At 45.0% G+C, this 70,960-nt stretch overlaps 5 protein-coding genes and 1 non-coding gene across 9 annotated transcripts in view; 2 read left to right on the plus strand and 4 right to left on the minus strand.

Moving 5' to 3' along the window:
• The first annotated feature begins 2,821 nt into the window (after positions 1–2,821).
• Positions 2,822–13,325, plus strand: LOC123165110 (uncharacterized). 3 transcript variants are annotated; one of them, XR_006482796.1, is made up of 4 exons: positions 2,822–3,538; positions 4,481–5,473; positions 7,455–9,351; positions 11,150–11,410. XR_006482796.1 is itself a non-coding variant. In XM_044582740.1 (4 exons), exons 1-3 carry the CDS (start codon positions 3,068–3,070, stop codon positions 9,276–9,278), a joined length of 3,288 nt encoding a protein of 1,095 aa, XP_044438675.1. In that variant the 5' UTR covers positions 2,822–3,067; the 3' UTR covers positions 9,279–9,302; positions 11,150–11,337. The 3 variants fall into 3 exon arrangements, 2 of the variants coding, with proteins under 2 accessions (XP_044438675.1, XP_044438674.1); XM_044582740.1 differs by having other exon boundaries at positions 7,455–9,302; positions 11,150–11,337; XM_044582739.1 differs by having other exon boundaries at positions 2,831–3,538; positions 7,455–9,128; positions 11,150–13,325.
• Positions 13,326–19,227: 5,902 nt separating this feature from the next.
• LOC123165111 (uncharacterized) lies at positions 19,228–22,099 on the plus strand. Of its 2 annotated transcripts, none has more exons than XM_044582741.1 (3): positions 19,228–19,421; positions 19,502–19,950; positions 20,870–22,099. In XM_044582741.1, exons 1-3 carry the CDS (start codon positions 19,304–19,306, stop codon positions 21,713–21,715), a joined length of 1,413 nt encoding a protein of 470 aa, XP_044438676.1. In that variant the 5' UTR covers positions 19,228–19,303; the 3' UTR covers positions 21,716–22,099. The 2 variants fall into 2 exon arrangements, with proteins under 2 accessions (XP_044438676.1, XP_044438677.1); XM_044582742.1 differs by having other exon boundaries at positions 19,505–19,950.
• Positions 22,100–24,358: 2,259 nt separating this feature from the next.
• LOC123165113 (uncharacterized) lies at positions 24,359–24,965 on the minus strand. Its single transcript, XM_044582743.1, has one exon. The coding sequence runs from the start codon at positions 24,891–24,893 to the stop codon at positions 24,630–24,632; it is 264 nt and encodes an 87-aa protein (XP_044438678.1). The 5' UTR covers positions 24,894–24,965; the 3' UTR covers positions 24,359–24,629.
• A 2,820-nt stretch (positions 24,966–27,785) lies between these two features.
• Positions 27,786–27,858, minus strand: TRNAA-AGC (transfer RNA alanine (anticodon AGC)). The gene has a single exon. It is a non-coding gene; the product is annotated as a tRNA-Ala (tRNA).
• A 727-nt stretch (positions 27,859–28,585) lies between these two features.
• Positions 28,586–29,114, minus strand: LOC123165114 (uncharacterized). Its single transcript, XM_044582744.1, has one exon. It carries the CDS (start codon positions 29,008–29,010, stop codon positions 28,765–28,767), a length of 246 nt encoding a protein of 81 aa, XP_044438679.1. The 5' UTR covers positions 29,011–29,114; the 3' UTR covers positions 28,586–28,764.
• A 41,397-nt stretch (positions 29,115–70,511) lies between these two features.
• LOC123164305 (ent-kaurenoic acid oxidase 1-like) overlaps positions 70,512–70,960 on the minus strand; it is a 3,806-nt gene continuing 3,357 nt past the window's right edge. Inside the window, exons 6-7 of the mRNA XM_044581729.1 lie at positions 70,914–70,960; positions 70,512–70,690 (exon numbers count right to left, since the gene is read on the minus strand). The exon at positions 70,914–70,960 is cut by the window's right edge and continues 33 nt beyond it. Coding sequence (XP_044437664.1) covers positions 70,512–70,690; positions 70,914–70,960 — 226 coding nt within the window. The remainder of the gene's footprint in view (positions 70,691–70,913) is intronic.

Raw genomic sequence — 70,960 nt, forward strand, 5'->3', positions numbered from 1 at the left:
ACTTATTTATTTTAGGGGCGGGCCCACCTCTCATCTACACGACGGAGCTTGAACTCCGGCGAGCACGGGCGCTCCGGGGTTGGCTCGGGACTGTGCGGGAGCACACTAGGGCGAGCTGTGAACGGTCCTGGAGCAAGGCGGGGTCACGGGGTGGTCTGCAAGGGCATTGGGAGTTTGTAGGGCAGCTCTCCGGCGATGAGGTCCTGTGGAAACGGCGGAAGGCGCTAGGCACGGGCAAGCTACAGAGGGTGAGGGGACTAAAGAACGTGAGCAAACACATAAGTGGCTCACTTATTTGATGAAGGCATGATCCAGGAGGCTTGGGATTCAACAGAGCGACGACCTCGTCGTCCACGGCGGACGGCGGAGCGAGGCGATGCTGACACGGTGGCTCGGGAATGAAAGGCTCCGCAGCGAGGGGTCCATAGGGTTTAGAAGCACCAGATGTCGACGAGGGAGCCAAGATAGAGCATAGGGACGGCGTAGCAAGGAGATCGAGGCGCGGCAAAGCATCACCGGAGGGGGAGAAGATGACATCAACCACACTGACTTGAGGCGTTATACTTCAATTAATTCGGTGTGGAAGTCGAGGACGAACAGGCGGATCCCCTGGACAAGGCTACGGGTCGTGGGGTTCCCGTTGGCCGCCTGCACGACGAGCAGCACCGGGGCGGACGGACATGATTCCCGCGGACCACGTCTTTGTCGCGTGGCAGAGAGAAAAGAGGGGGCGGGGGGTGGACCGATTCAGAAGGAGGTCATAAGGGGCCGGAGCCGTGCAGCACCTCACCCCGGCGAGGCTGCTGCTAGTTGCGTGCGCCCCCGCCGGAGTTGAGAGAGAGAGAGACAGGGAAGATTTTTTTAGGATGGGTCCTACATGTAAGGATTAAGAGAGAGAGATTTCATTTTGGTCCCACATGTAGGTGAGACAGGCAAAGAGAGGAGAGAGAGAGCCTTTTCTTTTTCTTTTTGTTTGAGTGGGTCCCACACGTAAGTGGCACATGGAGGGAGGGGTAGAAATGTCCGAAAAACGTCCCATTAACGGTCAAAGGCCTTTGACCGGACGGAAACGGAGCGGAAGGGCATTTCTATAAGGCCGCTTAACGGTAGAAGGGCAAATTTGAGCAGGCTTTGAAATTAGGGGCAAATCTGAGTAGTGGGTTCGAGTTAGGGACACAGATGTAAAAGACCCATTATTTTATTTTGAGGAAAGACACCAATGAGCGTCCTGTATCTGAAAATTATAAAGTAAAACATTAACCAATACAATATCTAGAAATTATATGGAAAAATACAATATAAAGACAACAATGCACAAAAACAACACAAATTTAAATTACGCCCGACGGACATCTTAAACATGCCTCAAACATCCGGACTGACCGGCACCCCTCATATCCAGCCAAATATGGGGCGGATATGGGGGCACCCGGATACGCCCGACGCGCCACGTCGGACCCAACAGCTGACCCACCTAAAAATGCAGCAAATCCATCAAATCGACCTACCGGATCCATTTGATCTCTTCCCTCTTCTTCCTTCTCCTTGACGTCCGTCTCGTAGCTCCGTCGCCGCGCGCGCTCCACAGCGATTCCTAGCCTCTGCGGCGCCAGCTCCAGCAGAGCAGTTCTCTCTCCCATCCTCGCCGCCGGGGGCGTCGTCGCCAGCCCGGACGCCACCGCGGTACGTCCAGCAACTCTCTGGCTCCGCCTTGCGCTCTATGTGTTCGACACATTGTCTGACCGGATTTTTCGTGATTTTATTATGAAAAATGATGAATTCCGATGCTTCGTCGGACGAGGAGTATGGACCGACGGAGCTTGATCAAATGATTCAAGATGAGTTCCTTAATTCCTCGGATTCGGATGAAGAAGTGGACATGATCATGCTCATGAGTATGCAAGAAGAAATGGACCGGCAGGTGGAGCATATTCTCAACTTCAAGGGCTCAATCAAAGGGAGAAGCGTGATCAATCGAGATATGGTGTCCGGAGCACGTCTATTGCAGAAGGACTACTTTGCTCCGAACCCAACTTTACTGGATGATCCATGGTTTCGCCGCCGTTTCCGCATGCGAAAACCATTGTTCTTGCCCATTGTGAAGGGAGTGGAGGCACATGTCAAGCTCAAAAGGGATTGTTGCGGCCAACATTCTTTCTTTGTTAACCAGAAGTGCACGGCTGCTACGGGAATGCTTGCACTTGGTGCTGCCGTAGAGTTCTTTATTGTGCTATCCACCATCATTCTCTCTTTTTTAGACGATGTAGATAGATCCGTCATGCATTTAATCTTGTACTGTTGAATTGAAAAAAGACTTATACATTTTGAACCAAAAGGTAGCTTGACATATAAACCATCCGAAATCTTGTTCACTCAGAGACAGAGGAGGCTAGGGTTTTGGGATTTATTTGAGACAAAATGCCGGATTGCTCGGTACCAACATTTGTTAATCACGTGCAACATTGGCGTGTATGATGGACGTGTATGCATTTGCATGGATTTAAGAGTCCGGATTTGAGTTATGTGGATGTCGGGGCATAAAATATGAGGGATCGGTGTGTGCCGTTCAAAGACGCGTCCGGACACGCCCACGGGTTTATAAGGGGCCGGATTTGCCAAATCTGGATGTAGATGGTCTAAGCTACAACGAGAAGGGTTTTTGGAGTGTCAATGATCAAGAAGGGGGACTCGGCTATACCCCAAACCAGAGTTGAGTGGCACGGCACTACAGCGGATCATGCTACAGTACATGGGAAGCCTGCTACGTTCTTCGTGCTCGTTTTCGTCCCAAGGGGGGAGAGAGTCTGTGCAGAGGCAACAAGTCAACGTGTGGCTGACTGTGGGTCCGCCTTGCCGTGGGAGTATGAGTGAAGGGTCTGAACAGAATCTGAAACTCTCATCCTCCCCCGTCTTCGTCTTCTCCTCCTCTGCTTCTCTCTTCTCTTCCCCAATTCCCCCTCAAACCCTAGCGACCGATCCGTGAGTTCCCTCCGGCGCCGGCGCCGCCGCTCCGATCGCTCGCCTCTCCGTCAGCCCCAGCCCGCCGTCCGCGCCGCGGCAGCATTCCATGGATTTCCGCTTCGGCGCCGGCGACCGCGGGCCGCCCGGCTATACTTCGTCCGTCCCAGGGCCTTTGCCGCCGCCGCTGGAGTGGCAGGCGCCGCCGCGAGAGCTCGTCATTCGCGAGCAGGTGACGCGGCGGCTCACCGAGGAGTGGGCCAAGGGCGATCCCGCCTTCGCCCGTGACCTCAACAGGGGGTTCGGGCCCGACCCGTTCTTCGCCCCCGATCGCTTCATGCCGCCGCCACCGCACGCGCCGATGCCGATGCCGATGCACCCGCTCCCGCACGCGCCGCCGCCGGTGCCATTCGAGGAGTTCGGGGGCTGGCAGGGATTCGGGCCTCCTCGCCTGCACGTGCACGCGGGGTTTGGGGAAAGGACGCGGTTTCTCTTCGGGGCGAGGTGGGGGTCCACGCCGCGGCCAGATCCGAAGCACAAGCTCAAGCTGCTTGAGGTCGAGCCTTCCGGGAGACCCGAGGTATGTGGGCACAGACGAATCTTCTTCCGATTATTCAGGCCAAGTCATTATCATCGTCGTGCCACGCCTGAAGTTCTTTTCCAGATTCGGCATGAAAAATCTTTGCTTTCCTCAGAAGCACCTTCTGTACCTCTGTTGTGTCGTTTCAGAGTCACGCGCACCATCTGTTCTGAAGTTGATTTCCAGATTCGGCATTAAAAACTGTCACCTGGCTCAGGAATTCCTTCTGTATTCCTGTTCTGTCATTTCAGGGTTCTGCACACTGTCTGTTCCTTTTTTAGCTCAGTGTTGCTGTACATTTTATGCTTATTTCACTTGCCTTATTTGATTTGACTTTAGCAGCAACGTTTAGTTTTGTGGAAAATCTCGATCTCTCATCAAGTCATGCATAAGTGGGCAATCCTTGCTATCAAGAGGAAATATTTCTTTGCTTAGTTCAATGGAACACCAAATTTGGTAGGAATAGATCGGGACAATTGCTATGATACAGAATATTGCCCTTCCAGATAACTGAAATAATCAGCTAAGGTATACTCCCTCCTTCCCATAATGTAAGAGTATGATTTAGGCACATGGTGTGAACTTGAGTGGAAAAGCGAGTATTCCTTTTGCAGAAAAAAGGTGACAGGTGAACAGACTGATTCTTGTCACCACTGTTTGGTGAAAGTTATGAGGTTATTTTTGGTGGTAATAATATTGCTTACTGGGTACATCAAGGCTCACATCAGAGTCAGTTTGAAAGGATGCTGACGATTTCCCATTGATTCTACTTCTCTCCATGCATTGATTGGTATCTGTAGCTGTAGAGAGATACTTTCAATCATGAGACATAGTTTCAACTTGCAACCATCTGAATAATCATAACATGCTATTATTTTAGAGCTACAAGCAGTTGTTACATATGCACACCTGATTAACTATTGCGTTGAATCTTCATCTCAGGCTCTTTCACCGAAGGTTCCAATGATGAAGAGTAAAGCAGATGCAAATGCTGCAACTATTGTACCAAAGAAAGTACAGAAACTAGCCGAGGACTGGAGTTGTGCACCACCATACCAGGTTAGTGCACCATCTGAATCTGGTCTAAATGAGCATCTTGGAGGAAGAGAACATAAGGCAAAGTTGGCACAATGTGGCGTCAGCAAGGCGACCAAAGGTAACAAAAGCTGCTTGCAGACGACCACTGGGAATGTGAACAACACAGATCCTTCTGATGCACCTAAGAAAATATGCATGCTAGTAGACGGTGCAACATGTGAAGCTGGTCTAAATGAGGATCTTGGAGGAAGAAAACATGAGGCGAAGTTGGTACAATGTGGCGTCAGCAAGGCGATCAAAGATGACAAAAACTGCTTGCAGATGACCACTGGGAATGAGAACAACACAGATCCTTGTGATGCACCTAAGGAAATATGCATGCTAGTAGATGGTGAAATGCATGAAGTTGTTCGGAAGAACAACTATCTGTGGTGTGATCGCTGCAGAGTCAGGTGTGATAGTAAAGTCATCATGGCTGGCCATCTGCGGAGCAAGAAGCACAGTAAGTTAAACAAGGTTTGGACATCAATAAAGGCCGTGAGGACAAATACCGATACTAAGGAAGGTTTGCCTTCTTGTGGAAGTCAGGTAAGTACAAACAGCCCTACTGAAATTCCAGCGGTAATTGAAGGCGACATAAATATGACCACCGGAGTAGATGAAAGCGGCCCTGTAGAAAATGCAGTCCAGAAAGAAATCCATCCGCGGAGCAAGAAGCACAGTAAATTAAATGAGGTTTGGACATCGATAAAGGCTGTGAGGACAAATACCGATACTAAGAAACAAATCCATACGAGGAGCAAGAAGCAAGGTAAATTAAACAATGTTTGGACATCGATAAAGGCTGCGAGGACAAATACCGATACCAAGGAAGGTTTGCCTTCTTGTGGAAGTCAGGTAAATACAAACGTCCCTACTGAAATTCCAGCGGTAATTGTAGGCGACATAAATCTGACCACCGAAGTAGATGAAAGCAGCCCTGTAGAAAATCTAGTCCAGAAAGAAATCACAAGAATGGCCACCATATGGCAATGTTTTCTTCTTAAGTTTCTTTGATACTGGTAATCAAGGTAGGAATCTTGCAAGTCTTCGAATCCAGTTCAACAGATGGCTTATAAGGTACTCCCTCTGTAAAGAAAAATAAGAGCGCTTAGATCACTAAATTAGTGATCTAAACGCTCTTATATTTCTCTACGGAGGGAGTATCTAACTTGATTACTAGTGTCTAAGCAACTTTGCAAGAGAAACATTGCTCCCTAGAAGTATGTGTTCTTGTTACTACCTGGCATGTCTTTCAAATGGAGATGACTTAATTATGTAGAATATACCCAGTTTGAACTTTGCCTAAGCTGCTTCTGTGGTACTTCTAGCCAGTTTTGATTGTCGCCCTCTGTTTACGTTAATGTGAGTAGGTGGGATGGGTTGAGCTGGTGATGAGTATGGTTTCCCTGAGTGCTAACCTGACTCTAGTTCGTAATTTATTTAGGTCTTTTAGGTGTGGCTCAGGTTTTACTTTTGCATATGTTGTGTGGAAAGCTGCTCGTTTGAGTAGTTGCAGCACATACTCATCGGTAGCTGTTTCAGAAAGAGTGCAGTCACCGGTGATATAGTGATTAGAGGCATATATGTTATCCAAGCATCCTGATGAGAAATATCAGCCAAAAATGCTTCTAAAGCTGTAAATCCCATGAAAAATGAGGTGTAGATTCCAACGTTTCTTGACTGACTTATAATGCTCAGGAAGGTTGTGCTCTGTATGCATGCAAATTTCAGTGTCAAAGGAGTACAATGCTACTCGCAAGATATTTGGCACTGACATTTTGGATTAATGTAGAATATGGCCTTCCTTGGTATCATAAATGATGGTCGTTGAAACTTCTGCCCTGAGTATTCATGGAATTTGTGACTTTACAAAGTTTTTTGCTGTATATGCCCTCGATAGTATCGTCCACAGCAGCTTATCTCAGGTGTTGCTGGGAGAAACACAACAAATCATGGGAGATCAGAAAACCCAGTGAACAGCATGGCAAGCTTGCAGCGAAGAAGTGATCCATGTTCTGTTGTCCTGCTGTTTATTTCTCTTAGGCCAGAGTTCCGATGTCTCTGCATTGCTCAGCTGTTCTACCTTCTCTAGTTTGAATTCCTGATTGTTATAATTTGTACCCCAGATAGATCTGGTGTTATACATAGCCTGGGTTCCCGTATATTCTGAAATAATCTATACTGATGTCTGCCCTACTAGCTTGTGTTTGCTCAGAATGTACATAGCTAGACAGATAGTAAGTAGCTCGTTACACCTCTTGTCTGTGCATTACATGCGACATGAACACCGGCCACATTGTGACCTTGTGAATGTTTACACAAAACAGGTGATAAACTGATTCAAGTTTGGAATTTATTTAGTTGTTTTAGGTGTCAGGGTTTGCTTCTGCATATGTTGTGCTGAAGTTGTTCTTTCTTAGTAGTTGCAGCATGTACTCACTAATAGCTGTTTCAGAAACAGTGCACGCACCAGTAATCTAAAGAGAGTATTCCTTTTTGTAGCAAAAGGATGACAGGTGAACAGACTGATTGTTGTCACCACTGTTTGGTGAAAGTTATGAGGTTATTTTTGGTGGTAATATTGCTTACTGGGTACATCAAGGCTCAGATCAGAGTCAGAGTTTGAAAGGATGCTGACGATTTCCCACTGATTCTACTTGTCTCCATGCATTTATTTGATTGGTATCGGTAGCTGTAGAGAGATACATTCGATCACGAGACATAGTTTCAACTTGCAATCATCCGAATAACCATATAACATGCTATTATTCTAGAGCTACAGGATGTTGTTACATATGCACACCTGATTAACTATTGAATTGAATGTTCATCTCAGGCTCTTTCATCAAATCCAAAGGTTCCAACGATGAAGAGGAAAACAGATGCAAATGCTGCAACTACTGTACCAAAGAAAGTACAGAAACTAGCCAAGGACTGGAGCTGTGCACTATGCCAGGTCAGTGCACCATGTGAAGCTGCTCTAAATGAGCATCTTGGAGGAAGAAAGCACAAGGCAAAGTTGGCACAGTGTGGCGTCAGCAAGGCGATCAAAGATGACAAAAACTGCTTGCAGACGCCCACTGGGAATGAGAACAGCACAGATCCTTGTGATGCACCTAGGAAAATATGCATGCTAGTAGACGGTGCAACATGTGAAGCTGGTCTAAATGAGCATCTTGGAGGAAGCAAACATAAGGCGAAGTTGGCACAATGTGGCGTCAGCAAGGCGATCAAAGATGATAAAAACTGCTTGCAGACGCCCACTGGGAATGAGAACAGCACAGATCCTTGTGAAGCACCTAGGAAAATATGCATGCTAGTAGACGGTGCAACATGTGAAGCTGGTCTAAATGATCATCTTGGAGGAAGAAAACATAAGGCGAAGTTGGCACAATGTGGCGTCAGCAAGACGATCAAAGATGACAAAAACTGCTTGCAGACGACCACTGGGAATGAGAACAGCACAGATCCTTGTGATGCACCTAAGAAAATGTGCATGCTAGTAGACGGCGCACCATCTGAAGGTGGTCTAAATGAGCATCTTGGAGGAAGAAAACATAAGGCGAAGTTGGCACAATGTGGCGTCAGCAAGGCGATCAAAGATGACAAAAACTGCTTGCAGGCGACCACTGGGAATGAGAACAGCACAGATCCTTGTGATGCACCTAAGAAAATATGCATGTTAGTAGACGGTGCAACATGTGAAGCTGGTCTAACTGAGCATCTCGGAGGAAGAAACATTAAGGCCAAGTTGGCCCAGTGTGGCGCCAGCAAGGCAATCAAAGATGACAAAAACAGCTTGCACACGACCACTGGGAATAAGAACAGCACAGATCCTTGTGATGCACCTAAGAAAATATTCTTGCTAATAGATGGTGAAATGCATGAAGTTGTTCAGAAGAACAAATATCTGTGGTGTGATCGCTGCAGAGTCAGGTGTTATAGTAACGCCACCATGGCTGGCCATCTGAGGAGCAAGAAGCACAGTAAATTAAACAAGGTTTGGACATCGATAAAGGCTGTGAGGACAAATACCGATACTAAGGAAGGTTTGCCTTCTTGTGGAAGTCAGGTAAATACAAACGGCTCTACTGAAATTCCAGCGGTAATTGAAGGCGACATAAATATGACTACCAAAGTAGATGAAAGCGGCCCTGTAGAAAATCCAGTCCAGAAAGAAATCCATCTGCGGAGCAAGAAGCACAGTAAATTAAACAATGTTTGGATATCGATAAAGGCTGTGAGGACAAATACGGAGACTAAGGAAGGTTTGCCTTCTTGTGGAAGTCAGGTAAATACAAACGGCTCTACTGAAAGTCCAGCGGTAATTGAAGGCGGCATAAATACAACCACCGAAGTAGATGAAAGCGGCCCTGTAGAAAATCCAGTTCAGAAAGAAATCCATCTGCGGAGCAAGAAGTACAGTAAATTAGACAAGGTTTGGACATCGATAAAGGCTGTGAGGACAAATACCGATAGTAAGGAAGGTTTGCTTTCTTGTGGAAGTCAGGTAAATACAAACGGCCCTACTGAAATTCTAGCGGTAATTGAAGGCAACATAAATATGACCGCCGAAGTAGATGAAAGCGGCCCTGTAGAAAATCCAGTCTTGAAAGAAATCACAAGAATGGCCACCATATGGGCAATGTTTTCTTCTTAAGTTTCTTTGATACTGGTAATCAAGGTAGGAATCTTGCAAGTCTTCGAATCCAGTTCAACAGATGGCTTATAAGGTACTCCCTCTGTAAAGACATATAGTAGTGATCTAAATGCTCTTATATTTTTTTACGGAGGGAGTATCTAACTTGATTACTAGTGTCCAAGCAACTTTGCAAGAGAAACATTGCTCCCTAGAAGTATGTGTTCTTGTTACTCCCTGGACATGTCTTTCACATGGAGATGACTTAATTATGTAGAATACCCAGTTTGAACTTTGCGTAAGCTGCTTCTGTGGTACTTCTAGTCAGTTTTGATTGTCGCCCTCTGTTTACGTTAATGTGGGTTGGGATGGGTTGAGCTGGTGATGAGTAGGTAAACAGGGTTGAGCTGAGTGCTAACCTGACTCTAGTTCGTAATTTATTTAGGTCTTTTAGGTGTGGCTCAGGTTTTACTTTTGCATATGTTGTGTGGAAAGCTGCTCGTTTGAGTAGTTGCAGCACGTACTCATCAGTAGCTGTTTCAGAAAGAGTGCAGTCACCGGTGATATATAGTGATTAGAGGCATATATATTTTATCCAAGCATCCTGATGAGAAATATCAGGCAAAAATGTTTCTAAAGCTGTAAATCCCATGAAAAATGAGGTGTAGGTTCCAACGTTTCTTGACTGACTTGTAGTGCTCAGGAAGGTTGTGCTCTGTATGCATGCAAATTTCAGTGTCAAATACAATGCTACTCGCAAGATATTTGGTACTGACATTTTGGATTAATGTAGAATATGGCCTTCCTTGGTATCATAAATGATGGTCTTTGAAACTTCTGCCCTGAGTATTCATGGAATTTGTGACTTTAGAAAGTTTTTTGCTGGATATGCCCTCGATAGTATCGTCCACAGCAGCTTATCTCAGGTGTTGCTGGGAGAAACACAACAAATCATGGGAGATCAGAAAACACAGTGAACACCATGGCAAGCTTGCAGCCAAGAAGCGATCCATGTTCTGTCGTCCTGCTGTTTATTTCTCTTAGGCCAGAGTTCCAATGTCTCTGCATTGCTCAGCTGTTCTACCTTCTCTAGTTTGAATTCCGGATTGTTCCACCTTCTCTAGTTTGAATTCCGGATTGTTAGCCTACCCCAACTGGTTTGGGACTAAAGGCTTTGTTGTTGTATAGATCTGGTGTTATATATAGCCTGGGTGCCTGTATCTTCTGAAATAATCTAGACTGATGTCTGCCCTACTAGCTTGTGTTTGCTCTGAATGTACCTAGCTAGACAGATAGTAAGTAGCCTGTTACACCTCTTGTCTGTGCATTACATGCGACATGAACACCGGCCACATTGTGACCTTGTGAATGTTACACAAAACAGGTGATAAACTGATTCAAGTTTGGAATTTATTTAGTTGTTTTAGGTGTCAGGGTTTGCTTCTGCATATGTTGTGCTGAAGTTGTTCTTTCTTAGTAGTTGCAGCATGTACTCACCAATAGCTGTCTCAAAAATAGTGCACGCACCAGTAATCTAAAGAGAGTATTCCTTTTGTAGCAAAAGGGTGACTCGTGAACAGACTGATTCTTGTCACCACTGTTTGGTGAAAGTTATGAGGTTATTTTTGGTGGTAATATTGCTTACTGGGTACATCAAGGCTCAGATCAGACTCAGAGTTTGAAAGGATGCTGACGATTTCCCACTGATTCTACTTGTCTCCATGCATTTATTTGATTGGTATCGGTAGCTGTAGAGAGATACATTCGATCATGAGACATAGTTTCAACTTGCAATCATCCGAATAACCATATAACATGCTATTATTCTAGAGCTACAGGATGTTGTTACATATGCACACCTGATTAACTATTGAATTGAATGTTCATCTCAGGCTCTTTCATCAAATCCAAAGGTTCCAATGGTGAAGAGGAAAGGAGATGCAAATGCTGCAACTACTGTGCCAAAGAAAGTACAGAAACCAACCAAGGACTGGAGCTGTGCACTATGCCTGGTTAGTCGACAATGTGAAGCTGCTCTAAATGCGCATCTTGGAGGAACAAAGCATAAGGCAAAGTTGGCACAGTGTGGCGTCAGCAAGACGATCAAAGATGGCAAAAACTGCTCGCAGACGACCACTGGGAATGAGAACAGCACAGATCCTTGTGATGCACCTAAAAAAATATGCATGCTAGTAGACAGTGCAATGCATGAAGTTGTTCGGAAGGACAACTACCTGTGGTGTGATCACTGCAGAGTCAGTTGTGATAACTACGCCACCATGGCTTGCCATCTGCAATGCAAGAAGCAGAGTAAATTAACCAAGGTTTGTTCATCGATAAAGGCTGTGAGGACAAATACCAATACTAAGGAAGGTTTACCTTCTTTTGGAAGTCAGGTAAATACAAATGGCTCTACTGAAATTCCAGCGGTAATTGAAGGCGACATAAATATGACCACCGCGGTAGATGAAAGCGGCCCTGTAGAAAATCCAGTCGGGAAAGAAATGACAAGAATGGCCACCATAAAGGCTGTGAGGACAAATACCGATACTAAGGAAGGTTTGCTTTCTTCTTGTGGAAGTCGGGTAAATACAAACGGCTCTATTGAAATTCCAGCGATAATTGAAGGCGACATAAATATGACAACCGCAGTATATGAAAGCGGCCCTGTAGAAAATCCAGTCCGGAAAGTATTCACAAGAATGGCCACCATAAAGGCTGTGAGGACAAATACCGGTACTAAGGAAAGTTTGCCTTCTTCTTGTGGAAGTCAGGTAAATACAAACGGCTCTACTGAAATTCCAGCGGTAATTGAAGGCGACATAAATATGACCACCGCAGTAGATGAAAGTGGGCCTGTAGAAAATCCAGTCCAGAAAGAAATACAAAGAATGGCCACCATATGGGCAATGTTTTCTTGCTAAGTTTCTTAGATACTACGAATCCAGTTCAACAGATGGCTTATAAGGTATATAACTTGATTACTAGTGTCTAAGCAACTTTGCAAGAGAAACATTGCTCCCTAGAAGTATGTGTTCTTGTTACTCCCTGGACATGTCTTTCACATGGAGATGACTTATTTATGTAGAATGCCCAGTTTGAACTTTGCCTAAGCTGCTTCTGTTGTAGTTCTAGCCAGTTTTGATTGTCGCCCTCTGTTTAAGTTAATGTGAGTAGGTGGGACGGGTTGAGCTGGTGATGAGTAGGGTTTCCCTGAGTGCTAACTTGACTCGTTTGTAATTTATTTAGGTCTTTTAGGTGTGGCTCAGGTTTGCTTTTGCATATGTTGTGTGGAAAGTTGTTCGTTGATTAGTTGCAGCACATACTCATCAATAGCTGTTTCAGAAAGACTGTGGTCAGCATTAATATATAGTTGTGAGCTCAGATGCATATATATTATCCAAGCATCCTGATGAAGACAGAAACCGGCATATATGAAATATTAGGCAAAAATGCTTCTAAAGCTGCAAATTCCATGAAAATGAGGTGTAGGTTCCGACGATTCTTGACTGATTTATAGTGCTCGGGAAGGTTGTGATATGTATGCATGCCAAATTTCAACGTCAAATTTTGGTACTGAAATTTTGCATTAATGTTTGGTACTGAAATTTGGCATTAATGTAGAACATGGCCTTCCTTGGTATCTTAAATTATTTTAGAGATGATCTTTGAAACTTCTGCCCCGGGTATTCATGGAATTTGTGAGTATCTTAAATTATTTTAGAGATGATCTTTGAAACTTCTGCCCCGGGTATTCATGGAATTTGTGAGTTTAGACAGTTTTTTGCTGGATATATATACCCTCGAAAGTTTCGTCCACAGCAGCTTATCTCAGGTGTTGCTGGGAGAAACGCAACAAATCATGGGAGATCAGAAAACTCAGTGAACAGCATGGCAAGCTTGCAGCCAAGAAGCAATCCATGTCCTGTGGTCCTGCTGTTTATTTCTGTTAGGCCAGAGTTCCAATGTCTCTGCATTGCTCTGCTGTTGTACCTTCTCGAGTTTGAATTCTGGATTGTTATAATTTGTATCCCATATAGATCTGGTGTTATATCTTCTGAAATAATCTATACTGATGTCTGTAGCTTGTGTTTACTAAGAACATACCTAGCTAGACAGATAGTAAGTACTCCCTCTGTCCAGAATTACTTGTCATAGAAATGGATGGAAATGAATGTATCTAGAACTAAAATACGTCTAGATACATCCATTTCTCCGACAAGTATTTCCGGACGGACTCCATTTCTCCGACAAGTATTTCCGGACGGAGGAAGTAGCTCGTTACACCTCTTGTCTGTGCATTACATGCGACATGAACACCGACCGCATTGTGACCTTGTGAATGTTACACAAAACAGGTGACAAACTGACTCAAGTTTGGAATTTATTTAGTTGTTTTGGGTGCCAGGGCTCAGGTTTGCTTCTGCATATGTTGTGCTGAAGTTGTTCTTTCTTAGTAGTAGTTGCAGCATGTACTCATCAATAACTGTTCCAAAAGTAGTGTGCGCACCAGTAATCTATAGAGGCATATAGAGCATACAAGCATCCTGACGAAGGGAGATAAATGACAAGTATGGAGTATCAGGTGAAAATGCTCATATAGCTCTAACATTCCATGAAAAAAATGTGTAGGTCTGGACGTTTCTCAATTAATTTATACTGCTCGGGAAGGTTCTGTTCTATACCCATGCCAAGTTTGAGATTCAAATACAATGTTATTTGTGAGATATTTTGCTTGGAAATTTTTTATTGATGTGGAATATGGTATTCCTAAGTATTGTAAATTGAAGTGGTCTTTGTAACTTCTGCACGGAGTATTCATGTTATTGTGTGACTTTTTTTTTTTGAGAGTGCGCCTAGGTGTATCATATTTTTATAGAAGGCAGAAAACATTCCAAGAAGACTATCCGAACAACAAGCGTAGTACATACTCGACCGCCATCACATACATTAAAGGGCCTACCCTGAGTCAGAAAGACAAATGCGTGTCACAACTAACACCGGTTCCCTCCGAAGACAACTGAAACTCATCCACCCATCTATATCTATATCTATATATCTATACCGGAAAGAAAACATTCGTCTGCTATAAAAAAATTGCTGTATATTGAAAGTCGAACTAGGATGGCAAGTGATGCTAACGCAACACACAAGCCAACTCACCTAGACAATGCTTTTGATATTAGGAAGTCCAGCCTCAAGTCTGCTATAATTTAACTTTTTTTAGGCAAAGATAAAATTTAACTGGGCTGACCTCCAGACGCCCCGGTTTGGTCTGGCCCACGTATACTCTGCTGTTTTTTTTTCTTTTTGTTCCTTTTGCTTTCCATATTTCCTTATTTCTTTTCTATTTTTCTTTATTTTTTGTGTATTATACAAATTCATTGCGTATTTATAGACGATAATATTCATCGTATTTAAGGAAGTTCTCACCCTATATTAAGATAATGTTCATCATGTTTCATCAAATGTTCATTTTGTATTTTAAGGTTATTCTCCATATAACACTAAAATGTTCAATATGTATTAGAATATTGTTCAGTGTATATCACAAAAATGTTCAATGTGTGTTTAAATATTTTTTAGTGTATATCACAAAAATGGTGTGTACTTTAGAATTGTTCAGCATATATTACAAAATTGTTCAATATATATATGTGTGTAAAAATTGCACATCGTATATAAAAAATTCAATAAATATTCATAATTTCAAAAGTTTCTTCATGTATTTCAGAATTTTGATCACTTTTTCAAAAAATGGCCATGTTTTAAAAGTTTGTTCGAATTCGAAATGTGTTCACAATTTTCATGCATTATTCACAATTTTCAAGATTTTTTCATATTTTCCCAAAGAAATGTTGACAAATTGAAATAACGATTGCCGATGTACTTAGTACGTTACATTTAGTGCTGCGCTTTGCCACAATCAGTAGGTTTCTCTACTGGTTAGCAACACATCTATCCATTGGGTTGTGGCGAGTTCGACTGCCACACATGCCATTATATTTTTTCGTGACATCCAGATTGTCACCGAGCTGTTTGAGGTGGCCATTGAGGTGTTCGACATGGGACTGCACACCGGTCTCTCCCATTGTGAAAGCAGACGATTACTTGGTGTGACTGTGTGAGCATCACGCTGGACTAGATGGCCTTATGCGTATGTACATCATGGACCGGGTTCTCCAACCGTGACACCGGTCTCTACCATCGCGAATACACTCAGCTATATGATGTCACACTCACACACAACGTGGATGTGATGCGGTATTGTACATGCATGTGGTGCGACGACACGTCGGGCAGCATGCCGGCCTCGACCTCAGACGTGATAGATGTGCATGGCAAGGCCCATAATTACAATAGTGCTGGTGGTCTTGGCGATTGATCCTTTGCCCTGCCATCTAGAATTTAAACAGCTTGCATAGCTAGCTATAACTTATAATCACCAGGTATGTCTTCTTCAATTAGTTTTCTCCTTCTCCACCCTGAGCTCCTTTTCTAATTTTAGCCGGAACTTCCTAATCGAAGACAGTAGATCCTAATGAGATCTCATATAAAAATACATCCATGATATTAATATTTTTCATTTGAGACATTAGGGACAAGCGCAAGTATAAAAAATCACCTCTAATTGTTTGCACACAAGTGACGGTTGCACCATGAGGTTGGTGACAGACGAGCACATGATATTTTGTTCTCCCGTTGCAACGCACGGGCATGTTTGTTAGTGAATTCTTAAAAGAGGTTGGTGAGTAGGTGGCAGGACTTGATCGGTCCCGACGTAGGCAAAGCACCCCTAAAGATCAACCTAGAACAATGAGCATCAAAGGAATGCAACACAGGACCTCCACAACAATGAGCACCAAAGGAATGCAACACAAGACCTCCAAACCGTGTCTGCTTACATAATGCTTCGAACTAAGGAACGACGTCGGTGATGTCGCCATTGTCAATTCAGAACCGAACCTAAGCTTTCGCCTGGAGACAACAACCAAACTCAAATGTCGGGGGGGGGGGGGAGGGGGGCACACCTCGACGATGCCTCCAAAGAGGGGAAGGATACTCGCATGTGGTGGCGCCGCCGCCGCTGACCGAAGATAGGCATGATTTCATTTGTAACATTGCACACCTCCATCCCCACTCGCCGGATTTCGGCAACACCGTCCATGTTGGACACTTTGCCGCCGCATCCGCACCTCGTCATCATAGCTGAAACGTCATGGTCCACCACACCTGTGCGAACAAAGATCACACAACATGTCTTCCACCTCCCACGCGACCGAGAACCCGCAACCGCGAGTCATCTTCCTCTAGTCACACAATCAAGGACCCACCACACCGCAACTATTACACCAACTCTAGGCGGACATCCACACAACAGCTGCGGTCCCATGACCGAGATCAGGCCCGGATTGAGCCCAGATCTGGCCCTTGCCACGACCTCCAGGAACACCCGCACCATAGCCAGTGGCGGAGCTAGGAAAATTGAATGAGGGAGACCAAGTATTGTTAAGTCTTGTTAGGGAGGGCCAGTTCATCAAAATACATCATTTTAGTGGCAAAAACATCACAGTTTACGCTAATACTAGGCTCAAATCAGTAGTGTTAGGGGCGGCCAGGGCCCCTGTTGGTCCCTATGTCTCCGCCACTGACCACAACCTCCAAGAGAGTCCATCGAGCCGCCAACACCTCTGTCACACCTCCCTCCGCTGCACTGTCGATGCTCCTGGATCCCGCGCTGCTGCCACCAACGACTCTCCCATCGCGCTCTCACCTTCCCCGTACCTCCCGGCCTTGCTCCGCCGCTCTGATGAGCCTTCCATCGTGCACCGTGTGAAAACCGCTGCCACTGTGCGTCGCCCACTTGATGTCGTTGCTCTGCATGAAGGAGGCCTGTCGGGGCGCGACCGCCACCTTCGATGGCTGGGCACCGCCACCACCATCGATGCTGGCAGCAACCAACGAAACCACAAGGCAGTCATTTCTTTTCGAAAACACTAACGCCCACATGTGTGGGCGTTAGCCAACTCGCCCACACGCCTCGATCGCCACCCAGTGCCTTTTGCACGAATCTTGGCACGAGAGAGCTGATTTTGTGTGCCACGTAGGACAACTCGCGTGTGTGGCGTATGAGGGAGTTCGCCCGCACGCTGTTTTCCCTCCGAGGTCAGTGGTCGCGACTCGGGGCGTGCGGTGGAATTGCCGTCGCGCCCGCACGCCCCCACGACTTCTGTCCCCCATCTCCCACGACTGCCCATTTTTCCACTCTCCCACACCCAAGTTGTCATTTGCCATGTTTTTTGCAGGTTACATGGCAACCGCCCTATTCGTAATTGTAAGCAGATGGCAACTCTCTTTTACCCCGAACATGTTATTGTTGCCACGTCTGTTTTTGTAGCGCTACATGGCAACTGTCTAGTGTTAGTAGGTGGCAACTCCTAAAGATACCACCGTAGTCCACATGCCCGTCTCCTCTCCCACACACCAAAAGCTATCAGTTGCCATGTGTTTTTGTAGGGTACATGGCAACTGCCCTAGTGTGCTTGTAAGCAGATGGCAACTCTCTTTTACCCCGGACATGTTTCTTGCCATGTTTTGTAGTGCTACATGGCAACTGTCTAGTGTTAGTAGGTGGCAACTCCTAAAGTTTTCAAATCATGGCAACTGTAGTAGACCAGACCATACATGGCAACAGTTGCAGTTGCCCAAAAATGGCATCCGGCACTTGACCTGAGATGGCAACTGCAGTTGAGCAACCATGGCAACTGTAGTTGTCCGACATGGCAACTGTAGTTCAGCGACATGGCAACTGCAGTTGTCCGACATGGCAACTGCAGTTCAGCGACATGGCAACTGGAGTTACACGTACATGGAAGAGGGTCCGGACTATAGCAATCGCGGCGGGACCTGTGGTTACTGCCACGCGGGGCGTGTGGCTCGCAGGCGGGGAGGGGTGACGGCCGAGACGGGTCGTGCGGGCCGCGTGGTCGCTCGCCCGGACGTGCTCATGCGGGCGATCGCGCCGCACACCGAACGTGCGGGCTGTGGCGGGGTGTGCCCGGACGTGCTCGTGCGGGCGGGCCTGTGTCGATGCCACACGGGACGTGCGGCAGATACCCCCTAGATGCCACACGTGTGGCAGTTATCGACGTCCTTTCTTTTTTGCTAAGGTTTCAGGCCTCCGGGGACGCCCGCGCGAGCGATCCCTTGGTGGGATGCTGCAACTAGTGTGCAACGGAGATGGAACCGCACCCTGCAGAACTGCAACCGTGTGTTGAAGAAGTTGGGAGCCCTGCGACGCACCAAGCATTCTTTGGCTGCAACCACCAGCTCCGGCTGCAAGCCTGGAACCGGCGTGCAGCAGAGCTGCAACCATGGGCTGAAGAAGCTGGAGCTCGACGACACATTGGTCTGTGTTTGTTGTGATTGTCAACGCGATTTGCTGAAACCGGTCGCGGCCATGGCAACTTTTTTGCACGGCTGCTGATGCTACGAGGTTGCCCACACGCGCTGTCAAAGATTTTTTGAGACAGCGATGACGACCTTCGTTGCGAGCGTGAGGCGATGACACTGTGACCCGCTCAGGGGGACGAGAGCTGCAGGCACGATTTATTTTCACGGTACTGCGGTACATTAGTGCGGTGAGTCGACGACGAGCTGGTGAGCAGCGACACCGGTGCTGCAAACGAGTGGCGGTGGGAGGGCAGTGCTGCATGGGCCATGTCCACGAGTGCGCGAATGCAGTGCTGCGATGGGGCTGGCCGGCGCTGCGCTCGGAGGAGAGCGTGCAACGATCCAACGGATGTGACGCAGTAAATCGGGCGGCTAGTAGGCGACCGACCGAAAAAGTGGGCAGGTCGGCCGGCGCGTAGCGTCACCCGACTTTCCTTTTCTCGTCTTCCAAATCATGCGAGACGAACGTTCAAAATTCTTTTTTTAAGAAACGTTCAAAATCATGCGAGACGCAGAAATTTCAATTAGTAAATTCTAACCAAAGTTTTGCTCTGCACTCTGCCGCTCCAGTCGCTCGTCGCTGGATCTACTCCATGGAGTTCCGCTTCCGCGCCGGGGACCGCGGGCCGCCCGGCCCCGGAGGCTCCCCGCAGGCACGGTCCTCCCACCCCCGCGACGGCTACACCGGTGCCGGTGCGCAGGGCACGCAAGGTAAGCACCGCCGGAGCAGAGCCTCCGACTTCACTCCCCGGAGCGCCCGAATCCCTGACGCTCCCCTCCCCTCCGCGCAGCAGGGCCTTCGCCTTCGCCTTCGCCTTTGCCGCGGCCGCCGCTCGACTGGGAGGCGGCGCGGCGGGAGCACCTCATCCGCGAGGAGGTGAGGCGGCGGCTCGTCGAGGAGGAGGTGCGCCGCGAGTTCGAGGCCAAGGGCGACCTCGCCTTCGCGCGCGGCCTCCACGGGGGCTGCTGGGGGCCCGACCCGTTCCTCGCCCTCGGCTGCTTCATGCCGCCGCCGCACGCGCCGATGCCGATGCCGATGCGCCCGCCCCCGTACGCGCCGCCGCCGCCGCCGGTGCCTTTCGACGAGTTTGGTGCCTGGCAGGGGTTTGGGCCTCGCCGGCACGCGGGATTTGGGGAGAGGATGCCGTTCCCCTGTGAGGAGAGGGGGTGGTCTCCGCCGCCGCGGAAGCCGAAGCATAAGCTCAAGCTGGTTGAGATCGAGCCCTCCGGGACACCCGAGGTATGTGGGCACAAATCTTTCTCAGATTGTTCAGGCAAAGTCATTATCATCGTAGTAGTACGCCTGCAGTTCTTTTCCAGATTCGGCATCGAAAAACTGTTACCTGCCTAAAAAATTCCATCAGTATTTCTGTTATGTCGTTTCAGAGTTCTGCACTGTCTGTACATTTTATGTTTATTTCACTTGTCCTATTAGATTTAACTTTAGCAGCAAATTCTTGCTCCCTCTGTATCGAAGTATAAGACGTTTTTTCAGTTCAAATTGAACTGCAAAATGTCTTATATTTAGATACAGAGGAAGTAGAAGATATCTCATAAAGTCATGCATAAGTCGGTAATTCTTGGTATCTTCAGGAAATATTTCAGGGAAAGGCTGCGTACAATAGACCCAAAGTGGTCGGACCCTTCCCCGGACCCTGTGCAAGCGGGAGCTACATGCACCGGGCTGCCCTTTTTTAGTTCAATACCAAATCTTGTTGGACTAGACCGGGACAATTGCTATGATCTAGACAGAATATTGCCCTTCCACATAACTGTAATAATCAACTAAAATATATGATTTAGGCAGATGGTGTGAACTTGAGTGGCAAAAAAAGGGTGACAGGTGAACATACTGATTCTTGTCAGCACTGTTTGCTGAAAGATATGAGGTTATTTTTGGAAGTGATATTGCTTACTGGGTACATCAGGGCTCAGATCAGAGTCAGAGTTTGAAAGGACGCTGATGAATTCCCATTGATTCTACTTGTCTCCATTCATTCATTTGATTGGTATTCGTATCTGTAGAGATACTTTAAGTCATGAGACATAGTTTCAACTTACAACCATCTGAATACCCATAACATGCTATTATTCTAGAGCTACAGGTTGTTGTTACATATGCACACCCAATTAACTATTGCATTGAATGTTCATCTCAGGCTCTTTCGCCAAGATTGAAGGTTCCAAGGATGAAGAGGAAACCAGATGCAAATGCTGCAGCTACTGTACCAAAGAAAGTACAGAAACTAGCCAAGGACTGGAGCTGTGCACTATGCCAGGTTAGTGCAACATGTGAAGCTGGTCTAAATGAGCATCTCGGAGGAAGAAAACATAAGGCCAAGTTGGCCCTGTGTGGCGCCAGCAAGGCTATCAAAGATGACAAAAACTGCTCGCAGACGACCACTGGGAATAAGAACAGCACAGATCCTTGTGATGCACATAAGAAAGTACACATGCTAGTAGACGGTGAAATGCATGAAGTTGTTCAGAAGAACAACTATCTGTGGTGTGATCGCTGCAGAGTCAGGTGTGATAGCAACGTCATCATGGCTGGTCATCTGAGGAGCAAGAAGCACAGTAAATTAAACAAGGTTTGGACATCGATAAAGGCTGTGAGGACAAATACCGATACTAAGGAAGGTTTGTCTTCTTATGGAAGTCAGGTAAATACAAACCACTCTACTGAAACTCCAGCGGTAATTGAAGACGACATAAATATGACCAGTGAAGTAGATGAAAGTAACCCTGTAGAAAATCCAGCCAGGAAAGAAATCACAAGCATCACCACCGAAGTAGAAATTCCAGTGGTAATTGAAGGCGACATAAATATGACCAGTGAAGTCGATGAAAGCAGCCCTGTAGAAAATCCAGCCGGGAAAGAAATCACAAGCATCGCCACCGAAGTAGAAAGTATAGCCATGGCTACCGAAGTACATGAAAATAACCCTGTGGAAACTCCAGTTGAAACAAAGAAGGAAAGCACAGAGATGACAAATGATGTGTGACGAGTTGTGCCAAAGGAGGAGTAACAGTATACCTGCTCTTTATCCAAGCTTCTTGCTTCTACCCTTTCATTGGACATGATCTTATCGTGGAACGTATGTGGGGTTCTCTCTTACCATCCACATGTAGTTTATTGGGTAACAATAATGCATATGCGCAATGTTTTCTTGTTAAGTTTCTTAGATAATGGTAATCAAGGTAGAATCTTACAAGTCTATGAATCCAGTGCCATACATGGCTTCTAAGGTATCTAACTTGATTACCAGTGTCTAAGCAACTTCCATGAGAAACATTGCTGCCTAGAAGTATGTGTTATTGTTACTCATTGGACATGTCTTTGACATGGAGATTTCTTGTATCCAGTTTTTATTGTCGTCCTCTGTTTATGTGTAATGTGCTGAGGTGAGATGGGCTGAGCTGGTGACGGGTAGGGTTTCTCTGGGTGCTAACCTGACTCTAGTTTGTATTTTACTTAGGTCTTTTAGGTTTCTGGGCACAGGTTTACTTTTGCATAGGTTGTGTGGAAATTTGTTCGTTTGAGTAGTTGTAGCATGTACTCACCAATAGCTATCTCGAAAAGAGTGTACAACCAGTAATATATAGAGATTAGAGGCACATAGACTATCCAAGCATCTTAATGAAGAGAGAAAATGGCAGATATGAAATATCAGGTGAACATGTTCCTAAAGTTGTAAAATCCATTTACATGAGGTGTGGGTTTTGATGATCCTTAGCTTGATTTATTGAGTCTGTGAAGGTTGTGATCCATATCCATGCCAAAATTCAGTATCAAATAAAATGTTACTTGTGAGATATTTGGTACTGAAAGTTTGCATAGATGTGGAATATGGCCTTCCCAAGCACCATAAATTATTTTGGAGGTGATCTTTGAAACTTCTGCTCCGAGTAATCATGGAATTTGAGACTTTAGACCATTTTTGCTGGATATGCTCTCTCGACAGGTTGTCAAGAGCAGGTTAGCGTAGGTGTTGCTGGAAGAACACAATAAATCAAGGGCCACTTCCTGGGTTTGACACGGTCCCCCATGCTATGGTCCTGCTGTTATTTCTGTTAGGCAAGAGTTCAGCATAGAAGCAATCCATGATCTATGGTCCTGCTGTTATTTCTGTTAGGCAAGAGTTCCAGTGTCTCAGCATGGCTCCGCTGTTCTACCTGGTCCAGTTTGAATTCTGATGTGTACCCCAAATAGACCAGGTAGAACGTAGAAGAGCTGAGACACCAGAAGCATGTAGGGTATTCAAGCATTATGATGAAGAGAGAATGGCAGATATGAAATACCAATGAAGACACTCCTGAAAGTTGTAGAATTCATGAAAATGAGATGTAGGTTTCGATGATCCTTGGCTGATTTAGTGCTCGGGAAGGTTGTGATCCATATCCATGCCAATATCAAATAAAATGTTACTTGTGAGGTACTGGTAGTGAATTTTGCATTGAAGTAGATTGTAGAATATGGCCTCTTGAAGTACCACCATAAATTATTTTAGAAGTGATTATTAGTGGAATTTTGCGACTTCAGATCATTTTTGTTGGATATGCCGTCGACAGGTTTGTCCACAGGAGCATAGCTCAGGTGTTGCCTATAAATCATGGAGGGTCAGAAACCCAGTGAACGGCATGGCAATCTTGCAGCCATGGAGCAGCAGTCCATGATCTGTGGTCCTGCCGTATAATTCTGTTAGGCAAGAGTTCCAGTGTCACTGCTCAGCTGTTCTACCTGGCCCAGTTTGAATTCCGGATTGTCATAGTCTGTACCCCAAAAAGATCTAGTGTTACAGCCTGGGTATCTTTTGAAATAATCAATATTGATATCTACCCGTGCCTACTCAGAACGTATTACATGCAACATGAACACCGACCGCATTGTGAGTTTGTGTCCCTGTGAATGTTACGTACACAGCACAGGTTCTAAACTGACTCTGCTTTGGAATTTATCCACTGTAGTACCTTTAGGTGTCAGGGCTCAGGTTTACTTGTGCATATGTTGTGCAGAGGTTGTTCTTTCTTAGTAGTTGGAGCATGCACTCACCAATAGCTATTCCAAAAGGAGTGTACCCACCAGCAATCTATAAAGGCATATAGACTTATAGAGTGTTGTAACATTCCATGAAAGTGAAGTGTAGGTTCAGAAAGGTTGTGTTCTGTTCTGTATCCATGCCAAAATTCAGTACCGAATAAATTGTTACTTGCGAGATACTGTATTTGCTACTGAAATCTTGCATTGTTGTAGAATACCGTCTTCCCCGGCATCCTAAATGATTTTAGAGGTGATCTCTGAAACTTGTGCATCGAGTATTCATGGAATTTTGCGACTTCAGACCATTTTTGCTGGATATGCCCTCGACAGGTTCGTCCAGTGCAGCTTATGTCAGGTGTTGCTGGAAAAAGACGATACATCATGGGAGATCACAAAACCCAGTGAAGTGAAGGCCATGGAAAAGCTTGCGGCCAAGAAGCAACCCATGATCTGTTGTCCTGCTGTTTTTTTTTTCTGAAATAGATCCAGTGCTATCAGCCTAGGTATTTTCTGAAATAATCTGCACTGATATCTGCCCTACTGGCTTGTGTTTCGTCAGAAAGTACTCGGCTAGACTGCAGAATTTTGAAGGTGCATGACATAGACATACAGTAGAAACGCCTGTTGAGATTGGTCTATATCATCAGTACATACAGGCTGCAGTTTCAGATACACACATGTAAAACTAGTCTATCAGAGGTAAACAAACCACAATTCCACTTTACTACAAAGTGGAAGCACTACAAACAGCAGATTAGAAGAAAGAAAAAGCCCAGATGCTGCTGCTGTTTACAACCGTGCGTTGACACAACAGGCGAAATCGATGGACTGAAACGTGGGTTCTTCTGCAGTCTGCACGAACGTCGCGGCCACCTCGGTCAGCCGGCGAGGCGCTTCTTCTTGGCCTCGGCCTCGTCGGTGGCCTCCACCTGCTCCTTGGCGGCGCGCAGGTCCGCCTCCGCCGCCTCCTGCTCGCTCCTCGCCGTCGCCTTCCGCCACACGCCCACCACGCTGGCCTTCATGTGCTGCACCCACTCCTGCACGGACGCGCCCAACGACGCCGCGCCTCTCGCCACCGCCGGCGGCGTCTCGCCCTCCTTCCTCCCGTCCCCCTCCATCCTCACCGCCCGTGCACGGTGCATCGCTCGCAAGCTTCCTCTGCCTGTGCTGCTACTATGAGAAGAAGAAGAGAGAAGAGGGAGAGGACGAGAGAAGAAGAAGCGCGTGTGTACGCTACACTACATAGTCGCCGGTGCCTATGATGCGCTGTCCCGGTACCAGCGTCTAGACGCGCCACGTGGGCTTGGGAATATGCTCTGCTGGCGCTCTCTGGGGCCGCCAAGTGGCCGGCCGACGCACGCGTGCTTAGTGGCGAAGCAAAGGAGGGCCGCGCCGCGCGATCTGGAACCAGCGGCGAGGATTCGATGACGGGAACGAGGCGGCGTGTACCGCGCAGGCGCAGGCGCAGGCGTGTCGGCCGCCCATCATCGATCGCCGGCCGCGTCAGTTACCATGGGTGAAGCCCAGATAGCTGCTGTTCTGTTCCCCTCAGTCGCCTGGATCTCAGTTTCTCGCCTGACCGGCCGGAGCACCGCCGCGTATCATCCCGGCGCTACGCAGGTGATGAAACATGCTTGCTCTCTCCTGTACGACCTCCCCGAGGTGATCCTCGTGGACAAGATAAGATACTCGTGCTGCTGCCGCCCAAGGACGTGGGCCGCTGCCGCGCCGTCCGCTCGTCGTGGCGCAGCGCCACCTCCACGCCCGAGTTCATGCTCGACCACCACCGCCGCCAGCCGTCGCTGCCCATCGTCGAGGGAGAAGGGCGCCGCCTTGGCGTCTTCCGTGGCCCCGTGGACAGCATGGCCTGCCAACGGCTCTGGCCCAAGCTCCCGTTGGTCAATCTCCACGCTGCCGGCCATGGCTTCCTGGTGGTATCCCAGTGCCAGCTGGGGTCGAGGTACCACATATGCAACCCGGCCACCCGCCAGATCGCTCCCATGCCACAGCCTGAGTACCGGCCAAGCAACACCATACTCGGCCTCTACCGGCACGATGCAACCAGGGAATACAAGACCATTGGACTGTCGACGGCGTCATCGCCTTCGCTACAACAGGCGGTGCTCGACGAGCTCGATGGATATAATGCACCAGTCCACCACCGTGGCAACCTCCACTGGATGCCCACGTGTCGTGTCGAGATTGTTGCTTTCGACACAGCCACCGAGTCGTTCCAGTTGACGTGCAATCCGACGAATGCGCACAATTTGGATACGTTGTTTGATTTGGAGGGGAAACTTGCTCTCGGTAGTCATGATTGCCGCTTGACATATATGGATGTCTGGGTGATGGAGGACTATGTGGCGGAAATATGGGGCCTGAAGTACTGGATTGACGTGTCATCAATACAGGCATCACCGCCACTTAATTTAGCTTCCTTCAAGAAGGAAAATAAAAGGGAAAAGAAGATGGGAACCTATGTTGCTCCAACCAATGCAGAGGCCGGGGATTTCCCCCTTTTCGAAAGAAAAAATGTTGCTCCAACCATGGGATTTCTCAGTGGGCTGGTTATGGTCAACGAGCGTGAGCTAATGGCCAGGTTCAGTGATAAACATCTCTTGCGTTGCAACATTGATCGTAAGTGGTTAGGAATGGCAAACATTGATGGGCAATATCACATGGAGCTTACTCCGCATCGCTTCAAACAGAGCATTTTACCAATACCGACGAGTTGAGATGCAAGAAGATAAGAACTACTCCCTCCGTCCGGAAATAGTTGTTCTAAAAATAGATGTATCAAGACATATTTTAGTTCTAGATACATCTATATTTATCCATTTCAACGACAAGTATTTTCGGATGGAGGGAGTATGTGAGTCATGCTACAACAACATTAGAGTATCACCGGGTCTTTATGCTTGTTGTTCTTCGTGTCCAACATGAATCTGCTTTCTTCGGTCCAGTTAAATGCTTTAGCTCTATGATGAAGTGTGGCCAATTTAAGACCAACCGATATATTTTCATGCGGTAACGTCCGAGATCACATAGAAAATCCTACCATTTTAGTGATGATGCCGTGGGTAAGGATTTAGGATTTGCCTAATCTTTTTCATGTGGTTCACACAGTAAATGCAGAAACTTTCCCTTATTATTCTCTGGGCATTTAATCGTGGTTTGGCTTGACGCAAAAGATCGTGCCTGCAGTTCAACATCGAACTTAGTTTTGGGAATATATCACAGTGCAGGCTGGTATTCAAGTAGCACTGAGTATTCACAAGCTATTGTGCATATTGATAGAATTGGTATCTGCCAGGAAAGAGGGCATTGTTTCAGTCCCTTTCTCTCGTGTGCCCTTCCACCTTTTCTCATGGTTCTCCAAAAAATAATGTCATATGTACTGGTTGCTCGATTCTGCATTCAGAATGCAGTTCATTGTCAAAAATGGTTGACTTGTCCAATTATTCATAAAATTGTGGTTATTTGTAGCTAGAGGAAACAATTATATATGGTTTCACATGTTCTGAAAGACATGGCCCTCAAAGTAGATGAACGCGGCCCTGTCAAAAACCCAGTGGAAATTCGCTGACATGCATATGGTCTGATTGAGGATTGGATCGGAGTAGTTTGTATTTAGAATGACATAGAATTGTATAGTGGCATTTGAAATCATGATTTGGCTTGGAATACCGAATGCAAAGCATAAATAAAATTCAGGCTATCACGGTAATTATTTTCAGTTTCAGCATCACTGTCTTACTTCCACATCTAGCACCGCTACACCAATGCCTATTTGATTTTCTGAAATGCATTTGTACTCCTACAGAATTACATCCTGCATTAAAACCAACAGGAAGCATCTGATCCAGGATTTTGATTCTTGCGATGGCATGATGAAGTTTCGCTTGGAGCTCTCTTTTACCCTGATTGATAAAAAAGATGACAAAGAGGGTAGTTGCTATTGCTGTTTGATCTCGAAGTTAAGCCCTAGCATCTAAAAAAAAAGTTCAGCCTTGCAAAGGGGAGAAAAAACTAACTGGAGAAGTGGGGTATCGATCCCCATACCTCTCGCATGCTAAGCGAGCGCTCTACCATCTGAGCTACATCCCCAAGGTTTGATGCATTGGAAACATAACTCTTTATATAATACTCCCTCCGTTCCAAAACTTTAGTACAAATTTTGAAACGGAGGGAGTAGATATAAAGGTGAATACAAAGTTCAGAGATTTATCTCTGCACGGGCTCGCAAAACAGAGTTCCTGCTGATATGTTCAGTCCAGTTTCTGAAACTGAATCCTGTTTGGTTCATTCCATAAGGAACGAAAGCAAGCCATGTATGATCGAGGTCACCACTCACCAAGTTCTTTTAGGTATCAGGTTTGCTTCTGCATATGTTGTGCAGATGTAATTCTGTTAGGCCAGAGTTCCAGTGTCTGCATTGCTCAGCTGTTCTACCTGGCCTAGTTTGATTTCCGGATCGTCATGATGTGCACCCTTGTGTTTTCAAATAAATGTAGACTGTTATCTGTCTGCCCTACTACCTTGTGTTGTGTGTACTTAGAATGTACCTCTAGGCAGAGTTACATGCAAAATAAGTATCCACTGCTTGTTCATGGTGGTTAAACTTGGGACTTCGCTGTGAATGTCGATGGTTGCTCGCGCTAGGCACGCTGCTTCTGAATTTCAGACTGGGGACGCCCTCTTTTGAACGCGTCGGCTATATGCAATTTCAGGTGATTTTGACTGAAGTAATGTGCATAACACAGTAATTTGCGTGCTGACATTGGTCTGGATCAGTACATACTGACAAAGATAAAGGATGCAGTTTCAGTGCAGATACGCGTGCAAAACCAGTCTCACAGAGATAAACAAACCACACGTCTTAACATCGTAACAAAGTTCATCTGGAATATTATTACAAAAACAAACAGCAGATCGAGAAAAATGGCTAGAAGTCCAGAACCTAACCCAAATGCAATGCATACAGCCTAGCAATCTCGCACGCAGTCACCTCCATCAACCACCGGCGAGGTGCTTCTTCTTGGCCTCGGCCTCGTCGGTGGCCTCCACCTGCGCCTTGGCCGCGCGCAGGTCCGCCTGCGCCGCCTCCTCCTCGCTCCCCGCCATCGCCTGCTGCACCGCGCCGACCACGCTGGCCTTGGCGTGCTGCAGGCCCTCCTGCACGGACACGCCCAACGACGACGCGCCCCTCTGCGCTGCCGCCGCCGGCGTCTCGCCGTCCTTCCTCCCGTCGGCCTCCATCTCCCCGCCGGTGGCTCGAGTTCCGGCGCTGTGCCTACACCACACTATACCGACCGAATCGGAACAAGAGAATAGAGAGGAGAGAAAAGGCAGAGGACGAGAGAAGAAGCGTGTGCGCACACGGCACTATATCGACCGGTAGCAGCATCTAGACGCGGCACGTGGGCTTGGGAATATGCTCTGCTGGCGCTCTCCGGGGCCTCCACGTGGCCGGCCGGCGCACGGCTGCTTCGGGTTCGGGGCAAAGCAAAGGAGGGCGCCGGCCGCAGGATCTGAAGCGAGGGGCTAGGATACGACGAAGGGAATGAAAGCGCCGTGCAACGCGCAGATGGTGGCTGCTGTATATAATCTTGCCGGACCGGAGCACCGCCGTCCTCTCGTGTCCATCTTCCAAGCTGGTCGATCTCTTGTACCTCCGTTGTGTTACTTCTTTTTCCATTCCTGAGCACCGAAGCCGTCGTTTGTTTCAGCTGACCCGCCGGCCAGAGCACCGGCGATGATACAGGAGGGGTGCGGGACCGAGCCAGGCGACCTGCCCGAGGAGACCCTTATCGGGTACATACGGTTAGAATACAACTTGTAATAGGATTAGGACTCCTACTCAGTTTGTAATAGGGCTAGGTCAGGTACAGCTTGGCTCTTATATATACCTTCTGTACTGGCACAATATTACATCAACAATTATTCAATACAATTCAATACAATTCTACATGGTATCAAACTTTCGATCCTAGGGTATGGCTAACCCGCCAGCCTCGACACCGCTACCGCCGCCCAGCTACTTCGCGCGGCGCGCTGCTTCTCCTCGCCCGCCTGCGTCGACGCCGCCACCGCCACCTCCACCAACAGCACCTCCTCAACCATCTGGCTGGCGTCCAAGTCCCAATTACCGGGGCAAACACCCTAGGCCGCCGCAGTTCCGCACGGCACCCGCTCCTGCTCCGCCCCCGGCTCCACCAACTGCACCACCACCACCCCCGGCTTCATCGCTGCCCGGATGGCGCCCATCTCCTGATCCATGGACAGGGCTAGTCCAGGCGTGGCCTATGCCCTGGTCCACCTCTACGCCATATGGTGCCCCGCCTGCCTATACCGGTGGCTGGCAGCCCGGTGCTCGCCCTCACACCGGCGCGCCCGTCCTCCCGCCCCGACAGCTGACGGTCGTGTACCACGCTGCTCCCTCCTACGCACCACCGACCTACAACACCAGTCCTTATGCATCCTATGGCGCTCCATCGTCCCCCTACATGCAGCAGTACAATGATGGTGTCTCTCTCTTTACGCCGATGCCGGCCCTACTGCCGACGCCACCACACCCGCAGGCTCCCATGACTACACCGGCCTCTACTTCGACTCCAAGCTGGGACCAAGCTGCTTTTCTACAAGCCATGAACAACTTTGCTGCACAAGGGAACTCAGGTACGGATTGGATTTTTTATTCTGGTGCGTCTCGTCATATGTCTGCATCGAGTAATTTGCTTTCTTCTTGCACACCTTCGTCTTTTCCCTCTATTACTCTTGGTGATGGATCTTCTATTCCTATTTACTGTGTCGGTCAGACTCAAATCCAATCCCCAACTAAGCCTTTGCTTCTTCGTGATGTTCTTGTAGCTCCTGCTCTTATTAAAAATCTGATTTCTGTTCGCCAAATCACCACTGATAATCATGTTTCTGTTGAGTTTGACCCCTTTGGTTTGTCCGTGAAGGACTACCAAACCAAGGCCGAGATCGCTCGATTCAATAGCTCCGGTGATTTATATTCTCTCCATGGTGTTCCGGTCGCTGCTCCTCCAACATCTATGGTGGCCTCTGTTGATCTATGGCATCAACGTCTCGGCCATCCCAATAAAAATGTGTTATCCACACTTCTTAGTGAATTTTCAATACCTTGTAATAGAGACTCTCATAATTCTTCTATGTGTCAGTCATGTCAATTAGGCAAACATGTTTGACTTCCCTTTAGTTTCTCTCAATCCTCTAGTACTTTTCCTTTTGAATTACTTCATTGTGATCTCTGGACATCACCAATAGAAAGTGTATCTGGTTTTAAGTATTATCTCGTGATTCTTGATGATTTTACTCATTATGTTTGGACTTTTCCTTTACGAAACAAATCCGACGTTCATAATATATTCCTTAACTTTCAGCGCTATGTCTCGGTCCACTTTTTCCTCACTATAAGATTCATACAATGTGATAATGGTCGTGAATTTGACAACTTTAAAAATCGAAATTTCTTTCTACAATATGGAATTCTCTTGCGTTTCTCCTGTCCTTATACCTCCCCTCAAAATGGCAAAGTCGAGCGTTCTCTTCGTACTCTTAATGACATCATTCGCACTCTGCTTGTTCAATCTTCTATGCCGTCGATGTTCTGGGTAGAGGCACTCCACACGGCCACATATTTACTCAATATTCGTCCATCTAAAGTTAACCCATAAACTACTCCTTACTTCTCTTTATTTCTCTCTCATCCAAATTACTCTGACATTCGCGTCTTCGGTTGTCTTTGTTTCCAAACTCCTACTCCACTTCTCCTAACAAACTTTCCCCGCGCTCTATCCCGTGTGTCCATCTAGATTTTCCTGACGAGCACAAGGGTTATCGTTGTCTAGATCTTGTTAGTGGTCGTGTTCATGTGTCTCGTCATGTAACATTTGCTGAAAACGTTTTTCCCTTTTCCGAGCGTCAACAATTAGATTTCAACTCACCCGCGCCGTCCACTTGTCCGTCTCGTCGCAATCATCTTCCCTTCTTTAACCCGCCGACCAATCCAGCGAAACCAGCCGCAGTAGCAGATCCTGCCGCCACCACTTCTGTCATCACCTCTGTCCCGGCAGAGGAAAACACATTACACTCTGACGCGGCAGACCTCCTGCAGCCACAATCTTCACCACCATCTCCCGCGTCCGCTTCCTCCGCTGCGCCGGACGCGTCCACCACATCTTCCCCCACCCCTCCTGCTCATGCTATTCCCGTTCCAGCTCCTACTAACGATCATACCATGCGCACACGTGCCAAGTCCGGGTTTCGTTTACCTGCAAAAGATCGTCTCAATCTTCATGCATCTATATCTCCTTCCTCTCTACCCAAATCTTACAAATCAGCTCTCCTAGATCCTAATTGGGCCGCAGCTATGAAAGATGAACATGGTGCCCTTCTACAGAATAACACGTGGCAGTTAGTTCCTCGTCCTTCCAATACAAATATCGTTTCGGGCAAATGGGTTTTTCGCCATAAATTTAATTCTGATGGGAGTCTTGCACGTTATAAGGCTCAAAGGGTATGTCATGGTTACTCTCAGCAACACGACATCGATTATGATGAGACTTTCTCTCCAGTTGTCAAGCCCAGCACTATTCGCACTGTCCTTAGCATCGCCGTCTCTTCTTCCTGGCCAATTCATCAATTAGATGTCAAAAATGTTTTTCTTCATGGCTCTCTTCAAGAAACAGTCTATTGTCAACAACCTCTTGGTTTCGAACATTCCTCCTATCCTAATCATGTTTGTCTTCTTCAAAAATCTCTTTATGGTCTTAAACAAGCACCACGTGCCTGGTTCCAACGCTTTTCTACTTATGCTCAAACCATCGGTTTTACCCCTTCCCGTTCTGACACTTCACTCTTCACCTTTCATCACAACAACAACACTGCTTACCTTCTTTTATATGTTGATGATATTATACTCACAGCTTCCTCACAACAATTTTTAGATCATATTATCTCTCTTCTTCGCCACGAATTCTCTATGACAGATTTAGGTCTTTTTCACCACTTCTTAGGTATTGCTGTTATCCGTGACTCCTCTGGTCTTTTCTTGTCTCAACGTCAGTACACTCTGGATCTTCTTTCTCGTACTGGTATGCTTGATTGTCAAACTTCCCGTACCCCTGTTGATACAGGTTCCAAACTCTCTGCTGACGGTGATCCTTTCTCTGATCCTTCTCTTTATCGTAGTCTTACTGGTGCACTTCAGTATCTCACTCTCACTCGTCCTGAAATTTCTTTTGTTGTTCAACAAGCTTGTTTATACATGCATGATCCTCGTATTCCACACTACAATCATGTCAAACGTATTCTTCGTATCTCAAAGGCACACTAGACTTAGGTCTTCATATCAACAAATCCTCTCCCACCTCCTTGACAGCTTACTCTGATGTAGACTGGGCTGGTTGTCCAGATACTCGTAGGTCCACATCCGGATTTTGTGTTTTTCTTGGTAACAATTTGGTTTCTTGGTCTTCAAAAAGGCAGGTTACGGTCTCCCGCTCGTCTGCTGAAGCTGAGTACCGCGCTGTGGCTCATGCGGTTGCTGAAACGGTTTGGTTGCGCCAGTTGCTGTCGGAGCTGCACCGTCCTATTGAGCAAGCTACCATTGTTTACTGTGATAATATTTTAGCTGTCTACATGTCAGGGAATCCGGTTCAACACCGTCGCACCAAGCATATTGAGATCGACATTCATTTTGTTCGAGAGAAGGTGGCTCTCGGTCAAGTTCGCGTTCTCCACGTGCCTACTTCTGCTCAGTTCGCTGATATCTTTACTAAAGGCCTGGCGACTACTCCGTTTCAAGACATTCGTTTCAGTCTCAATGTCGTCGAGCCTACCGTTGACACTGCGGGGGGATGTTAGAATACAACTTGTAATAGGATTAGGACCTCCTACTCGGTTTGTAATAGGGCTAGGTCAGGTGCGGCTTGGCTCTTATATATACCTCTTGTACTGGCACAATATTGCATCAACAATTATTCAATACAATTCAATAAAATTGTACAGATACTCGTGTTGCTGCCGTGCAAGGATGTTGGCTAGGGTTCGGGCACTACATATGCAACGCGGCCATCCACTATGTGTTTGGTTGCCCGCATATATGTGGGATGTCTTTGTCTCTTTGGGTGCATCTGCTTTTTGAGCCGCACAAAACTTAAAGCATCCCTAAGCCTGTATGTGAGGGAGCGGCTGAATCAGCCATTTTTTGGCTAGTCAGGCTCGCTTGGGCCACATGTGCAGTGTGCTGTCTCCTACACACATTGTGATGCGCGGGAGTCGGACGGGACTGCTCATAACTGATACGTCTCCAACGTATCTATAATTTTTGATTGTTCCATGCTATTATATATTCTGTTTTGGATGTTTAATGGGCTTTATTATACACTTTTATATTATTTTTGGGACTAACCTATTAACCCAAGGCCCAGTGCAAATTGCTGTTTTTTTTCCTATTTCAATGTTTCACAGAAAAGGAATACCAAACGGAATGAAACCTTCGGGAGAGTGAGTTTTGGAACAAACGTGATCCAGAGGACTTGGAGTGGATGTCAAGAAACAACCGAGGAGGCCACGAGGCAGGGAGGCGCGCCTGCCCCCTGGGCGCGCCCCCCATCCTTGTGGGCCCCTCGTGGCTCTCCTGACCGACTTCCTTCGCCTATATATACTCTTATTCCCCAAAAACATCTAGGAGCACGACGAAACCCTATTTCCACCGCTGCTACCTTCTGTACCCGTGAGATCCCATCTTGGGGCCTTTTTCGGCGCTCCGCCGGAGGGGGCATCAATCACGGAGGGCTTCTACATCAACACCATAGCCTCTCCGATGATGTGTGAGTAGTTTACCTCAGACCTTCGGGTCCATAGTTATTAGCTAGATGGCTTCTTCTCTCTCTTTGGATCTCAATACAAAGTTCTCCTCGATCTTCTTGGAGATCTATTCGATGCAACTCCTTTTGCGGTGTGTTTGTCGAGATCCGATGAATTGTGGGTTTATGATCAAGATTATTTATGAGCAATATTTGAATCTCCTCTGAATTCTTTTATGTATGATTTGATATCTTTGCAAGTCTCTTTGAATTATCAGTTTGGTTTGGCCTACTAGATTGATCTTTCTTGCAATGGGAGAAGTGCTTAGCTTTGGGTTCAATCATGCGGTGCTCGATCCCAGTGACAGAAGGGAGAATGACACGTATTGTATTGTTGCCATCAAGGATAAAAAGATGGGGTTTATATCATATTGCTTGAGTTTATCCCTCTACATCACGTCATCTTGCCTAATGCGTTACTCTGTTCTTATGAACTTAATACTCTAGATGCATGCTGGATAGCGGTCGATGTGTGGTGTAATAGTAGTAGATGCAGAATCGTTTCGGTCTACTTATCGCGGACGTGATGCCTATATACATGATCATGCCTAGATATTCTCATAACTACGCTCAATTCTATCAATTGCTCGACAGTAATTTGTTCACCCACCGTAATAGTTATGCTATCTTGAGAGAAGCCACTAGTGAAACCTATGGCCCCCGGGTCTATTCTCTATCATATAAGCTTCCGATCTACTTTTATTTTGCAATCTTTAATTTTATCTTTATCATAAAAATACCAAAAATATTATCTTATCATCTCTATCAGATCTCACTTTTGCAAGTGGCCGTGAAGGGATTGACAACCCCTTTATCGCATTGGTTGCAAGGTTCTTATTTGTTTGTGTAGGTACGAGGGACTCGTGCGTGGTCTCCTACTGGATTGATACCTTGGTTCTCAAAAACTGAGGGAAATACTTACGCTACTTAGCTGCATCACCCTTTCCTCTTCAAGGGAAAACCAACGCAGTGCTCAAGAGGTAGCAAGAAGGATTTCTGGCACCGTTGCCGGGGAGTCTACGCACAAGTCAAGACATACCAAGTACCCATCACAAACTCTTATCCCTCGCATTACATTATTTGCCATTTGCCTCTCGTTTTCCTCTCCCCCACTTCACCCTTGCCGTTTTATTCGCCCTCTCTTTCCGTTTGCCTCTTTTTTGCTTGCTTCTTGTGTGCCTGTTTGCCCTGATGGCCTTGCCTAAAAGCGTTGATCCTAACCCTAGAAGGTTGGAAGAAATTGAAAGCAACGTTAGAAGCTTTATGACCTTGCAATTTGAGCATAATAATTCCTTTAGAAACGAGCTTAAAGAACAAAATAGCTTTATGGAGTACATGAATAAAGAGCTTGATGATATGTCTAAAGAATTTTATGGTTTGAAATCTCAGTTTGCTCATCTCGAAAAATTGATAGCTGAAATTTCGGATAAGCAGGCCACCTTAGTTAATAAGATGGCCGCCAAACCGGAAGATTTAAATGATAATAAAGATGAAGATCTAAAAGTGATAGATGTGTCTCCTATTAAATCTTTGTTTTCCAATATGAATCTTGATAATGATGGGACTCGAGATGAGTCAACTTTAGTTAAAAGACGTCCCAATGATTCGGAGTTTTTAGATCTTGATGCAAAAATTGGTAAAAGTGGAACTGAAGAGGTCAAAACTTTAGATAGCAATGAACCCACTATTTTGGATTTCAAGGAATTTAATTATGATAATTGTTCTTTAATAGATTGTATTTCCTTGTTGCAATCCGTGCTAAATTCTCCTCATGCTTATAGTCAAAATAAAGCTTTTACCAAACATATCGTTGATGCTTTAATGCAATCTTATGAAGAAAAGCTTGAATTAGAAGTTTCTATCCCTAGAAAACTTTATGATGAGTGGGAACCTACTATTAAAATTAAAATTAAAGATCATGAATACTATGCTTTGTGTGATTTGGGTGCTAGTGTTTCTACGATTCCAAAAACTTTGTGTGATGTGTTAGGTTTCCATGAATTTGATGATTGTTCCTTAAACTTGCATCTTGCGGATTCCACCATTAAGAAACCCATGGGAAGAATTAATGATGTTCTTATTGTTGCAAATAGGAATTATGTGCCCGTAGATTTCATTGTTCCTGATATAGATTGCAATCCTTCATGTCCTATTATTGTTGGTAGACCTTTCCTTAGAACGATTGGTGCAATTATTGATATGAAGGAAGGGAATATTAAATTCCAATTTCTGTTAAGGAATGGCATGGAACACTTCCCTAGAAAGAAAATTAAATTACCTTATGAATCTATTATGAGAGCCACTTATGGATTGCATACCAAAGATGATAATACCTAGATCTATCCTTGCTTTTATGCCTAGCTAGGGGCGTTAAACGAAAGCGCTTGTTGGGAGGCAACCCAATTTTATTTTTGTTCCTGTTTAGCAATAAATATTTGATCTAGCCTCAGGTTAGATGTGGTTTTACTTTTTAATTAGTGTTTGTGCCAAGTAAAACCTATAGGATCTTCTTGGATGATAGTTATTTGATCTTGCTGAAAAAGTCAGAAACTTTCTGTTCACGAAAACAATTGTTAAAAATCACCAGAACGTGACAAAATACTGATTCCAATTGCAGTAGATCAATAAACAAATTATCTAGGTCGTCCTATTTTGGTAGATTTTTCCGAGTTACAGAAGTTTGTGTTAGATACAGATTACTACAGACTGTTCTGTTTTTGACAGATTCTGTTTTTCGTGTGTTGATTGCTTATTTTGATGAATCTATGGCTAATAATGGAGGTTATGAACCATAGAGAAGTTGGAATACAGTAGGTTTAACACCAATATAAATAAAAAATGAGTTCATTACAGTATCTTGAAGTGGTGGTTTGTTTTATTTCGCTAACGTAGCTCATGAGATTTTCTGTTGAGTTTTGTGTTGTGAAGTTTTCAAGTTTTTGGGTAAAGATTTGATGGATTATGTAACAAGGAGTGGCAAGAGCCCAAGCTTGGGGATGCCCAAGTGAAAGTGCGTTATATCGACTAGAGGGGGGGTGAATAGGCGATTTTTATGAATTCTTCACTGAGGAATTTGCTGCTGAGGAAATTCCTTAGCGAAGAACTACTTGCAGCGGAATAAGTACTCAAAAGTATGCATAGCAGAACACAAGCATAGTCATCATGATGAAATGAAAACAAGCACAGAGTACAGAAAGCGTAAACACAGGATAACACAGGGTGAAGACAAACAGACTGAAGAAATTGAACTGAGGAAATTGAGAAAGTCTTCAGTCAAAGTCTTCAAACACAGATATGAACAAGCATACAACACAGTAATGAGGAAATGAAAGAGTTGAGGAAATAGAACTAGTAGGCTTGGTGAAGACAATGATTTGGTAGACCAGTTCCAACTGCTGTCTCAGTTGTACGTCTGGTTAGGGCGGCTAGGTATTTAAACCTGAGGACACACAGTCCCGGACACCCAGTCCTGAACACGCAGTCCTCACCGTATTCCCCTTGAGCTAAGGTCACACAGACCTCGCCCAATCACTCGTGGTAAGCCTTCAGGTGACTTCCGAACCTTCACAAACTCAGTCACTCGGCGATCCACAATTTCCTCTTGGATGCTCTAGACCATGATGCCTAACCGTCTGGAAGAAGCACAGTCTTCAAAGGTAACAAGCGTCGGATCCACGCAGGATCAATCTCTTCAGTGATGCTCAATCACTTTGGGTTTGTAGGTGTTTGGGTTTGGGTTTTCCTCACTTGATGATTTTCGCTCAAAGTCCTCGGAGGATGGGATGCTCTCAATGACAAGTGTCAGTTTCTCTCGGAGCAGCCAACCAGCTAGTGGTTGTAGGGGGCGGCTATTTATAGCCTAGGGAGCAGCCCGACATGATAAGACATAAATGCCCTTCATGATATGACCGTTAGGTGGGTAGGTATTTTGCGACAGCTGGCGCATAGCACAGCAACAGTCGGAAATTTGAGTATCAAATTCCTCAGGGCTATCATGTTCCTCACTGTGTAGGCAATCCGCACTGGCGAATTCCTAACTCCTCAGTCAGAACAAATTCCTCAGAGACCAGAAGAACTTCGTCTCTGTCACTGAAGAATATGACTGAACTGTATGAGATTTCCAATGGCTTCACTCGAAGGGATTGGTAGGTGTAGGATTTTGAGTTGAGCATCACATGGAAATTTTTCCTTAGTATTTCCTCGACCCCCTTTAATAGTACGGTGTTTCCTATGACTCAAGAAAGAGAAAATGAAACTACGAAAACAAAAGTCTTCACGCTTCATGTTCCTCAAATGAATACCAAGTCTTCAAGGTCACACCAATTTCTTCACTTTCAAAGTCTTCAGAAAGTCTTCAGAAATCCAAAGTCTTCAGTCGAAGAACTTCATTTTTAGGGGTCGACTTTCTCTGTAAATATCAAACTCCTCATAGACTTATAGACCTGTGTACACTCATAAACACATTAGTCCCTTAACCTATAAGTCTTCAATACACCAAAATCACTAAGGGGCACTAGATGCACTTACAATCTCCCCCTTTTTGGTGATTGATGACAATATAGGTTAAGTTTTCAACGGGGATAAACATATGAAGTGTAAATACTGATATTGAGGAATTTGATTGCAAGATATAGAAGAACTCCCCCTGAAGATGTGCATAGTGAGGAATTTGCTTTTGAAGCAATGCACACTTGAAGAGTTGAATCATGGAGATCTCCCCCTATATCTTGTAATTCATACACGCATTTGACATAATATATGAAGAATTTGAAATGCATGATGAAATATGGTGACTGATGTAATTCAGCATGCGTGCAAACATTAACGAGGAATAAGCATGCAGAAGAAACAGCAAAAGTATCAGGCCACCATAGAGTTTAAGTTTACAACTCGATCCAACAAAGTCATCAGAAGAACGAGAGTTGTAACTTTAGAAAAAAAACGCCCATATAAGATAGACCCGCTTGAAGACTAACTCAAATTTCTCCCCCTTTGTCATCAAATGACCAAAAGGGTCGAAAATGAGGACTAACGCCCCTGAAGAATATCAAGGTGATGAAGCAGCGTCAGCGTTGTCGGGGTCGTTTGTTGTAGTAGGGCCTGCCGCAGTGTCGTCCAAGTCTTCATGTTCATTAGTGTCACGTGATGAAGAATAGGAGCTGGCCACCAAGGAAGGAACCTTGCCCTTCTTGTACTTCTTCGGAGGAGGTGTAGCCTAGTCAAGATCTTCCTTGAGACCCATTTTCTTCAGATCTTCTTCACCATATATGTGCGACAGAACAGCCCAAGTGCGGTTGAGGGTTTCATGAAGGTAGTAATGGTTTTTCTTCACTGCATTATGGGTAGCAGTCATGTTGTGAAGAATTGAACCAAACTGACGCTTGACCCATTTGTGATTGCGATCAACCTTCTGGTGAAGACTGAGGAGAAGCTCACGGTCAGTCATCACCCTGGGTGCTGTGCCTTGAGGATTTTGCTTGGGTGCGTTTGCGGCAGAGTCATGGGTGGCAGAGTCATCATTGGTGGAGTAGGATGCAGCCTTGCGAAATTGTCCATCCAATGGACGAATGCCTTCATCAATTACAGCCGTAGCCTTGCCCTTTTCATCAGCCGAGGAAAATGTCCTTTTGAGGACTTCAATCAGGGGCAAGTAGTTGCAATGGTTTAGTGTATCAGCTTTATAGTTGAGTGAAGACCTTGTTCTGATGAATCTCATAATCCATGGTGCATAAGGCTTCAACTCAAATGGTGACATTGCGACATTGGCCAGAGTCCTCATGAAGAAATCATGGAAGTTGACGGGAACACCATGAATGATATTGAAAAGCAGATTCTTCATGATGCCAACGACCTCTTCTTCATTTGAGTCGTGGCCCTTGATAGGACTCAATGTCTTCGTCAGAATGCGATAGACAGTCCAAGGCACATACAACAATTCCTTCACAAGGAATTTTGTTCTTGGGGCCTGACCTGGCTTCAAAGGCTTCATCAGCACTTGCATATAGTGATCCGTAAGCTCATGTTCATTGTAGACGCAACAAGCACCTTCAAGGGGCGGACTGAGAGGCAAAGCACGAAGCAATTCAGTAGCTGGTGCTTTGTAGTGAGTGTTTTCAGACATCCAGTCCAGCACACATGAATTCACATCTTCAGAGTTGCCGGTGATGTGCAGAGTGGCATAAAATTGAAGAATTAGCTCTTCATTCCAATCACATATGTCAGTGCAGAAATTTAACAGTCCAGCGTCGTAGAGAACACTGAGGACTGGCCCGAAGCATGGCAGAGATTCCATATCCATGTGAGGAATGTGCTCATGATCGAAGACTTTGTCTTTGTTGAACAGCACTGAGGAATAGAAATTTGCCTGGCCGGCAGTTCAGAAACGCCTCTTCCTTATGCGAGCAGAGTTATAAGGGTTGTAATCAGTGAAGAATACATGCTCGCCAAAGAAGGCATCAGCCTTGAATTTTTGCTTCCTTGAGAATGGATCCTTTGGCTTGGGCAGAGGAGTGTCAGTCAGTTGCATGATGACCCCAGGAATTGCAATCTCAGGTTCTTCAGGCTGAGGAATTTCTGGTTCCTCTTCAGTGGCAGCCTGGTTCTTCAATTCTTCATTTTCATTTTCTTCAGCACTAGCGGCTGGAATGTCTTCATGAGCTTCATCAGATCCCATTTGAACTGTAGTTGCTGGGGACTGAGGAATTTTCTGCAGTGGAGTGGAGAGTGGAGAATTGGGGTGCTGACTTTCCCAAAAGTCATCATTCATCACTGGTGTGGTACAGCCAATGTCCACATCTTCTTCTTCAATTTCTTCAACGCCAGCCTCTTCAGCAGTAAACTGAGGCATAGGCGAGGAAACTGTGGGGGTTGAAGGGATTTTATCCACTTCAATTTCTTCATCCATCTGCTCTGACGTAGCAGCAGAAGGATTTTCCTCATCAGATCCGCTAGGGATCACATATTCTTCATCAAAAGGGATGATTTCCTTTGATGGCATGGAGGAAACTGGAACAACATCAATTGGATGAGAAAATGAGCTTGTCAATTTCTTCATCTTCTTCGGTGCTGAAGAATCTGAAGGAGCTGATGCTTTCCTTTTCTTCACTGCTGCACGCTCTGCAGCCTTGGTCTTCTTCACATCTGATGCAGATGGAAGGATTGGAGTTGGAGTAGGCGCAGGAGGAGCAGAGGAATGTGGTTGATTTTCTTCAGGCACAACTGATGCAGTTGCCCTGACCTCTTCATTTTCTTCAGGCGCACCACTAGTGGGTGCCCTGGCAATTTCTTCAGCGGCTGGAATGCAGTCATCAGCCCTGGAACTCACATTTTCTTCAGCAGCCTGATTGTCATCAGCGGTGCTGGCATGTTCTTCAGTTGGCTGAGCAGATGCTTCAGCCTGAGGAATTTCTTGTTGCGATGGGGCTGCAACATTTGAGGTGAACATCTTAGTCAGTTTGACAAACCTGACCTTGGCTCCTTTCCAATCAGCATAGTAAGCATTGAAATCATCGCTGAGGACTTTGATTTCAGATTGGATCTTCACAAGTTCATCAGTTGTCATAGAGACAACGTTGTTCTTCAGGAATTTCTCCTTCCTGTACTGAGCTTTCTTGAGCTGTCTGGCCTTCTCAAATTTCCATTTTTCTTCTTGGATGAAGGCAGTCAGCATATGACTTTGACCAGGAGTCAGCTTGAAGTCAGGCATAGGAGTGTTTGGGTCCTTGTGCCAGAGGTCAATGTAGTCGAGGATCAACTTTGGATCCAAAAGCAGTGGCACATCTGTGCCCTTGGCTCTAGCGGCCCTGACTTGCCTATCTCTGATGATTTCAGCAAGTTCTTCATCATCAGCTTCGTCTTCTTCAGACGGTACTTGGAAGGCGACCTGCCTCTTGTGAGGACTTGGGCGAGAGCCTCGTCCAGCAGTGGTCTTTGTCTTCAGCAGAGATGGTCCTGTTGAAGAATTTGGTGCAGCTGAGGAACTAGCTGAAGCTCCTGAGGCAATGGAGATGCCTGTAGTCCTTTGGCACGTGGCAAGATGCACAGGTGCTGAGGATTTGGGCGGAGCAACTGAGGACTTTGGAGGAGCAGGAGCGGCTTGAGGAATTGGCCGTGAGGGCTTAGCTGAGGAAATTGGCCGTGAGGGCATTGAAGAAGAGGCACTTGGCTTGTGCGCAGGCTTCTTTGCCATGGATTTCTTCGGCCTTACAGAGGCCTCAGCAGCAGCAGCAGTAGAGTCTTCGTTGAATTTCTTCACTGCATCTTTTGCCTGTTTGGCCAACTTGGCCTGGCGCTTGGCCCATTCTTCAGGAAAATCCTCACCGCGCTTGATGCTAGTGGGATCTGCCTCTTGGCCAGGTGCCAATGGTGGTCTTGAGCATGGAGGAGTAACAGCGAATTTCTTCATGTATTTTGGAGTCACATACCTGTACTCCCTCCACTCTTTTGCCCATCTCCTTTCTATCCTCTGAATGCGCACCTTGCGCTGATTTTTATCTTCCTCAGGGGGTGTGCAGTACCCAGCATAAATGTCCTCAGGGATTTCAAAGGCAGTATTGATTTCAGGCCTCTTTCCTCCTTTCTGTGGCTTCTTTCCATCAGCCATTTTCTTCAGTTGAGGAATTTGAACAATTGAACTCTCTGAAGAAGTATGCAACTTTTCTTCGAGGAACGCTGCAAATGAGTTAAGTTGATGAGAACCTAGTGATTCAGCAGCGGACATGAGTACCTGTGAACAGAGTATAGTTGCGAGGAATTTGGAGAGGTCATATGCGTTCTCAGAAGGTTTTTCAAAAAGAACAAGTTTGAGGAATTTGACCAGTTGAGTCTTGAAGAATTTCACTAAGCGTTCTTTGTCTTAGGTTCCAGAGTTGTATAGATCGAAGATCCACACAATTGAGGAATCTTGAAGAAAAATGATGCTTAGGGAAACGAATCAAGAACAGATGAGATGTGAGGTGTTTAGTGTGTGAAGAATATGAAGAATAAACACCTTTGAAGATTTTGTAGAAGTCATTTGAATCAAAAGGGGCAGTAAAAGTAACTTTTAATTACCCTGAACGAAGAACACGACGAACTGTGAGGTGGAGAAGTGAAGTTCGTCTGTGCAGATCTTCCACGCCCTAACTCGGCGGAGGAAGACGGCTACGGCGGCGGCGGAGTGAAGATTTCCGCGGCCGGCGCGAGTACGGCGGCGACGAGGTCGAGGCAGTGAAGCTCTTCCTCACCGGCGACGATGAAATAGCGGCGGCGCTAGGGTTTGAGAAGCTTGAGCTGGAGAGAGGTCGAGTGGAGTAAAAGAAGTGAGGAAGGGGAGAGGGGGTATTTATAGCCACGGTGAAAAACCGTTCGCCCGAAGAAATTGGACGAACGTGCCCCTGACCCTTCTCATTCGCTTGACATGTGTCACCCACGTACTGAGAAGTGGAGATCGTGTTAGATCGTGGGTGAATAGATAAGTATATCGTGGGATGCGGAACGGTTTGAGCGGCAAAGCCGAAAATTTGGATAAGATAAGTTAAAAGTTCCGTTCGCAAATTCTTCAGCTGACAAGGACACAGTGAAGATTTTGAACGAGTTTCAAATAGAACGCACATGAAGAATTTGTGAATAGATTGGGTTGAGTATAGCATAGAGGGGGAAGGGTCCGATCACATTCACTTAGCAGAAACACCAACTTGAAGAATTAGCCATAAGTGAATGCTGTAGAGGACATAAACTCATATATATATAGCCAATGAAGAAAAACGACGGAAACAGTGAAGATTTGCAAAGTTGAAGAATTGAACAACTGAGGAATTTCAAAACTGAGGAAAAACTCAAATTGAAGATTTTCAACTTTTGGTGGTGGCGTGACCCACCGTATAAGAATGATGATTTCAGACACCGCGTACAATTGTCGTAGGGTTCTGAGAATCAAATTCTTCATTAATTTCTTCACACTTAGAGTGTTATTCTTCATGATTGAAGAAAAACGTTTCTTCATGTGTTGCACATCTAAGTCATCAATTTTGCATAAGTGTTAGGATGAGTGTCCTTTTCAAAGAACATTCGAAGATTCTAAGATATTTAGCTCACACCGCAACTTGCTAAATCTCTTCTCATCCAAGGGCTTTGTGAAGATATCGGCTAGCTGTTCTTCAGTCTTCACATGCTCAATAGAAATGTCGCCCTTCAACACATGATCGCGAAGAAAATGATGACGAATCTGAATGTGCTTTGTCTTCGAGTGCTGAACTGGGTTGTGAGCAATCTTGATGGCACTCTCATTGTCACAGAAGAGAGGCACATTCTTCACGTTGACGCCGTAGTCCTTGAGAGTTTGCTTCATCCACAGCAATTGAGCACAGCAAGAGCCAGCAGCAATGTACTCAGCTTCAGCAGTAGACAGTGATACGCAGTTCTGTTTCTTCGAGGACCAACAGACCAAAGATCGTCCGAGGAAATGACATGTACCAGATGTTGACTTGCGGTCCACACGATCACCAGCATAGTCAGAGTCAGAATATCCAATGAGATCAAAAACCGAGCCCTTGGGGTACCATAATCCTAGTGTTGGTGTGTGAGCTAGATATCGAAGAATATGCTTCACAGCCTTATGGTGTGATTCCTTCGGTGTAGCTTGAAATCGGGCACACATGCAAACACTAAGCATAATATCTGGCCTAGATGCACATAAATACAATAAAGAACCAATCATGGAGCGGTATACCTTTTGATCGAAGTCAATACCATTTTCATCAGTGCACAGATGGCCATTTGTGGGCATAGGAATTTTGACGCCTTTGCAATCTTGCATGCCGAATTTCCTCAGTACATCCTTGAGGTATTTCTCCTGAGATATGAATATGCCATTGCGCTGTTGACGAATTTGAAGACCTAAGAAGAATTTCAACTCTCCCATCATAGACATTTGATATTCTTCACTCATCATATAGGCAAATTCATCACTATAACGTTGGTCAGTACAGCCAAAGATGATATCATCAACATATATTTGGCACACAAACAATTCATCATCATATGATTTAGTGAAAAGAGTAGGGTCGAGTGAACCGGGTTTGAAGCCTTTCTTCATGAGGAATTCCTTCAAAGTATCATACCACGCCCGAGGGGCCTGCTTGAGGCCATAGAGGGCCTTATTTAGTCTGAAGACTTTGTCAGGATGCTTAGGATCTTCAAAACCTGGGGGTTGAGCAACATATACTTCTTCCTCAAGCTTACCATTGAGGAATGCACTTTTCACATCCATTTGATATAAAGTGATATCATGATGGTTAGCATAAGCAAGTAATATGCGAATAGCTTCAAGTCTAGCAACAGGTGCAAAAGTTTCATCGAAATCAATTCCTTCAACCTGTGTGTAGCCTTGAGCTACTAGCCGTGCCTTATTCCTCACCACAAGGCCATTTTCATCTTGCTTGTTGCGGTAGATCCACTTTGTGCCAATGATATTGTGTTTGCGAGGATCTGGACGATTGACCAGTTCCCAAACGTTGTTGAGCTCGAACTGATGTAATTCTTCTTGCATGGCCTGAATCCACTCAGGCTCCAGAAATGCTTCATCTACCTTAGTGGGCTCTGTGATAGAGACAAAAGCATAGTGCCCACAAAAGTTAGATAAATGTGAAGCTTTTGAGCGTGTGAGAGGACCTGGTGCTTCAATGTCATCGATGATCTTTTCAACTTGCACTTCTTTTGCAACGCGAGGATGAGTTGGTTGTCGTCGAGGAATTTGATCAGCATTTTCTTCAGCACCATTTTCTTCAGCATTTTCTTCAGGTGCATTAGCTCGACGTTCTTCACGTTCTGGAATGAATTCTTCAGCAGATTCTTCGGTAGGAATGACATCCTCAGTAGCCTTGAACTTGATAGTTTCCTCAGGTGCTGGTTCATCTATCACAGAGGGTAGGTGCTCTCTTTGCGAGCCATTAGTTTCATCGAACCGCACATCTACAGTTTCAACAACCTTGTGAAGAACGTTGTTGAAGACTCTGTAGGTGTGCGAGTCCTTTCCGTAACCAAGCATAAAACCTTCATGTGCTTTCGGTGCAAATTTAGCATTGTGATGAGGATCTCTAATCCAACATTTAGCACCGAAGACTTTGAAATAACTCACATTGGGTTTCTTGTCAGTGAGGAGTTCATAGGCAGTCTTCTTGAAGAATTTGTGAAGATATACCCTGTTGATGATGTGGCACGCAGTATAAATTGCCTCAATCCAGAAGTGACGAGGCGTCTTGTACTCATCAAGCATAGTGCGAGCCATCTCAACAAGAGTTCTGTTCTTGCGCTCCACGACGCCATTCTGCTGAGGAGTATAAGGAGCAGATAACTCATGAGTAATACCAAGTTCATCAAGATAGTCATCAAGACCAGAATTCTTGAACTCAGTTCCATTGTCACTTCTGATGTGCTTGATCTTCACACCAAAGTTGGTTGAAGCCCTCGAGGAAAATCGTTTGAAGACTTCCTGCACTTCATGTTTGTAAGTAACAATGTGTACCCATGTGTAACGAGAGTAATCATCAACAATAACAAGGCCATAGAGAGATGCGTCATTTGTGACAGCTGAGTAATGGTTAGGACCAAAGAGGTCCATGTGAAGCAATTCGAATGGTCGAGTAGTGGTCATGATAGTCTTCGCTGGATGCTTAGCCTTGGTCATCTTTCCAGCTTCACAAGCTCCACACAGGTGATCCTTGAGGAATTTGACATTCTCAATGCCAATGACATGCTTCTTCTTCGCAAGCGTGTGCAAATTCCTCATGCCTGCATGACCAAGTCGTCGATGCCATAGCCACCCTTCTGAAGCTTTTGCAAGTAGGCACACGGCTGGTTGCGGTCCTGTAGAGAAATCAACAATATACAAGTCTCCTCTCCTAAAGCCTTCGAAGACTTTGGAATTGTCAGCTTCCATAACCACAACACAACGATACTTGCCAAAGACAACTACCATATCAAGATCACAAAGCATTGAGACAGACATGAGGTTGTATCCTAAGGACTCGACAAGCATGACTTTGTCCATGTGTCGATCCTTTGTGATCGCAACCTTACCTAGACCCAATACCTGACTTTTGCCTTTGTCAGCGAAGATGATATGCTTCAGATGTGATGGTGATAAGGGTGCATCCATCAATAGATTCTTGTCACCAGTCATGTGATTTGTACATCCACTATCGAGGACCCACTCAGTGGCTTTGGGTTGATCATCCTGCAGATGAATTAGTGCAGCTTACGAACTTCATATACTTCATCAGTGAAGAATATGACATCACAATTCATCAGACGAATTTCATCAAGCAATGCAACAGTTAAAACAGTATGAGGATGTGAGAAATGAAAGTTCATTTCTTCATGATTAGCCTGCGTCCTTTCAGGCACTTTTCAGGTCTCCATCAAATTCTTCAGACATTTACACACGTTTGGAGACCTGACCCTGCATAAGAGATTAGTTCTTTTTCTTCACCACCCACATCTGAAGGGGTGGCAAAGAGTTCATCACTCTGCGAGCTCCATACGAGAAAGGTGGCATAGAAGCCAATCCATTTCGTTTCACATAAGAGAAGTTAGGGTAAGCATATGAATAAGCAGAGAAATTCTTTGAGGACTTATGAACATAATGATTAGAAGAATAATGCTCATATTCATAGCCCTTGGCTCTTCCCTGTGAAACAGAGTGGTTAGCACGATGATGTTCATATGAGGACTTTGATCCTTTTGAGGAATTTGATCCATGTGAGGAATTTGGTCCGTATGAAGAATTTGATCTGGGGTTCATATTCTTCACAGGTGGTGTCATGAGGACATTCACCTGAAGACTTTCAAGGCACTTTTTGGGAACCCAGATTTTCTTCATAGGAGAACCGTTCCTGCAGTTAGTGCCAACATATCTAGCAAATACTTCACCATTCTGATTTTTGAACAGTTTATAGTTGGAGTCAAATGACTCATCAGAAGAATGAGAAGATTCACATGTAAAGCCAGATAAATTAGATGGATCAACTGGAGGTCCCTTTGCAGCAACCCATGAGGTTTTGGGGTACTGCTCAGGCTTCCAATATGTACCATCAGCATTGAGTTTCCTCTCAAAGGCAATACCCTCTTTCCTAGGGTTCCTGTTGAGGATCTGCTTTTTAAGCACATCACAAAGAGTCTGATGCCCTTTGAGGCTTTTGTACATGCCTGTCATGTACAATTCCTTCAGCCCTGCATCGTCAGTGATACTAGCAATGTCCTCAGATGAGGAATTAGTGATAGCAGAGACAGTTGAAGAATTTGTAGCATTAGAAGCATTTGAACATTCAGGTGAAGAATTAGCAGATTCACGTTCAATGCATTTCAAACATGGAGGAACAAATTCTTCCTGAGCAGCGCTGATTTGTTGAGCAAGTAATGAATCGCGCTCCTTCTGAAGATCTTCATAACTCACTCTTAGCTTTTCAAGATCTTGCTTTCTTTGAAGAAATTCATAAGAAAGCTTCTCATGATCAGACAAGAGAGTGTTATGATGACCTTGAAGGTTGTCAAACCTAGTCTGAAGTCTCTGAAGATTTTCAGTCAAGGTTTTAGTGCGATCCATTTCTTCACCCAACATATCATCACTTTTGTCTAGCATGTTTTGAACCTTTTCAAGGGCCCTTTGTTGTTTCACAGCAATCTTAGCAAGTTTAGAATAGCTGGGCTTAAGGTTTTCATCAGATTCATTCTCACTTGATTCAGAGGAGGTATATTTGAGTACCTTGGCACCCTTTGCCATGAAGCAATAGGTGGGAGCGTAGTCATCATTGCCTTCATCAGCCTTGTTGGTGAGGTCATTTTCTTCAGTGTTGAAGATAGACTTGCTGACGAATGCAGTAGCGAGGGCTAGGCTCGCCACACCAGATTCAGAATCCTCAGATGCCTCCTCTTCCTCATTTTCTTCAGATTCAGCCTCAGAGTCCATTTCCTTGCCAATGAATGCCTGAGCCTTCTTGGAGCTGCTCTTCTTGTGAGATGAAGACTTTGAGGATTTTGATGATGAAGATTTTGAGGATTTCTTCTTTTTCTTCGCATCATCAGAACTGTAATCCTTGTATTTCTTCTTCTTTGATTCCTTTTCCCACTGAGGACAATCTTGAATGTAGTGTCCTGGTTTCTTGCATTTGTGACAAAGCCTCTTCTTGTAGTCACTGGATGAGGAATCATTGCTCCTTGATGGCCTTCCAAAGCGACCACGTCTTGAGAACTTCTGGAATTTCTTCACGAGCAGTGCTAGATCATGGCTCAGTTCTTCAGGGTCACCAAGGCTGCTGTCAGAGTCTTCATCCTCAGACTCAGAAACTGCCTTGGCCTTCAGTGCACGTGATTTGCCATAGCTCGAACCATATAGACCTCTCTTTTCAGCAATCTGGAACTCATGAGTGTTTAGCCTTTCGAGGATATCAGCGGGATCAAGTGACTTGTAATCAGCACGTTCTTGTATCATCAATGCCAGAGTATCAAATGAAGAATCAAGCGATCTCAACAATTTCTTCACCACCTCATGGTCGGTGATGTCAGTGGCACCAAGTGCTTGAAGCTCATTTGAGACGTCAGTGAGGCGATCGAAGGTTTGTTGAACATTTTCATTGTCGAGTATTTTGAAGCGGTTGAAGAGATTGCGAAGAACATCAACTAGAGAGTCACGCTGAGTTGAGACTCCTTCATTCACTTTGGACAGCCTATCCCAGATAAGCTTAGCAGTTTCCAAAGCACTCACTCTTCCATACTGTCCTTTGCTCAGATGGCCACATATGATATTCTTCGCTTGAGAATCGAGTTGCTTGAATCTCTTCACATCGGTAGCGTTCAGTGAGGGTGAGACAGAGGGAACACCATTTTCCACAACATACCAGAGATCGTTATCAATTGCCTCAAGATGCATTCGCATCTTATTCTTCCAGTAGGGGTAGTCCGTCCCATCGAAGGTAGGACACCCAGCAGAGACCTTGATCATACCTGCGGTCGACATAACTAAAACTCTAGGCGGTTAAACCAAAATCACATAGAACAGGGGAGTACCTTGCTCTGATACCAATTGAAAGTGCGTTATATCGACTAGAGGGGGGGTGAATAGGCGATTTTTATGAATTCTTCACTGAGGAATTTGCTGCTGAGGAAATTCCTTAGTGAAGAACTACTTGCAGCGGAATAAGTACTCAAAAGTATGCATAGCAGAACACAAGCATAGTCATCATGATGAAATGAAAACAAGCACAGAGTACAGAAAGCGTAAACACAGGGTGAAGACAAACAGACTGAAGAAATTGAACTGAGGAAATTGAGAAAGTCTTCAGTCAAAGTCTTCAAACACAGATATGAACAAGCATACAACACAGTAATGAGGAAATGAAAGAGTTGAGGAAATAGAACCAGTAGGCTTGGTGAAGACAATGATTTGGTAGACCAGTTCCAACTGCTGTCTCAGTTGTACGTCTGGTTAGGGCGGCTAGGTATTTAAACCTGAGGACACACAGTCCCGGACACCCAGTCCTGAACACGCAGTCCAGGACACTTAGTCCTCACCGTATTCCCCTTGAGCTAAGGTCACACAGACCTCGCCCAATCACTCGTGGTAAGTCTTCAGGTGACTTCCGAACCTTCACAAACTCGGTCACTCAGCGATCCATAATTTCCTCTTGGATGCTCAATCACTTTGGGTTTTTAGGTGTTTGGGTTTGGGTTTTCCTCACTTGATGATTTTCGCTTAAAGTCCTCGGAGGATGGGATGCTCTCAAATGACAAGTGTCGGTTTCTCTCGGAGCAGCCAACCAGATAGTGGTTGTAGGGGGCGGCTATTTATAGCCTAGGGAGCAGCCCTACATGATAAGACATAAATGCCCTTCAATGATATGACCGTTAGGTGGGTAGATATTTTGGGACAGCTGGCGCATAGCACAGCAACGGTCGGAAATTTGAGTATCAAATTCCTCAGGGCTATCATGTTCCTCACTGTGTAGGCAATCCGCACTGGCGAATTCCTAACTCCTCAGTCAGAACAAATTCCTCAGAGACCAGAAGAACTTCGTCTCTGTCACTGAAGAATATGACTGAACTGTATGAGATTTCCAATGGCTTCACTCGAAGGGATTGGTAGGTGTAGGATTTTGAGTTGAGCATCACATGGAAATTTTTCCTTAGTATTTCCTCGACCCCCTTTAACAGTACGGTGTTTCCTATGACTCAAGAAAGAGAAAATGAAACTACAAAAACAAAAGTCTTCACGCTTCATGTTCCTCAAATGAATACCAAGTCTTCAAGGTCACACCAATTTCTTCACTTTCAAAGTCTTCAGAAAGTCTTCAGAAATCCAAAGTCTTCAGTCGAAGAACTTCATTTTTAGGGGTCGACTTTCTCTGTAAATATCAAACTCCTCATAGACTTATAGACCTGTGTACACTCATAAACACATTAGTCCCTTAACCTATAAGTCTTCAATACACCAAAATCACTAAGGGGCACTAGATGCACTTACAGCAAGGCACCCCAAGGTAAAATCCAAGGACAACCAAAAGCCTAAGCTTGGGGATGCCCCGGAAGGCATCCCCTCTTTTGTCTTCGTCCATCGGTAACTTTACTTGATGCTATATTTTTATTCACCACATGATATGTGTTTTGCTTGGAGCGTCTTGTATGATTTGAGTCTTTGATTTTTGGTTTACCAGATTCATCCTTGCTGTACACACCTTTTGGGAGAGACACAAATGATTTAGAATTTATTAGAATACTCTATGTGCTTCACTTATATCTTTTGAGCTAGATAGTTTTGCTCTAGTGCTTTACTTATATCTTTTAGAGCACGGTGGTGGTTTTATTTTATGGAAATTATTGATCTCTCATGCTTCACTTATATTATTTTGAGAGTTCCTTAGAACAGCATGGTAAATTGCTTTGGTTATAAAATTAGTCCTAATATGATAGGCATCCAAGATTAGTATAATAAAAGCTTTCATGTAAAGTGCATTGAATACTAAGAGAAGTTTGATACTTGATGATTGTTTTGAGATATGGAGGTAGTGATATTAAAGTTGTGCTAGTTGAGTAGTTGTGAATTTGAGAAATACTTGTGTTAAAGTTTGCTAGTCCCGTAGCATGCACGTATGGTAACCGTTGTGTAAAAAATTTGAAACATGAGGTGTTCTTAGATTGTCATCCTTATGAGTGGCGGTCGGGGACGAGCGATGGTCTTTTCCTACCAATCTATCCCCCTAGGAGCATGCGCGTAGTGCTTGGTTTTTGATGACTTGTAAATTTTTGCAATAAGTATGTGAGTTCTTTATGACTAATGTTGAGTCCATGGATTATACGCACTCTCACCCTTCCATCATTGCTAGCCTCTTTGGTACCGTGCATTGCCCTTTCTAACCTTGAGAGTTGGTGCAAACTTCGCCGGTGCATCCAAACCCCGTGATACGATACGCTCTATCACACATAAACCTCCTTATATCTTCCTCAAAACAGCCACCATACCTACCTATTATGACATTTCCATAGCCATTCTGAGATATATTGCCTCGCAACTTTCCACCGTTCCGTTTATTATGACATGCTTCATCATTGTCATATTGCCTTGCATGATCATGTAGTTGACATCGTATTTGTGGAAAAACCACCATGCATATTATTTCATACATGTCACTCTTGATTCATTGCCCATACTGGTACACCGCCGGAGGCATTCATATAGAGTCATACTTTGTTCTAGTATCGAGTTATAATCATTGAGTTGTAAATAAATAGAAGTGTGGTGATCATCATTAATAGAGCATTGTCCCAAATAAAAAAAAGGAGAAAGGCCAAATAAAAAAAGAAAGGCCAAAAAAAGAGAAAAAGAAAAAAGGAAAATAAAAGAAAATAAAAAGGGACAATGCTACTATCCTTTTTCCACACTTGTGCTTCAAAGTAGCACCATGATCTTTATGGTAGAGCGTCTCTTGTTTTGTCACTTTCATATACTAGTGGGATTTTTTCATTATAGAACTTGGCTTGTATATTCCAACAATTGGTTTCCTCAAATGCCCTAGGTCTTCGTGATCAAGCAAGCTGGATGCACACCCACTTAGTTTCTTTTGTTGAGCTTTCATACATTTATAGCTCTAGTGCATCCGTTGCATGGCAATCCCTACTCCTTGCATTGACATCAATTGATGGGCATCTCACTAGCCCGTTGATTAGCCGCGTCAATGTGAGACTTTCTCCTTTTTTGTCTTCTCCACATAACCCCCATCATCATACTCTATTCCACCCATAGTGCTATATCCATGGCTCGCGCTCATGTATTGCGTGAAAGTTGAAATTTTTTGAGATTACTAATGTATGAAACAATTGCTTGGCTTGTCATCGGGGTTGTGCATGATGAGAGCATTCTTGTGTGACGAAAATGGAGCATGAACAAACTATATGATTTTGTAGGGATGAACTTTCTTTGGCCATGTTAGTTTGAGAAGACATAATTGCTTAGTTAGTATGCTTGAAGTATTATTATCTTTATGTCAATATTAAACTTTTATCTTGAATCTTTCGGATCTGAACATTCATGCCACAATAAAGAAAATTACATTGAAGAATATGCTAGGAAGCATTCCACATCAAAAATTCTGTTTTTATCATTTACCTACTCGAGGACGAGCAGGAATTAAGCTTGGGGATGCTTGATACGTCTCCAATGTATCTATAATTTTTGATTGTTCCATGCTATTATATATTCTGTTTGGATGTTTAATGGGCTTTATTATACACTTTTATATTATTTTTGGGACTAACCTATTAACCCAAGGCCTAGTGCAAATTGCTGTTTTTTTTGCCTATTTCAGTGTTTCGCAGAAAAGGAATACGAAACGGAATCCAAACGGAATGAAACCTTCGGGAGCGTGATTTTTGGAACAAACGTGATCCAGAGGACTTGGAGTGGACGTCAAGAAACAACCGAGGAGGCCACGAGGCAGGGAGGCGCGCCTGCCCCCTGGGCGCGCCCCCACCCTCGTGGGCCCCTTGTGGCTCTCCTGATCGACTTCCTTCGCCTATTTATACTCTTATACCCCAAAAACATCCAGGAGCACGACGAAACCCTATTTCCACCTCTGCAACCTTCTGTACCCGTGAGATCCCATCTTGGGGCCTTTTCCGGCGCTCCGCCGTAGGGGGCATCGATCATGGAGGGCTTCTACATCAACACCATAGCCTCTCCGATGATGTGTGAGTAGTTTACCTCAGACCTTCGAGTCCATAGTTATTAGCTAGATGGCTTCTTCTCTCTCTTTGGATCTCAATACAAAGTTCTCCTCGATCTTCTTGGAGATCTATTCGATGTAACTCTTTTTGCGGTGTGTTCGTCGAGATCCGATGAATTGTGGGTTTATGATCAAGATTATCTATGAACAATATTTGAATCTCCTCTGAATTCTTTTATGTATGATTTGATATCTTTGCAAGTCTCTTCGAATTATCAGTTTGGTTTGGCCTACTAGATTGATCTTTCTTGCAATGGGAGAAGTGCTTAGCTTTGGGTTCAATCATGCGGTGCTCGATCCCAGTGACAGAAGGGAGAATGACACGTATTGTATTGTTGCCATCAAGGATAAAAAGATGGGGTTTATATCATATTGCTTGAGTTTATCCCTCTACATCATATCATCTTGCCTAATGCTTACTCTGTTCTTATGAACTTAATACTCTAGATGCATGCTGGATAGCAGTCGATGTGTGGAGTAATAGTAGTAGATGCAGAATCGTTTCGGTCTACTTGTCGCGGACGTGATGCCTATATACATGATCATGCCTAGATATTCTCATAACTATGCTCAATTCTATCAATTGCTCGACAGTAATTTGTTCACCCACCGTAATAGTTATGCTATCTTGAGAGAAGCCACTAGTGAAACCTATGGCCCCCGGGTCTATTCTCTATCCTATAAGTTTCCGATCTACTTTTATTTTGCAATCTTTGCTTTTAATCTTGATCATACAAATACCAAAAGTATTATCTTATCATCTCTATCAGATGTCACTTTTGCAAGTGGCCGTGAAGGGATTGACAACCCATTTATCGCGTTGGTTGCAAGGTTATTATTTGTTTGTGTAGGTACGAGGGACTCGCGCGTGGTCTCCTACTGGACTGATACCTTGGTTCTCAAAAACTGAGGGAAATACTTACGCTACTTTGCTGCATCACCCTTTCCTCTTCAAGGGAAAACCAACACAGTGCTCAAGAGGTAGCAATAACCCCCCTCTCTCTCGAGTCACCTCCCACGGCCATTCATACCGTTTTCTCTCCCTCTCCCTCCTGCCCCTTCGTGCTCTCCTCGATGGCACGCGTGCAGTCGCGTCGCCCCCACCCCTATCCTCGTCGAAGCAACCCAATCCAAGACCGGTGGGTGACCAGCCTCTCCCACAGTGGCATTTACCTCTTGGTGGCCATTCTCGCGTCGCCCCCCCTTCTGCTCCAGGTCGCGTGCTCCACTAATGCGCCATCAGTCGCTCCGACTCTGCCTCCATATCCGGACCTAGCCGTTGTAGGTTCGACTACGGGGGCGATGACACCCCCGTTTGCTGTGACAGCGACAACCTTGGCCGGAATGGGTTTTTTTACCCCCATTTGAGGGTTTTCTCCGGTACAAGGCGTCGGGAGTGCGGTACGTGCAAGGATAGTGGCACCATCTTCATCCACCCCGCGTGTGACGAGGAGCACTGGGATAGGGCGGCAACCCTCGTATCGGCCGGCTCATCCTCTTCTGCCGCCCTATTTCCCGCCAGGGTTTGTTCCTCGACCGACGTATGCTCCAAGGACACCCACTCTGGTATGTGAATTTTGTTTTCTGTCCTCATAGTTGTAGTTAAGGTTTTTGCTTACTACATACTTGGTAGCATTGGATTGGATCCATCTCGATTCAATTCGATTCCAATCAATTCGAATCAAAATCGATTGAGGTTAGTGCTGTTTTTGTTACAATGGCAGTAGATTGATGCTATTATTGGGGTCTTCTTGCTAGATTGGGGGTTCTTAATGGTAGATTGTTGCTAGGTTGGGGGTTCTTGATGCTAGATTGGTGCTATTACGTGTTGTTCTTGTTTTATTGACAGTGTTGGATTGCTGTTGTTAGTAGTAAGGGTTTGTGCATGCTCAATGTATATGATTGTTGCATGATCACAAGAAGAAGACAATGCATGTTCATGCTCAAAATAGTAGTAGGAAAAATGTGCATGCTGCCAAATAGGAGTAGGCAATTTTGGGCATTACTGATCAGTGGCATTTGCAGATGGGCAGTGCTATGTTCAAGGGTGTTGAACATAGTACTGCCCATGTGCAAATGCCAAGTGGCACTTCCAAATGATCAGTGTTATGATTCAAACATAGAAGCACCCAAGTGCAAATGGCACTGATCAGTGGCAGTTGCCAAAGACCAATGCAAATGTTATAATCATAGCACTGACCAGGTGCAATGGCCACTGATCAGTGGCGGTTTCTAATGATCAGTGGAATGATTTGACCATGCTCTATCAGTACTAACACATGTCCTCATACCTGAGAAGGTGGTGAAGACGGAGTGGGACACCGCCGGTAGAGGAGCGCAGGTGGTGGCTGGCGTCGAGGATGCCGAGGACCTGATCTCGACGAACGATCGCTGAAGAGGGTGCACCTTCTTGGTAGGGTCACTGCCATGAGCCAGCCGCTTTACATTAGACGCAGGGCAAGGATCGGCCACGAGGAGGGGGCGCGAGAGTCACTACAGCTCCATGTGCAGATCAAGGATGAGGCGGATATCGACGTGCTAATCATCCAGCCGGCTTTTAGGGCGGTGATGAAGTGGTGGATGGTCCTTGAGGCTCTCGTGAACACGTGGTGTGAGTTCTTGGTGCAGGCCTAGACCTTCCAGGACCAGATGGTCTGCGGGAGGGGCTAGCAGTACTTTTTCCGCTGTCACATGATCGTCCCTGGTGACCTCATTGTCCTTTGGGTCTCCAGCCTAGGCTTGAAGGTGCAAATCTACAACGCCAATAGCTCCATCATGTGCAGGGTGAGGTGCTAGACATACTGCTGCTAGGGCAATATCGAGCGTGCCCTCTGGTTTGTTAATTAGTCTAAACTTGTTAGTGTGTTTGTTCATCTGAACTTGTGGTGCGAAACTGCCTATATTTTACCCAAAGATCATCACCCTGGTGTCGCGCAGGGGCATGTGATACCCCTAATTTCATAAAGCTTATCCTCTACTATGTTAGTATGCACAGTTTAGGTGCTTATATCTGTCGTGTGATGTTAATTAGGTAGTTTTGTTCTTATGTGATACCTGCTGTGAAGTGCTGCACTTGGGTGGTAAGGCCACCATGTTTGAAAGGGATGAGAAGAACAGATACAAGCACACAACCAAACAACAGTTGTTTGCATCTGCTCACCCCCAAAGATCAGATGCATGCAACCAAAGAACATGCCCTAATATGGGCACTGATGCAATGCGGGCAACCAAACAATGTGTAGATGTTCTTTTTAGCTAGTTTTTCTTCAACGAGGCACAATTGGGACAAGCGTGCAATGCAGGTAAATCGACGTGAGCAATCAAACACACCCCAGAGTGCTCCCCTGCCGCAGCCTGAATACTGGCCAAACAATGTTATACTTGCCTCTACTGGCACGATGCAACCGGGAAATACAGGGTGCTCTGGTCCTCAGGGTGCCACAGGAATGAAACCACTGTATATATTCTCACAGTGGGAGAAAATGATTCGAGAACACTGGAGTGTCGACAGTGTTGTCACCTTTACTACAACAAGCGGTACATGATGTGCGGCTACGAGGTCCCTATATTGCATATAATCCACCAGCCCACCACCATGACAACTTGCATTGGGTGCCCACTAGTAGAAAAAGGGCCTATTGTCCCGGTTCGTAAGGCCCATTTGTCTCGGTTTTTGAACCAGGACTAAAGGGTCGTTACTAAAGCTCTAGTCCTTTAGTCCCGGTTCTTACACGAACCGGGACAGATGGGCCTCCACGTGGCCGGTGCTGCGAGCCCAGGCAGGAGGGCCTTTAGTCCCGGTTGGTGGCACCAACCGGAACAAATAGGCATCCACGCGTCAGCTGTTTAGGGGCTAGGGTTTTTGTTTTTTTTCTGAAAGGGGGGGGGGGTTTGGGGGTTTTGTATGATTAATTAAGGTGTTTCATATATTGTGTTAGGTAGTTAATTAATTAATAGAGAGAAGTGTCCTCTCTTATCTCCGTGCTTGGTCGACGCTACGTACTATACGTATAGAGAGGCCCTCGACACGCTAGCTAGTAAGCAAATGAAGGAAACCATTAAGTACAGAATTTCGTCATGCATACCGATAGAAGTGATATCGACCTCTCCTTCTCCAAGAGATTGCGTGAACAACAAGTTTTTGTATATCTATCCGACGCTACTGGCTACATATATACAATATTAAGATCTCTTACAATATAATCTCCCCTAATTATATATGAACTCAAGATCAACATGGTATTCTCCGGCTTTATTGATGACGTGGTCAAGAAAGAATCCTGCCAATTCCTCTTGAATTGCTTTCATGCGATCTTGTGGTAGGAGTTCATTCCGCATCTGCCACGTCTAATTTGAAGAAGGGGGTTAATACATATATATGAATGAAACTCAACAAAAATGATGGTGTAATAAAATGAAATTGTGAATATTATTGCTTACGCACTTCATATTGTCTTTTAGAGTAGCCCCGCTTATCTTTGCAAGTCGCGTTGTAGATGAACTCGCACACGTAGTATCTGCACTAATCATTCCCTTGTTCCTGCCACAAGCACTTTACGAGAAATAGAGGTCAATCAAACTGATAATGAAGCATTATAAATGGCATTGATAAAAGTAGATAGAATCAACGGGAGATGCGCGGAACTAGCTAGCTAGTAGTACTTACTTTCGGGTATGTATATCGCAGATCCTTCGGCCGTCCCGGAGCTTCTGCGGTGAACTTTTTCCAAACCCTGCAAGACAAAGAAAATAATTATTACTTGAGATATCAGGAAATGAACAAAAAGTTGCCGATATGGTGCGATAATGATCGATTGAACTTACTTGTTGAGAATTTTAGTCATGTCCGCATAGGTCTTGGGATCTTTTTGTCTCGAGTCTAAGACGGTTACTAGTACCTGCTCAAGCTTAATCTCCAGGAGAATATAGTGGAAGCTGCGCACGCATGCATAACTCATCAATTACATTACTATAACCTCGCTCGAGTAATAAGGGAAACCGAATATGCACAAGACAGTAACACTCACTTGAAGTTGTAAGGAAAGAGTATTTTATCTTTGTTTTGATTTATTATCAATGATTTGAGCAAGTTGGCCTCGGCATCTTTGGCGCTCTTTTTAACCTGAAATTCATCTATGAGATTTGGGTTAATGAACCCAATATCATACATTTCTGCTTTTCTGCACTCGACGATCTTCAGTCTGCATAATATAGTGAGGATAATTATAAATACATGCAATGAAAGAGCTGAGCTATATATAGAGACTTAATGACAAAAGTAGTACTTATAGACAGTAGAAAGTGACCGTTAATTTATCGAGGGCTTTTTGATTGAAAAACTGAAAGAACTCCTCAAATGGAACAGACAACACATCAATTCCAACGAGGTCGTGCTCCTCTTTAACTCTCAGATACAAAGTATTCGTCCCCCCAGACTCTCTGCAGGTTTTCATGTACCAATCATGGAATCTTCGCATCATCATTGTTAGAGATTTTTCATCTTTGACGAGAGGCTTCCCGTAGTGGTATTTGTGTTCGTCCACCTCCAAGAAATCATAATGTACATCGTCGGGCAGGTAATCTCCAAGATTTCTATAACCGGGCACTATCCTCGGATCATTAGCGACGATATCGCTAGACACCTTGAGCGGGGGGCACGATTGGTCCTCTTGTTCTCCGAGCTGGGCAATTTTTTCCCAGCTCGTCGTTCTGCTAACCTTCGATCACTGATAGTACTTCCCGACCGCTCCGCTTCAAGATATACCTTTTCAGTAATGCGCTCATAGTTGGTTTGCGGCGGAAACTTTGGTGGTTTCCTCAGGGCATTGATAGTGCGCTTTGCTTTCACCGGATCTATCTTCTCCTCCGGAGGTGGATGTTTCTTTGCTTTCACCCCTTCAAAGAAGTCATTCACTTCGGTCCGCACGATCTTCACATTTTCCTCCTCGGTCCTCTTGTATGGTAACTTCTCTGGAGTCTTCAAAGAAGGACCAAATCTGTATTGCCTCCCGCCTCTGGCTGTACTGCTAGAAGCCGGAGCAGACGGAGCGGCTGCGGCTGTCTTCTTTCCTTTCTTTCGAGGTGGAGGAGAAGGACTACGACGCTCCGGAGCAGCCGGGGCGGCGGCGGGTCTCTTCTGCCCTTGCCGACGAGGCGGAGAAGGAGGAGGTTGGCTGCTCGGGCACGCCGGCGCAGGCGGAGAAGGAGGCGGAGTGCAGCCACGCGCTGGAGAAGGAGGCTGAGTGCCCTGATCACTCGCCGGAGGAGGAGGCGGAGTGCCCTGACTCGCCGGAGGAGGAGGAGGAGGCGGAGGCGTCCAGTTCGGCAGGTTGATGAGCTCCTTCCGCCATAGGCATGGAGTCTTCAGAGAAGAACCCAGCCGAGTCTCCCCTTCACCGGTAGGGTGGTCAAGCTCGAGGTCCTCAAATCCATCCGTTATTTCATCCACCATCACCCTAGCATATCCATCTGGAATCGGCCGGCAGTGGTAGGTTGCGCCAGGTTCAGTAGGTAAAACAGAGCCAACAGCCGCCTTTACTTTGAATTTCATCCATTGCGTCATAAGGTGGCAATGTTGAGACTCCGTGATAGCATCCACGGGGTAGATAGCAGGAGCCGTGAAGACAGGCTCCAGCTGAAGCTGCTCGGTGGAAGCCACGCTGCTTCTCCGCTGAGATGGCGGGGTAGCTTCAGGGGAAGCTTCGGCAGGTCGTTTGCTGCGATTTGCTTCTCGTTCCTCTATCGCTTGTACCCTTGCGTGCAGCGCCTGCAGTTGGATATGCTCCACTTTCTTCCTCCTCTCCTGGCATTTGTAACCGCTTGCATCTGGAAACCCAGCCTTCCATGGAACGGAGCCTGGCGTGCCTCGTGTCCGTCCAGGGTGCTCAGGATTCCCGAGGGCCATTGTGAGCTCGTCGTTCTCTCTGTCTGGAACGAACGTCCCTTGCTGGGCTGCATCGATATACTCCTGAAGCCTCGTGACTAGTATTCTCATTTGCGCGTCCGTCCAAACGCACTTCCCTGATACAGGGTCCAAGGTTCCGCCAGCCCCGAAGAACCAAGTCCAGCAATGGTCTGGCCACCTCAATGTCTCTGGTTCGACCCCTTTATCAAGCAGGTCATTCTCAGCCTTGGCCCACAACGGCCGGGCTTTGAGGTAGCCACCTGACCCCGTGCAATGGTGAAGCTTCTTCGCAGCATTCTTCTTGTTTGTCACTGACATCTTCTTACTCTTGTCCGATGTCTTGTGGGCCACAAATGCGGGCCAGTGATCTCTGATCTTCTCATACCGGCCGGTGAATTCTGGTGTCTCTTCTTTGTCGACAAATTTTTTCAGCTCATTCTTCCACCTCCTGAATAGTTCTGCCATCTTCTTAAGATCATGAGACTTGATCCATTGCTCTTTAACTGGCTTCTCCGGATCCTCCTCTGGCGGTAGGGTGAAATTTGCCTTCAGCGCGGTCCAAAGATCATCTTTCTGCATATCGGAGACATAAGACACCTCAGGGTCTTCTTTAGCCGGCTTTAACCATTGGTGGATGCTGATCGGGATCTTGTCCCTAACAAGAACCCCGCACTGAGCAGCAAATGCTTCCTTTGTCCGGATGGGTTCAATCGACATGCCATCGCGCGCGATTTCTATGATCTCAAACCTTTCATCCGAGCGCAATTTTTCTTCGGGCCTCGTCTCTTTACCGAAGTTGTGCTCGATCCGGAGGGCTAGAAAAAAGAAGAAAGACGAGAGTTAATTAATATGTGAATATATACCAAAACAATGAATGCATCAATTAGCTAGTCAGCACAGGCTTAACTAATATATATACCTGGCTGGACTCGGTTCGGTCACCGAAGCCGTCATCACGGTGTCCTTCTTGCGCCGGCATTGGGTCACCGGAGCCATCATGATCATGTCCTTCCTCCTCCATTGTTTGATCACCGTAGTCTGCTTCTTCACCCTGTTCTTCCAGACCACCGGTTTCGTTGAGAAACGAGAAGACGGCATCACTTCCGTGTGCGATTATGTCCCCCAACACCGCTTTTGTTGCTTCGTCTCGGGGGTCCATAGTTTCTGCAAATATTTACAACATGGAAATTATTATTCAAACATGACACATGCATATATTATTGGCAAACATTTGGGGTGGCCTCGATCGGCAATGCTTCAAGGGTTTGGGGTGGCCTCGACGACAATGCTCTTTTAACTTGGTAAATTTGGGTGGCCTCGAGAGAGTTTGTCGGGTAGGGGCGCGGCGGGAGGGGGTGGGTACGAGACCGACATAGTTTTTTTCTAGGGTTTGGGTGTCCTTGAGAGTTATGGTCGAGCGAGAGGGCCGGGGGGGGGGGGGGGGTGCTCCCGTGGTATAAATTATCACGGTCGAGAGGGGGTTATATCGACAATGACATACCCGATAAAAAATAAGAAAAGGAAGAAGAAGAAGAAAAAGAAAAAAAAAAGAGGAGAAGAAGAAAGGAATAGAGGAGAAGAAGAAAAAATAGAAAATAATCCTAAATTCCTTTCTTCTTCTCTATTCCTTTCTTCTTCTCCTCTATTCCTTGTCGTTTTTCTCATTTTTTCTTCTTCTCCTCTATTCCTTTCTTCCTCTCCTCTTTTTTTTTTACCTTTTTTCCTCTTCTTATTTATTTCTGCTCTTCTTCATCTTTTTCTTTTCCTTCTTCCTAAACTAAACATAAACTAAAATAATCCTAAAACTAAACGAAACTTCTCCTCCTCCCTTTTTATTTCTTCTTCTTCTTTTTTTTCATCCTAAAACTTTATGAACAAAATTACAACAGAAAAAACAATAAAAATTCTATGAACAAAATAAAAATTCTATGAACAAAATTACAACAGAAAAAAATCCTATGAACAAAACTATAATAAAAAATCCTATGAACAAAATTACAAAAAAAAATCTATGAACAAAAAAAACAATAAAAATTCTATGAACAAAATAAAAATTCTTTGCATATGAACATACAAACATTTGCATATTCTACAATATCATCATCATATTCTACAATAATATCATCAAAAATCCTAACTTTTGCATATGAACAGGGGGCCTGCTTCATCGTCGGCGCCGGGGCGGGCGGCGGCGTTGGGGCGCGGGGGGAAGGGGGAGAGGAGGGGGAACGGCGCGGGCTCACACTGCAGGCGAGCGGCAGCGCCGAGGTCGGGGCAGGGTGCTCGGCGTGTGCGACGGCGAGGTCGGGGCAGGGTGCGCGACGGTGACGACGGAGACGGCGGACGGGGGCGGCAGCCTGGTGGCGTCGATGTCGTCGGTGTCGTCGGGGTGGCAACTGCGAGATGAGAAGTGAAAATTTTCACAAGTCCTGTTTATATACCCAGGGCATTGGTCCCGGTTCGTAGCACCAACCGGTACCAATGCACCCTTTAGTACCGGTTGGTGCCACCAACTGTGACCAAAGGTCAGTTTTCGGCAGCCCAAAGGGCGGGAAGCGGCGGCCTTTGGTCCCGTTGGTGGCACCAACCGAGACTAAAGGGCTGCATTGGTACCGGTTCGTGGCACCAACCGGTACCAATGCGCCCCCTTTAGTTCCGGTTGGTGGCACCAACCGGGACCAAAGGCCCTGTGCTGCCCGCGTCGCGTCCAAAACTTTAGTCCCACCTCGCTTGCTAAGAGAGCTCGAGAGTGGTTTATAAGCGCTGTTGCGCCAACCCTCTCGAGCTCCTCTCAACTCCAGGCTTGCGGGCCTAATTTGTCACGATGTGCTTGTGGGCCTACTGGGCCTCCTGCGGGCCTAAATCCTGGCCCATGGTTGGGTTTCTAGTCGTATTCAGGCCGTCGTGGCCGAGTAGGTGGCACTTTTTTTATTTTTTGTTGTTTTATTTATTTTATTTTGTTTCTACTTACAACAAAAAACTTACTGTTGCTATTTTTATTTATTTTATTAAAGTTTATTTATTTTACTTTATTAAAGTTTATTTTGTTTCTACTTATTTATTTCATTAAAGTTTATTTTATTTTGTTTCTACTTATTTTTTAAATTTTAATTTAATTTATTTTGTTTCTACTTATTTATTAAAGTTTATTTTGTTTCTTTCTGCTTTTCATGTTTTGAACAGAAAATACTTTGAGTTTTAGTTTAAAAAATACTAGAGGTTTATAAAAGCTTTTTAGTTCATTCCTTTGCTATTAGAGTTTTATAGAAGTTTTTTAGTTAATTTTCTTTTTGCATGGTATCATCATTTGACCCACATAGCATGTGCAAGAAAGTAGAGAGGGTTACGGCAAAAACTGGAGGCACTTCGTGTACAAAACGTACAATCTCTTTCGAAGTATCAGGGTTTCATACGTAAACTCGTCTGTTACAATGGGATTTTATTTTTTGAACTTATTTGAACTCCAGAGTTTTTCTGTGTTCAAAATGCACCATTCAAAGCCACATCATCAATTTTCAACCCTTTCTGACTTCATTTGTTATTTTTCATGCATTTACTGATTATTTTGAGCTATAAAACCCTGAAATTGAAAAGCATTTCAAATGAACTCTGAAAAGGTTGAAAGTTGGCATGGTATCATCATTTCACCCACATAGCATGTGCAAGAAAGTAGAGAGGGTTACGGCAAAAACTGGATGCACTTCGTGTACAAAACGGACAATCTCTTTCGAAGTATCAGGGTTTCATACGGAAGCTCGTCTGTTACAAAGGGATTTCATTTTTTTGAACTTATTTGAACTCCAGAATTTTTTGTGTTCAAAATGCACCATTCAAAGCCACATCATCAATTTTCAACCCTTTCTGATTTCATTTGTTATTTTTCATGCATTTACTGATTATTTTGAGCTATAAGACCCTGAAATTGAAAAGCATTTCAAATGAACTCTGAAAAGGTTGAAAGTTGACATGGTATCATCATTTCACCCACATAGCATGTGCAAGAAAGTAGAGAGGGTTACGGTAAAAACTGGATGCACTTCGTGTACAAAACGGACAATCTCTTTCGAAGTATCAGAGTTTCATATGGAAACTCGTCTGTTACAAAGGGATTTCATTTTTTTGAACTTATTTGAACTCCAGAATTTTTCTGTGTTCAAAATGCACCATTCAAAGCCACATCATCAATTTTCAACCCTTTCTGAGTTCATTAGTAATTTTTCATGCATTTACTGATTATTTTGAGCTATACGACCCTGAAATTCAAAAGCATTTCAAATGAACTCTCAAAAGTTTGAAAGTTGGCATGGTATCATCATTTCACCCACATAGCATGTGCAAGAAAGTAGAGAGGGTTACGGAAAAAACTGGATGCACTTCGTGTACAAAACGGACAATCTCTTTCAAAGTATCAGGGTTTCATACGGAAACTCGTCTGTTACAAAGGGATTTCATTTTTTTGAACTTATTTGAACTCCAGAGTTTTTCTGTGTTCAAAATGCACCATTCAAAGCGACATCATCAATTTTCAACCCTTTCTGACTTCATTTGTTATTTTTCATACTTTTACTGATTATTTTGAGCTATAAGACCCTGAAATTAAAAAGCATTTCAAATGAACTCTGAAAAGGTTGAAAGTTGGCATGGGATCATCATTTTACCCACATAGCATGTGCAAGAAAGTAGAGAGGGTTACGGCAAAAACTGGATGCACTTCGTGTACAAAACGGACAATCTCTTTCGAAGTAGATAAGTTACCAAATTAATAGAAGTTCATCATCACATTCAAACCAAAGTACATACATAGTTCTCATTGAACAACATATAGCTCTCCAGAGCATCTAATTAAACCATACATTGAAATTATGTAAAACATTTCAATGCAACAACAAATGCGATCATAATCGCAACCAAGGTAACAATTGATCCAAGTGCATAATGATACCAAGCCTTGGTATGAATGGCATATTTTCTAATCTTTCTAATCTCCAACCGCATTGCATCCATCTTGATCTTGTGATCATCGACGACATCCGCAACATGCAACTCCAATATCATCTTCTCCTCCGCATTTTTTTATTTTTTCCTTCAAGTAATTGTTTTCTTCTTCAACTAAATTTAAGCTCTCGACAATAGGGTCGGTTGGAATTTCCGGTTCAACCACCTCCTATATAAATAAAATCTATGTCACGTTGGTCGGCATAATTGTCATAAACAATAAATGAACCAAATAGTTATAAAAAGATAGTATATACCACATCCGAATCATAGACAGGACGAGGGCCGACGGGGGCGGATACCAAAACCATCGCACTATATAATAACAAGGAATAATAAAAGTAAGAAGATTAGACAAGTATCTACCTGAAGTAAGAACTTTTTTCTTTCAGAAAGAAGATAAGAACAAGAGGCTCACCACGGTGGTGCCGGCGACGAGATCCGCGCGGGCGATCGACGGCGGTGAAGACGGGGACGGGACGTGACAGACCGCTAAACCTAGACAAATCTCGGGAAAAATGAAGCTCGAAGGTCGAGTTTCGAGAGGAGAAATATTAACTAGTGTGGCTCAGACATTTCATCGAACACCTCATGTGCATAGGAGGTGAGCTAGAGCAACCAAATGCCCTCCCCTCTCCGGCCAGAAAAAACAGAGCACTGTGGAGTGCTCTGCCGTGGCGATGGGTATACATAGGCAACTCATTTGTCCCGGTTTGTGGCTGGAACCGGGACCAATGGTTGTGGGCCAGAAGCGAGGCACATTGGTCCCGGTTCGTGCCTAGAACCGGGACAAATGGGTCCCCACGAACCGGGACCAATGCCCACGAGGCCCCGGCCGGCCCCCTGGGCTAACGAACCGGGACGAATGCCTCCATGGGTCCCGGTTCATGACTGAACCGGGACTAATGGGCTTGCCCTGCCCGAACCAAAGCCCTGTTTTCTACCAGTGGCCCTGGATGCCCACGTGTCGTGCCGAGATTGTTGCTTTCGGCACAACTACCGAATCATTCCGGTTGAATCGCAATGCGACAAATTCACCAATATGAATAAGCTGTTTGACTTAGAGGGGAAGCTCGCTTTCAGTAGTCATGATATAAGCTTGACATATATGGATGTATGGGTGATGGAGGACTATGCCCGGAAATATGGGACTTGAAGTATCGGATTGACGTGTCATCAATACAGGCATCACGACAACTTAATTTAGCTTCCCTAAAGAAGGAAAATAAATTGGAAAAGAAGATGCGAACCCATGTTGCTCCAACCATGAGATTTCTCAATGGGCTGGTTATGGTAAACGAGTGTGAGCTGCTGACTAGGTTTAATAAACACCTCTTGAGTTGCAACATTGATGGCGAGTGGTTGGGAATGGCAAACATTAAGGAACAATATTATATTGAGTTTACTCCGCATTGCTTCAAACAGAGCATTTTACCAATACCGTCAAGCGAGATGCAAGAAGATAAGAACTATGTGAGTCATGCTTTTTTGTCTTGGCTCTTCTTATCGATACTGCTTCTACAACATGTTATTTTGGATGGTCACATGGTCACGGTACCACTTACGCTATCACGATGCGGTGCTTATTATGAGTCTCGAACATTGTTGTGATGCGCTGAATTATGTAGTATCAGTGTTGTTATAACATTCTAATTTCCATGCCGAGCCCCAAATATTTGTTCAGTTTGTGCCGTTAAGATGCACAAGTGGCATCAAGGGTATCAACCACGGAATTCCTCAAACTATTGAAAACTGGACACTTGTTCCTCTACCAATTTTTTGATTTAGTTGACATAACCACAAATCAGAAATGTACCTTATTTTACAACCAGAAAAGAGTTTGTTTGAAGTGAAGTTGGCATTTTGGTCGTATCTTTAGAGTATCACTTGGTATTTACGCGTTTTGTTCTTCATGTCCAATAGGAATGTGCTTTTTTTCGGTCCAGTTAAATGCTTTAGGTCTATCAAGGTTATAAGTCTGGCCAATTTAATACCAACCAATATATTTTCATGTGGTAACTTTTGAGATCAAATGGAAAATCCTGCCATTTTAGTGATGAAGGCGTGGTTAAGGATATAGGATTTGCCTAATCTTTTTCATGTGGTTCACATTGTAAAATGCGGAAACTTTCCCTTATTATTCTCTTGGCGCAAAAGATCATGCCAGCAGTTCAACATCGAACTTAGTTTTGAGAATATATCACAGTGCAGGCTAGTGTACAAGTAGCACTGATAATCACAAGCTATTGTGCATAATGATAGAATTGGCTTCTACTAGGAAAAAAAATGCATAGCTTCAGTTCTTTTCTCTCACGTGCCCTCCACCTTTTCTCATGGTTTCCTAAAAAATAATGCCATGCACAATTGTTGCATGATTTTGCATTCAGAATGTAGTTCATAAAAATGGTCTGATAGAGGATTGGAGTAGTTTGCATTTGGATTGACCTAGAATTCTATAGTTTGCAGCTATAGCGGCGCTATAGCGAGAACTTCTGCAGTCGTGACTCGTGAGGGAGGTTTTTTTAGGTTATTGCTGAATCTTGGGCCGTTAGGTTGTATTTCCGGAGCATTTTGTGGTTGTGGCCATAGCGTCGCAAGGAGGCTTCCTAGTAGCTGTAGCGGTAATTTTATGGGAGATTTAATTTCATGATTGAAACACACCCCCCGGCAAATCATTCGCATTATATGTTACTTTAACTTCTCCGGGGAAGGTATGTTGAAGGAAGGGGACAAGAAGCTGCTGATAGACAGCGCGTCCAAAGTCCAAACTCATGCAGAAGGCCATGTCTATCATGCACGATATTAATGGGTGCATTTATGAAGAGGATCGTACTCAAGCTGATGGGAAGCCCGTTGCTGTTGAGCGGCGTGTAGTTCTGCTTTGCTATGTTTGTCACTGCTTGTCTTTTGTAAGACTAGCCACAATGGAGAGTAACATACACTAGTAACATACACATATCTCTAGACTATATTACTAGTGGGTACTAACATAAGTGTGGTGTCATGCAAAGCTTTATTTATTAGGTTATAGACTCATATTGCATCGGGACATGTGATGTTATAGTAACTACTCCCTCCGTTCTTATAAGAGTGTACTTCCAACTTTGTTGGAAAGTCAACCTTTTTTATGTTTGACTGTGTTTATATAATAGTACATCAAAATTTATGCCATCAAATCAGTAGCATTAGGTTAATGATAAAATATATTTTCATCATACTCCTATTTGGTTTCACAATCATTGATATATTTTTGTACAAATTCGGTCAAATTTTAAGATAGTTTGACCCTCCAACAAAGTTAAAAGTACACTTTTTAAAGGACAGAGGGAGTAGCTAAGTTACTCAAACTACCTCCCTCCTCATCAACTCATTGCCACATAAGCAAATTTGCTGAGTTGGACTCGATGTTACTACTAAAGTTACTCTCACTGTGGCTAGTCTAATAAGTGACACCCTTTATACTTCTCCAGATGTTGTAATGATAACAGGTTTTTGCCCCGTATAAAATGTATCGATTACGATCATTTCTAGCAGGTTTCTGTTATTGCTCTCAGCCCACCTTCCCCTACTTCCTCTACCTCCTCTATAACTCGGGAAAGTTTGCATTTCCCTTATGCTATATAAATAAAAATGACAGGGGGTTGGCCCGGGTAGAAAAAATGTCCATGGAGTACTATTTATCTATCCTATATATCCTACACAATTCATGCTTTTTTGTTAGCACTTCTTTTGTGCTACTAAAACAAAGAAAGAGTTTTTCTTTGCAATACTTGCCACTACGCCCCAAATGGCAGTTGTGGTTTCAAGAGAGAGCTTAGAGATGCCTTGCGATGGGAGCTCTATGCACAAAGGATGTGCAATGATCACGGAGGATTCCCCCATTCTAGGGATAAATTCTGGTATAAACACAAATTACTTAGAAAAGAAACGTAGATAATGTATAACATGAAGTTGAATAACAACCTCGATCACGTTCAAAGAAAAGACAAGCTAACTGCAGATCTGATATGATCATACATTATTGTCAATATTAACACACACACGCGCGCGCACGCGCTACAATAGACTGGTTTATTTGACCAGATTTCAATTGATCGTGTGATCACGTGCTAAGCTTACGAAAGGCCATGGCTGCACCATCCACTGGCCTTGGGTGTGGAAGGTAA

The sequence above is a fragment of the Triticum aestivum genome, chromosome 7D (assembly GCF_018294505.1).
Source record: "Triticum aestivum cultivar Chinese Spring chromosome 7D, IWGSC CS RefSeq v2.1, whole genome shotgun sequence".
In the NCBI taxonomy this organism is placed as follows: domain Eukaryota; kingdom Viridiplantae; phylum Streptophyta; class Magnoliopsida; order Poales; family Poaceae; genus Triticum; species Triticum aestivum.

What these genes read in the sequence shown, in the direction of transcription:
- LOC123165110 (XM_044582739.1), top strand. Translation starts at nt 3,068, where the DNA reads ATGGATTTCCGCTTCGGCGCCGGCGACCGCGGGCCGCCCGGCTATACT. An exon ending in AGCCTTCCGGGAGACCCGAG is followed by an intron (nt 3,539 to 4,480) that starts GTATGTGGGCAC and finishes TCTTCATCTCAG; the next exon opens with GCTCTTTCACCGAAGGTTCC. An exon ending in TGCTTTCTTGTGGAAGTCAG is followed by an intron (nt 9,129 to 11,149) that starts GTAAATACAAAC and finishes TGTTCATCTCAG; the next exon opens with GCTCTTTCATCAAATCCAAA.
- LOC123165111 (XM_044582741.1), top strand. Translation starts at nt 19,304, where the DNA reads ATGGAGTTCCGCTTCCGCGCCGGGGACCGCGGGCCGCCCGGCCCCGGA. An exon ending in CGGTGCGCAGGGCACGCAAG is followed by an intron (nt 19,422 to 19,501) that starts GTAAGCACCGCC and finishes CCCTCCGCGCAG; the next exon opens with CAGGGCCTTCGCCTTCGCCT. An exon ending in AGCCCTCCGGGACACCCGAG is followed by an intron (nt 19,951 to 20,869) that starts GTATGTGGGCAC and finishes TGTTCATCTCAG; the next exon opens with GCTCTTTCGCCAAGATTGAA.
- LOC123165113 (XM_044582743.1), bottom strand. Translation starts at nt 24,893, where the DNA reads ATGCACCGTGCACGGGCGGTGAGGATGGAGGGGGACGGGAGGAAGGAG.
- LOC123165114 (XM_044582744.1), bottom strand. Translation starts at nt 29,010, where the DNA reads ATGGAGGCCGACGGGAGGAAGGACGGCGAGACGCCGGCGGCGGCAGCG.